This window comes from Mus musculus, chromosome 9 (assembly GCF_000001635.26).
Source record: "Mus musculus strain C57BL/6J chromosome 9, GRCm38.p6 C57BL/6J".
Classification (NCBI taxonomy): domain Eukaryota; kingdom Metazoa; phylum Chordata; class Mammalia; order Rodentia; family Muridae; genus Mus; species Mus musculus.
This window is the reverse complement of record NC_000075.6, coordinates 8,205,854-8,277,942: the sequence shown is the minus strand read 5'-3', so window position 1 is coordinate 8,277,942 and position 72,089 is coordinate 8,205,854. Positions and strand designations below refer to the sequence as shown.

Sequence of the window (72,089 nt, the reverse complement as noted above, 5' to 3'; positions counted from 1 at the left end):
CCGCTCGGCACTCCTTTGTGGCTTGCTCATAGATTAGCTGTTCTATCAGAGGCGCAGCTTGCTCTGACTCTCCAAAAATACGCTCTGCTGCCTCTGTCATTCTGGCCACAAAATCTGAGAAGGATTCCTGAGGTCCCTGGATTATCTTTGTTAACTGACCAGTGGTTTCACCTGCTCGAGAGAGCGCCTTCCAGGCCCTAATAGCCGTGGAAGAAATCTGGGCATAAGCTCCCCAATGGTAGTTTGTCTGATCAGCAGAATAAGCTCCCTGACCCGTTAACAAGTCAAAAGTCCAATCTCTCTGCTCTGGAGTCAAAGCAGCTGCGTTTGCTCGGGCCTGCGCTTGTGCAGCTTCGTGCCAAAGCGCTCTCCATTCCATATATTTGCCCATACTAGGGAGAGCGGCTTTTACAACCGTTTGCCAGTCGGCAGGAGTTAGTGCCATGCCAGCGAGCCTGTCTAACTGCACCAAGGTAAAATTAGCATTGGTTCCGTATTTACGAACCGACTCGGCAATTTCTTTAATTTGTAAGTATTCTACCGGAGCGTGGACACGCCCACCCTCGGCTCCTTCAAAGACCGGAAATGCCTGTTGTATTTTCCTTTGTTCCTCTCTGGGAATGAATGAGTCTGCGCACTGCCTCTCTGCGCACTGCCTCTCTGCGCATCTCTCTGCGCATTGCTGACGCACTACGCAGGGCGGGGACTCCGCATAGGGCGGACCTTGAAGCCGACTGCCCTGAGGCCAATCAGCAAACTGGCCTTCGCCAGCCGCTTTTGGCTTCCTTAACTGATTAGCTAGCACTTTACCTGGCTGGTACCCTTTTTTCTCATAATGAGCTGCTTCTTCCTCCCAGTCTGTTTCCTCAGAGGAGAATTCTTCATCTGCTTCAGAGCTACTAAGAGCTGGCTCCCCGAGCTCATCCAGCGATGAGCACAGGCTCCTTTTCCTAGAGACCTCCGCTAATTGATCTTTCTTCTTTTCCCTTTTTCCTCTTTTTCTTCTAATCTCTCTCCAGGTATTCCTACCTGACCTTAACTTTTCCTCAGGTTCAAGACCCTTGGAAAGGCCTGTATACTTATTTTGTGCACCATGTTTTCTCTTTGCTCCTACTCTCTCTCCCCGCTTTACTTCTGATAGCTTGTCCTGAATTTCCTCTAGAATCCGCCCTGCCTTAACCACTTGATAACATGTGAAAAGGAACAAAAGGGCTTCTAACACTAGAAAAAATTCAAGGCCAAACATATTCCACTTTACTTCTGATAGACTGTCTTGAATTTCCTTAGAAAGTTCAAGGCCAGGCTTACCTCGTAAAGCTGTACTCACTGGTACTCTCGTTCCCCAGCTGAAAAGTTCTGAATTCATACAGTTGAATCCTTCTTAACAGTCTGCTTTACGGGAACCTTTATTACCGCGACCCGCAGTTCTGGTTCTGGAATGAGGGATCTTCCTTGCGCCAGTCCCGAGTTTTTTCTCGTCCCGGAATTCGGCACCAATTGTTATTAGACGCGTTCTCACGACCGGCCAGGAAAGACGCAACAGACCAGAATCTTCTGCGGCAAAGCTTTATTGCTTACATCTTCAGGAGCCAGAGTGCAAGAAGCAAGAGAGCAAGAAGCAAGAGAGAGAGAAAACGAAAACCCGTCCCTCTTAAGGAGAATTCTCCTTCGCCTCGGACGTGTCACTCCTTGATTGGCTGCAGCCCATCGGCCGAGTTGACGTCACGGGGAAAGCAGAGTACAAGTAGTCATAAGATACCCTTGGCACATGCGCAGATTATTTGTTTACCACTTAGAACACAGGATGTCAGCGCCATCTTGTAACGGCGAATGTGGGCGCGGCTCCCAACAACCAATAATAAGAAAATCTGCTCAGTTTGCTGACAGGAGCCTGATATAGCTGTCTCCTGAGAGCCTCTGCCAGTGCCTGGCAAATATAGAAGTGAATGCTCACAGCCATCCATTGGACAGAGCACAGGGTCCCCAATGAAGGAGCTTGAGAAAGTACCCAAGGAGCTGAAGGGGTCTGCAGCCCCATAGGAGGAACAACAATATGAACTAACCAGTATCTCCAGAGCTTCCTGGGAATAAAGAACCAACAAGAAAATACATGGTGGGTCTCATGGCTCTAGCTCTATATATAAGAGAAGATGGCCTAGTCGGTCATCAATGAGAGGAGAGGCCCTTGATCCTGTGATGGTTCTATGCCCCAGTTATAGGGGACTGCCAAGGCCAGGAAGAGAGAGTGGGTGGATTGGTGAGCAGGGAGAAGGGAGAAGGGATAGGGGATTTTCAGAGAGGAAACTAGGAAAGGGGATAACATTTGAAATGTAAATAAAGAAAATATCTAATAAAAAAAAAGAAAAATTAAAAAAAAATCTGCTCAGTCTCAAGACTGGTCAGTACTTAAGCACCCTTTCCCATACAGCATGACAAAATGCTGTGCACATACATAAACCATACCAAATTAATATATTCTCAAGACTCCTAGACCCTGTGCTAAAATTTCCCCTATGATAACTAAAGCAGTTTCCCTTTCATGTCTGACATCCACATGAGCTTTGTCACAGATAAAGTGCAGTTGCTCTCTCATCCTTACTTCTTAATTGTGAATTTTTTCCTTTGGAACTTGGTAGATTAATGTGACTGATACTCAGATAAATCATTAGAAATCACACTTATTGTTACAAGTTTCTATAAAAAATTTTGAAATAAATTTACATTTCAGTTGGCAAATTTATTTTTTGCTTATATTCAGAGAACAGTCCTGTAGTTTGTGGCATAGAATATCTTGAGAATGAACACAGCTTTACATCAGCACCCACAGTGCCTGATGAAGACAGTGGTGATTTACCCTTTAACACTTGCACAGGCTAAATCTGGTTTCTGAGAAAGGACTATATTACAGACAGTAGGTTCGTCACAGGCCGGATGGTGATATCCATGTTTAAACCAGTTGTAATTCACCCCATCAGACTTCAGGCAGTCACAATAGCAACCACAGACCATGATGAAAGAAAAAGATCTTTTTCGGAGGGAATAGAAGCCATTTATGGAAATGTTTGAGTTACTGCTCCATAAACAGACACTTGAGGCAGCTGTAAAGTGCAAAGCTGAGCAAAAAGGAGGAAGTGGGTGGAAGGACAACTCACAGAATGGCTCTTTGAGCTGAGGGTAGACACTTCATGAGCATTGAGTCTGTACTTATGAGCATTTCTTGCATCCACTGAGGCAGCCGTCTCCTTCCTGGAAAGGATACTCCATGCTCAGTGCCTCCGATTGGATAGCTGTATTTGTACTTGTTTATAGTGTATTCCCCAAGCACTTTTTAAGTGTTTGCTAAATTTGAAAATAAATTCACCAATTACAGAAAATAGTGCTATTGCTTTCTATGGCAGCCTATCCGCAGAGCTCCCCAGGTCTCTACATGGTTAGCTGAGGTTAATCACCTGCATCCACTTAAAGGTAGAAGAAGAGAGCAGATGCCAAAGTTTGACCTTCACATGTACAGCATCACACACACATGCACACACACAAATAAAACAGACACACAAGCTCACATATTCTCACTCATAGACACCCATTTACAGACACAAATATACTCACATGCACACAAACACATGTAAATACATTCACAAAAACACATGCAAACACACACCAGCAAACACATGCACACACACACAAACGTACACAAACTAAATATTTTTAAAAGCACAGTTTACTGAAAATGCGCTCCAGTTTAAACTCACTCTCAAATTAAACTGGCCCTTCTCTGTTACACTACCCTACCTAAGATGACTAAGTTGTCAGACCATGGACTGGCACTCACATTAGTGGTATTGGCCAAGTGTCCTTGGGTTCGCTTCTGAATTTCTGAAGTGATAATCTTCACTAGCCTCCTTCTGACTATTTCAAGAAGTTTCTCTCCCTCCTCCTGTCCCTCCCATGCTATTGTCTTCATCCCAGATAAGTTAAAACAAAAAGGCAAACATCTCAAACATGGCAGAAGGGAAGCAGGAAGAATCTATTCAAAACATTTTGATAATGATTATCTTTTATATTAATAATTTTGTTTGTTTATAATTCTTTTTTATTAATCATTTCATTTGTTTCCATCTCAAATGATATCCCACTTCCAGGTTACCCCTCCACACCCCCATCTCACATCTGCCCTCCCCCCTTCCTCACCCATTCACACTCTCCCACCCCTCCACTCCAGCATCCCCCTACACTGGGACTTCAAACCTCCACAGGTCAAAGGGCCTCCACTCCCATTGATGTCAGACAAGGCCATCCTCTGCTTCATATGTATCTGAAGCCATGGATCCCTCCCTGTACACTCATTGGTTGGTGGCCTACTCCCCTGGAGCATTGGGTTGTCCGGCCAGCCAACATTGTTCTTTCAATGGGGTTGCAATCTCCCTCTGTCCTCTAGTCCTTCAGCCAGCTCCCCCACAGGGGTCCCTGAGCTCAGTCTGATGGTTGGTTCCAAGCATCCAGATCTGCATTGGTCAGTTGCTGGCAGAACCTCACAGGGAACAGTCACACCAGGTTCCTGTCAGCAGGCACCTCTTGGCAGTAGCAACAGTGTTTGGTTTGGTGTCTGCAGAGAGAATGATCGCCAAGTGGAGCAGTCTCCAAATGGCCCTTCCTTCAGTCTCTGCTCCATTTTTTGTCCCTGTCTTTCCTTTGCACAGGAACAATTCTGGGTTAAAAACTTTGACATGGGTGGGTGACCCTGTCCCTCACCTAGGGGCTGTGCCTAACTACTGGAGGTGGTCTCTACAGGTTCTATCTCCCCTCTTCTGTGCATTTCTGCTAAAGTCATCCCAGCTGGGTGGTGGGAGCTTCTTGCTTTCCTGGCATCTGGGACCCTCCAGTGGCTACCCCCAGTTTCTCTTCCTCCACTGTGAAATATTTTTATTCAATTTCCAGTCACAGAGAGGAAATAAGAGGCAGGCAGTGTCAGGTACTGGATGGGGACTATCATTTTTTAGTAGCCAACATACAAGCCTTTTTCCTACCTTTATATTCCAAATTGTTTTCTCTGAAAATAAAATGACTACAATGAAAAGCAATCAGTTTACGAAAGAAAAGTGGCTGGTCAGTGCTACCCCTGCACCATCATTGGTGCGATCTCGGCGGAGGGCCCCAAAGTCCCCAGAGGACTCTCCATACTGCAGGTACAGAAGATTCCATAAAGAACATGGACACAACAATCAAAGAAAATGCAAAATGCAAAAAGATCCTAACACAAAACATCCAGGAAATCCAGAACACAATGAGAAGACCAAACCTAAGGATATCTAATAGGTATAGATGAGAATGAAGATTTTCAACTTAAAGGACCAGCAAATATGTTCAAAAAAATTATAGAAGAAAAATTCTCTAACCTGAAGAAAGAGATGCTCATGAACATACAAGAAGCATACAGATCCAAATAGACTGGACCAGAAAAGAAATTCCTCCTGACACATAGTAATCAGAACAAACACACTAAATAAAGATAGAATATTAAAAGCATTAAGGGAAAAAAGGTCAAGTAACATAAAGAGGCAGACGTATTAGAATTACACCAGATTTCTCACCAGAAACTATGAAAGCAAGAAGATCCTGGAAAGATGTTATACAGATCCTAAAAGAACACAAATGACAGCCCAGGCTACTATATCCAGCAAAACTCTCAATTACCATAGATGGAGAAAACAAAGTATTTCATGACAAAACCAAATGCACACAATATTGTTCCATGAATCCAGCCCTACAAAGGACAATAATGGGAAAACACCAACACAAGGACAAAAACTATACCCTAGAAAAAGCAAGAAAGCAATCCTTCAACAAACCTAAAAATAGACAGCTACAAGAAAAGAATTCCAACTCTAACAACTAAAATAACAGGAAGCAACAATTACTTTTCTTTAATATCTCTTAATATCAATGGATTGGGTTCCCCAATAAGAAGACATAGACTAACAGCCTGGTTACCTAAACAGGACAGAACATTTTGCTGCATACAGGAAGCCCACCTCACAGAAAAAGACAGACACTACCTCAGAGTAAAAGGCTGGAAAACAATTTTCCAAGCAAATAGTCCAAAGAAACAAGCTGGAGTAGCCATTCTGATATCGAATAAAAATCTACTTCCAAACCAAAGTTATCAAAAAAGACAAGGAGGGGCACTTCATACTCATCAAAGGTAAACTCTTCCAAGAGGAACTCTCAATTCTGAATAGCTATGCTTCAAATGGAAGGGCAGCCACATTCATTAAAGAAACTTTAGTAAAGGTCAAAGCACATATTGCACCTCACACAATAATAGTGGGAGACTTCAACGCCACGCTCTCATCAATGGACAAACCCTGGAAACAGAAACTAAACAGAGACACAGTCAAACTAACAGAAGTTATGAAAGAAATAGATTAAACAGATATCTACAGATTATTTTATCCTAAAACAAAAGGATATGCCTTCTTCTCAGCACCTCCTGGCACCTTCTCCAAAATCTACCATATAATTGGTCACAAAACATTCCTCAACAGGTACAAAAATATCGAAATTATCCCATGCATCCTATAAGATCACCACAGTCGAAGGCTGATCTTAAATAACAACATAAATAATAGAAGGCCAACACTCACATGGAAGCTGAAGAAAACTCTACTCAATGATAATTTGGTCGAAGAAGACATAAAGAAGTTAAAGTCTTTTTAGTGTTTAATGAAAATGAAGCCACAACATACCCAAACATATGGGATACAATGAAAGCATTCCTAAGAGGAAAACACATTGCTCTGAGTGCCTCCCAAAAGAAACTAGAGAGAGCATACACTAGCAGCTTGACAACACACCTAAAAGCTCTAGAACAAAAGGAAGCAAATTCACCCAAAAGGAGTAGATGGCAGGAAATAATCAAACTCAGGGATGAAATCAACCAAGTGGAAACAAAAAGAACTATTCAAAGAATCTACCAAACCAGGAGATGGTTCTTTGAGAAAATCAACAAGATAGATAAACCCTTAGCCAGACTCACTAGAGGGCACAGGGACAGCATCTAATTAACAAAATCAGAAATGAAAAGGGAGACATAACAGAACCTGAGGAAATCCAAAACATAATCAGATCCTACTACAAAAGGTTATACTCAACAAACGTGGAAAACCTGGATGAAATGAACAAATTTCTAGACAGATACCAGGTACCAAAGTTGAATCAGGATCAGATGAATGACCTAAACAGTCCCATATCCCCTAAAGAAATAGAAGCAGTCATTAATAGTCTCCCAACCAAAAAAAAAAAAAAAACCCAGAACCAGATGAGTTTAGCACAATTCTATCAGACCTTCAAAGAAGACCTAATTCCAGTTCTCCTCAAACAATTCACAAAATAGAAGCAGAAGGTATTCTACCCAATTAATTCTATGAAGCCACAATTACTCTGATACCTAAACCACAGAAAGACCCAACAAAGATAGAGAACTTCAGACCAATTTCCCTTATAAATATCAATACTCAATAAAATTCTTGCTAACTGAATCCAAGAACACATCAAAACAATCATCCATTATGATCAAGTAGACTTCATCCCAGGGATGCAGGGATGGTTTAATATATGGAAATCCATCAACGTAATTCACTATATAAACAAACTCAAAGACAAAAACCACATGACAATCTTCTTAGATGCAGAGAAAGCATTTGACAAATCCAACACCCATTCATGATAAAAGTCATGGAAAGATCAAGATTTCAAGGCCCATCCCTGAACATAATAAAAGCAATCTACAACAAACCAGTAGCCAATATCAAAGTAAAAGGAGAGAAGCTGGAAGTAATTCCACGAGCTCTTGTCTCTAGCTGCATATGTATCAAAAGATGGCCTAGTCGGCCATCCCTGCAAAGAGAGGCCCATTGGACTTGCAAACTTTATATGCCCCAGTACAGGGGAATGCCAGGGCCAAAAAGGGGGAGTGGGTGGGTACGGGATTGGGGGGGTGGGCATGGGGGGCCTTTGGGATAGCATTGAAAATGTAAACGAGGAAAATACCTAATTTAAACAAAATTATTGAAAAAAAAAACTGCATGGTACTGGTACAGCGACAGACAGGTAGATCAATGGAATAGAACTGAAGACCCAGAAATGAGCCCACACACCTATGGTCACTTGATCTTTACAAGGGAGCTAAAACCATCCAGTGGAAAAAAGACAGCATTTTTACCAAATGGTGCTGGCACCACAGGGGGTTATCATGTAGAAGAATGCAAATGGATCCATTCTTATCTCCTTATACTAAGGTCAAGTCTAATGGATCAAGGAATGCCACATAAAACCAGACACACTGAAACTTATAGAGGAGAAAGTGGGGGAAAGCCTCAAAGATATGGACACAGGAAGATAAAAATTCCTGAACATAGCAGCAATGGCTTGTGCTGTAAGATCAATAATTGACAAATGGGACCTCATAAAATTGCAAAGCTTCTGTAAGGCAAAAGACACTGTCAATAAGACAAAAAGGCCAACAACAGATTGGGGAAGGATTTTTACCAATACTGAATCAGATAGGGGACTAATATCCAATATATATATAGAACTCAAGAAGTTGGACTCCAGAAAAGAAAATAACCCTATTAAAAATGGGGTACAGAGCTAAACAAAGAATTCTCAACTGAGGAACACCAAATGGCTGAGAAGCACCTGAAAAAAATGTTCAACATCCTTAATCATCAGGGAAATGAAAATCAAAACAACCCTGAGATTCCACCTCATACCAGTCAGAGTGGCTAAGTTCAAAAATTCATGTAACAGCAGATGCTGGTGAGGATGTGGATAAAGAGGAACACTCCTCCATTGCTGGTGGGATTGCAAGCTGGTACAACCACTCTGGAAATCAGTCTGGTTGTTCCTCAGAAAATTGGATATAGTACTACCAGAGGATCCCGCAATACCTCTCCTAGGCATATACCCAGAACATGTTCCAACTTGTAATAAGGACACATGCTCCACTATATTCATAACAGCCTTATTTATAATAGTCAGGAGCTGGAAAGAACCCAGATGTCCCTCAACAGAAGAGTGGATACAGAAAATGTGGTACATTTACACAATGGAGTACTACTCAGCTATTAAAAACAATAAATTTATGAAATTCTTAGGCAAATGTATTTATGTGGAGGATATTATCCTGAGTGAGGTAACCCAGTCACAAAAGAACACACATGATATGCACTCACTTATAAGTGCATATTAGCCCAGAAATTTAGAATACCCAAGATACAATTTGCAAAATACATGAAACTCAAGAAGAAGGAAGACCCAAGTGTGTATTCTTCATTCCTTCTTAGAATGGGAAACAAAATACCCGTGGAAGAAGTTACAGAGACAAAGTTCAGAGCAGAACTTGAAGGTATGACCATCCAGAGACTGCCCCACTTGGGGATCCACCCTATAAACAACCACCAAACCCAGACACTAGACAGATGCCAACAAGTGCCTGCTCACAGGACCCTGATATAGCTGTCTCTTGTGAGACTCTGCCAGTACCTGGCAAATACAGAAGTGGATGCTCACAGGCATCCATTGGATGGAGCACAAGGTCCCCAATGAAGGAGCCAGAGAAATACCTAAGCAGCTGAAGGGGATTGAAGCCCCATAGAAGGAACATCAATATGAACTAACCAGTACCCTCAGAGCTCCTTAGAACTATACCACCAATCAAAGAAAACACATGGTGGAACTTGTGGCTCTAGCTATATTTGTAGCAGAGGATGGCTTAGTCGGTCATCAATGGGAGGTGAGGTCCTTGGTCCTGTGAAGGCTCTATGCCACAATATAGGAGAATGCCAGGACCAGGAATGGGAGTGGGTTCGTTGGGGAGCAGGGATAGGGGGAGGGAATAGGGGATTATTGGAGGGGAAACTATGAAAAGGGATAACATTTGAAATGTAAATAAAGAAAATATCTAATAAAAAATGAAAATATCTAATAAAATTTTTTTAAAAATCATATCTTAGTAATTTTTTCCAAAATAGAAATATAATAAATATACAAAAATACTTTAAAGTATTAAAATGATCAAAAATAGATTAAACATTCTAACTTAACACTTAACATACACCTGAAAGACAAAATTTTCCTTCTACAACATTGTGTGTATAATATCTTTCTTAGTTTTTAAAATGGCTGTTGCATTAAACATTTTACATTGAAAACTATTTTAGCTAAACCTTCTGTTAAATTGCTAGTTGAATGACAGCACATGTCACAATATGTTGTATTCATCACTTTTACTTCCCTGGGACATTACAGAAACACTTAAAAGTCCAGGTTAGGCATCTGGCTCATGGTGTCAGAGAAACTGTAGTCTGTCATGGTAGAAAAAGCTCAGCAGCAGCAGCAGCAGCAGCAGCAGCACAGTCTTCAGCAGTGAGATTTTCTACCAGTGGCTATTCACCTGCTAATAAAGAAGAAGCAGACACAGCAGGCCAGAACCATGGGCAAGTACCACCTCCAAATTCTTATTGTTAGTGGCCACCAGTCAGCACATATATCCTAAAATCTCCAAAGCCTTATAAAAGCACCACTATCTAGGGACAAAATGTTTAAAAGACATGAGCTAGCAAGGGTAAACTAAGAGATAGACAATAGATAGATAGATTAGATAGATAGATAGATAGATAGATAGATAGATAGATAGATAGATAGATAGATTTCATGATCATATATTTAACCAATAGTCTGATGAAGAAGAACACAACAGCAGATGGTTGAATTAGAACCAAGGAATGATGACACTATGCTACAAGATATGGATGAACATTTTACGAGGATGCAAGGAATGTATTGGAGAAAGTGAATGCCCATATGCCTGATGGTAGTGGAGACAGCTGACATAGAGGAAACCACTCAGCTTAGAGCAATACCATCATCACAGAGAACTGCCACTCTAAGGATGACAAAGAACAAATGAGTATATAAACAAATAGGCTAAGAGATGAATGCCTCAAGATAAATTTTTCTACTATTAAACTGACAGTTTCATTTTAACAACCACCATCAACTGTTTCAACTCCATATGCTTAATTTGACATTTACAATTCATGTACTTTTAATATTTAATTTACAAATTTATTTTTCTTTGGTAGTGTGAGGAGTGGGTGTGGCGGCAGTCCCAAAGGTGCCAGGGACTGCAACTAAGTCGTATGATTTGCACCTGACTTCCTCATATAAGCCACAAACATCTTGAGAGGTGCGCAGGTGTACCAGGATACCGGTGAATCCATTTTGATGGAGATATGCCCCTGCTGCCCTGATTAGCTGAAGCTGCGTGCCTGGTGAAGTGGCGTGGCCTGCTGTGCGTGGATGAGAACTGAGATTATAAAAGAGTGAGAGGCCCAGGGTTCGGGGGAGATAAAAACAAGGGAGATATAGAGAAAGAAGAAACAGGACTGAATAAACGTGTGCAGAAGGATCCTGTTGCAGCGTCGTTCTTCCTGGCCAGTTGGGCGCGCGCAAGATGGTAGTAATAATAGAACTGGAGCATGAGGAATTGTAAGCAGTTTTGTATCTGTACTTACTTAAAAGATAGTACAATATTTAAATCAGCAAGGGAAACCATTGAAAAAATCTTCTCTGCAGAAGTCACTGGAAGATTACTCTCGAATGGATGCTTGAGAGACAGCTCAGGATTAACAATGTGTACTGCTTTTAAGATGACCTGAGTGTGGTTCCTAGTACCCATGTCAGACAGATAGCAACCTCCTGTAACTCTAGCTTCAGCAGAACTGATATGTCTGGCTTCTAAGGATACCTGCACCCATGTTTACAAACACATACATGTAATTAAAGTAAACCTTTAAGTAAAATCTTTATGCTAGAGGAACACTAGAGAAGAAGGGGAAATTCACTGATTTACAAGTGGGAACAAAAAAAAAGCAGTGGTGCGGCACACTTGGTTAGCAGATTTATCACTCACTACCTGTCTCCACAATTTCCTTCTATCTCTCTGGGACATCACCACTTGGAGTGCCTAGAAATGCTGCAAACCCTTTTCTGTTTCCAAATCTATCAGTTGCCCATATATTCTCTGCTCTCTCACACATCTAATATGGAGCTCTCAGTCCTTTTTTAAAGCTGAAAAGCCACTTGATTACAGCATCTGCCTTGCAAAGTCATGGACTGTCCTAAGAGGGGAATTCTTAGTCAAGTGAAAAGGAAGCAGATATCAGAAGGGTTTTGACTGAGTAAAAACTAGGAGATGGCCGGGTGGTAGTGGCACATACCTTTAATCCCCCAGCACTTGGGAGACAGAGGCGGGTGGATTTCTGATTTCAAGGCCAGCCTGGCCTACAAAGTGAGTTCTAGGACAGCCAGAGCTACACAAAGAAACCCTGTCTCAAAAAACAAAAAAACAAAAACAAAAACAAAAAAACAACAACAAACAAAGAAACAAACAAAAAACTAGAAGGACCAAAAGAGCAGAATGAAAGGTATCAGACGAATGAGGACACTGCTTGGAGATAGGTGGACGAGCTTTAGTGGCAGATTTGATACACACAATGAAAGAGTCAAGGGAATTTGCAATATTGAGTAAAGGCACAGGTTTCAATTCAGGAGGAAAATTCCAGACTCACAAACATGAGTGCAGTATTGTACCAGTTCTTTAACCTACTGAGTTTGATTTCTTCATTTTATATCTTATTGCCTATGTATAGCACCTTTTACTTATGTTTTCAGAACATTTAACATGGTTTTGTAACTTATTTACATAGCACTTCTTCCAAACACTATAGGGCTGGCCCAAGCAGAAGCACAAGTAAGAAAGAAGAAAGGGTGTGGGCAGGTGGAGAGAAGGGCAAGATATAGACCAGAGTTAACCTTGACCATGGTCCCATCTTCTGGTAGAGACTTAGTGACCAAGTCCACTGGGATCATTTATACCAACATTTATAGTGGGTTATTTATTTGAACATCACTTCTCACTGATATTTGACTAACTGTGAAGATGTGCCTGGAATTTTGAAAGCTAAAATCCTAGACTTCAAAATTGTGCTTTTCATGTGTGTGGTTCCTCCTGTGGGTTTTTGTCTTTCACACATGAAAGCTTTTGCTTTTCCAAATATCTAAGGATAGCAAACAATGAGTTCTGAAAGCCAGGAGGTTTAAAAAGGATCCAAGGGATTCGTGACAGGCAATAACACAGTGAGAAAAAAACACTTCAGCAATAAAAGGTGTGTGCATGCTCCCGTAAAAAAAAAAAAAAAAAAAAAAGATTATGCTCATAAAATTCTGCACACAGTTGCTATTATTTTTACTGTAGAGTAAGGAAAGCAATTGCCAAACCAGACTATCATGGAAAGGTCATTTCAAATCCAGGTCCGTGGTGTTACCTCTGCATTGAAAGAATCATAGTATAAGGAAAGAGAAAATCATACTGAAAGGACAGTCTCACTGAAGAGCCTGTGGCCTGGAAGATGGCTGCCCCACCTGTGGAGTATCTGACTCAGCTCTCAGAGTAAAGCTTGCTTCCCAAGCCAAGCTGCTGCCAGAAGTTGGAAGCCAGTGTGCGGATACTTCTAAACTCTTCATGTGTGCTTCTCAGATTGTAGGGCGTGCAAATACACAGAAGGAAGGAAAATGAATTGACGTCCTAAGGCAAATGTCAGAGGAAGAACCTCTGTGAAGCTAATTGTTCTTGTCTCAAACTAGTTGCTTGTTCTATGTTTCTGTCCCCAGAGCCCAGACTGCCAATCTGCACATGCAGCACTGCAACACACAGATCCTGAGCATGAAGGAGGGCTGCCAATCTACAAGTATCCTGAATTAAGCCTGCTAGCACTTGGTCCAATACAGGCTCTTAATGGAGCCCTCATTACGAGAGACTATAGTGCTAAGAGTCCACACAGACTATTACAAAACAGCACAGACAAAATGGGTGAGCCTCTGTGGATAGTTGAGCCATGGTAATTGAAAAACAAGGAAAGATTTCCACCATAAGCCTCAACTACTGCTGGTAGTAGAGGACCTAGGGACTTGAAGATAAGGGCTTCACTGGCCAGTGAGGTAGATGATTTGGCAAGAAAAAAAAAAAAAACATTTGCTGCGAAGTCTGAGAACCTGGGTTCAATCCCAAGGACCTACAAGGTAGGAAGAGAAAATAGGCACTAAGAAATTGCCCTATGATCTCCACAGGTGCACTGTAGGAAACGTGTGTACACACGCCTAATTTAAAAGAAAAAATCCTAAAGGATTAAAAGTATATGGTAAGGATAATAGCAACCTTGAGACAAAGTCTAGTGTCTAAATATCTTAGTAATGCTTGCTTCTGGTCTACTGTGGATTCCTATAAGCTGAACTTAAAATATTCAAATTCTTAGTTAATTCTTTGATTCCTAACTAGATTTCTGTTGCTTAAATCCATCCCACTCTAGTTATAAGTCAGTCTCCTTTGAAGTCCCTGGCAAATTCCTAAAATAGCTTCCTTCGGTGGCCCTATTGTTTGTTTATCACACCTGATACCAGGTAACTGGAAACACAGTTTATATGACTCAAGTCAGGCAATCAGCAATGCATTATTTTTAAGGTCTTATTTGTCTGTTTTACAGAAAAATTATCATCATTATCTATTCAGGAGGTTTGGATGCATCTAGGTACTTGGGGCTGTGTACTAAAATTACTTTTTATTAAGCATAAAAATAAAACAAGCTGCCACTCATCTCTTAATACAGCTTATGGTTCTATTCAACACATTTTTATGAGACTCACACAGGTGCTCAGTGACACTGGCTCTACATCCTTTGCTGGATTATCCATTTATCCTATTTCTTTGTTGTCTCCTCTATACATACAGGATCCTGAAGAACATCAATGAAGCATAAACACAAGCAGATGCTTACACACACACACACACACTTTGATGGTATCCTCAAATCTGTCAGTCATAGCTTTGTTGGTTTCATAGCAAGGTCCAGTGTCTTGTCTGAATGCAAAAGCTTGTGCAACCCTCTTTGCCTATATTCTTCTCTCCACACTAGTTGGGACTTCTATCCAAAGATTGTGAGTTCTACTCTTCTTTCTAAATCCTAGAAACAGTTTTGATATTGTCTTAGTTATTCTTCTGTTGTTGTGATAAAATACCATTACCAAGGCAATTTAAATATAAAGGTTTTTTGACTTATGATTCTTGAAGCATAAGAGTATAATCATAGTAGGAAGGCACAGCAGTAGGAAGAGGAAGCTGACAGCTTACATCTCCAAATGAAAAACAGAAAGAGAGACCTGGAAATTCGGTAAGGCAATCTACTCAAACACCCTGCCTTCAGTGATAGACTTTCTCCAGCAAGACCACACCTACTAAACCTCCCCAAACTGCACCCCAGGTGGGGGCCAAGTACTCAAACATTCAAGCCTATGGGAGACATTTCTCATTCAAAACACTACAGATAGTTACCTTACTCTAGTCTGGGCAAGTTGACTACATTACCTGAAACTGAATTTCTACTTTCTAAGAAACCAAAGACTGGTGAGACCTATAGCATTGTAAGAAGGAACCAAACTGAATCCATTTTATATAAAACTTCTATTTTGAGTAGGGGTCAAACAAATTTTAAGTTCCCAAGCCCTTCCTGGATGAGTGACATCCTAGTTGGCAAGTTGAGATATGAATGCTGGGCAGGTTGTCCTGCCAAAGTTGAGCAAGCCCACCAATGAGAACAGGATGAGTGTGGGAAATTCGCCTATCCCTGAATTCTTATTGGGGAAAAATATAACTGTAACTTAGTAAAGATGCTTGTGGCTTTTGTGATTTATTTTGTGTGTGTGCTTAAAAGCTCTATAGCATTCTGACTTGGGGTCACAGTTCAGCTCGAGTCTATTCTGTATCCCTGATGGGTCAGTAGTGGCTTGAGTACAATGAAATTTTCTTTTCCAGATTGACTTGGTGTTTGAGTTGCTTTGGATCCAAGCAGACCCCATAACAACAGCATGGGTTATGTAGGAAAGCCCAGAGAGAGAGTTTGGTCAAGGATATATATTCAAGTGAATACTAGCCTCCATCTGATTTTACAGAAAGAATTGGAACTTGACTGTACTGTGGAGTCTGTTTGACCCAGAGGCAAAAAATAACAGTTTTCTTCCTCAACAGTTTAATATTGAAGTAACTATCAGGTACAGCAGATAAAAAAACAGTGTGAAGTCCCTTGGGGTAAGCCTGCACAGTGAAGAGAACCCAAGAAATCTAATCTTTATTGGCAACTGGTGGATACCCAGTATGATAGTTACTCATCGTCAAGTTGACTGGATTTTAGAATCACCTAACATACATTCTGCAAGGGTATTACAGAACAGATTTACTAAGGTAGGAAGACCCAACATAAATGGGGACTGGATGAACAGTCTGAATCATGAGGGGTGAGAAGGAGCAAGAAAGCCAGATGAACACAAGTGTTCACCTCTCTCTCTGCTTCCTGATGCAGACACATGACCAGATGCCCCACCAGGAGATGCACAATTTAAGGTAAACCAAATCTCTGCTTCCTTGAACTGCTTTTACCAGGTATTTAGTCAAGGCAATGAGAAACATCACTAATATGCCTAGTTTCTCCTGAAGTCAAGGGCACGGCAAGAGCTCTTTGTGGATATATACTAACCAAGGGCATGCCAAGAACTCTTTGTGGGTATAAACTCATTGAAAGCTGCACAGTGGTCTCCAGGGCTTCATGAGTCTATGCTGCCCCTCCTCATTGACTTCTCCAGGAGCTCCAAGCAGCAGCATTACTCTTTGTCTAGTACTATGGCTTATACTCAAACTAGACCTATTTATCTCCTCTTGATTTTGTCCTGAGCCCCTTTCAAAGTCAGATGCCTTTATCTTACTAAATAGGTGGCCATCAAGTGATCCTAAGCCTAGAATGTGCTGATCACAAACCCAAACATCTTTGAGCTTCTTTTTTTATGAGTAGAATGTGCTAGATCCAATAACCATCCTGTATCCTGAAAAGTGTGTACAAAGGCACACAACTGTCTGTGTGATACCTAAACACCTCATGGCTAGGGAATTTTCCCAAATTGTTATAGGGTTTTCCTCCCACCAATAAAAGCACAAATGTTCTATCAAGGCATTCAGAGTTCTTCCTCAAAGATGATACAAAGATAGAGGAGAAGTGGCCTATGTGAGTAGATGGTCTAGGACCCCTGAATTAGATTGTTATAAAATTAATAGTCTTCCATTAAGATTTTGAGTTGTTTATCCTACTTTATAAGTAGCAGCTGTTTCTCATCCTCTCTCTTTATAAGTAAGTGAAGAATGTGCTTACTAAAGCCCAAGAGCATGCTACGCAAGCAAAGTGATTTTCATCTGCTGTGGCAGGAACTGTGTCAGGTGTCCCACTTGATTAGGGTTGAAAAGTGCACTGTCAATGAAGTCATAAACAAGGTTTCTTTAGCTTATCCTACAGACCATTTGAAAGCTATAAACAGACTCATCCCCAATTCAGACAAGATCTACAGACATACACACATGTACATGCACATGCACCTATACACATACATTTACATCTGTGTGTGTGCACACATACAAACACACAGAGAGAGAGAGAGAGAGCACATTGGCACAATTCTGGTCCCTAAGAAGGAACTGTATGGGGCAGTTTCTTGAGGCTGGTAGCAGCCAGATTTACAGGAAATGGGTAGTTACCCAGCCCTGAGAAGAAGGCTCCATGTGTCCACAGTGCTGTCTCATCTTGCCTTTGCTGATCAATATTGCTAACTGGACCCATCTATTCCATGAACCTGTCATTCAAAGAGCTACATGATCCCAATTTTTAAAAAGCTCTTAGTGACACTGGTGCCTCCTCAGTGGTGCCTTTATTAACAAGATCCTGAAAAGTGTGACATGCTGCTAGTGTCTGGGGCTGGGGGAAGAGACCAAGCTAACATTTGCATTTTCCTTAATCTGTAAATTCTCCCCACCTCTCCATATCAGTCCTGGAACTGTATAATTTTTTTTTATCTGTCTGGAATTTCCTGTTAATTTTTTTAGTAACATACAAAGAAATGGTTTTTCTCTGTGACATTTATTTATTTATTTATTTATTTTTCTTTCTTTTTTAAATGATCGTTGTTTTAGTCTTATTTTTAATATATATAAGAAATAAATGTAATAAACCAAATACATGGACAATATATATATAAGAATCATATGATCATCTCAATAGAAGCCAAAGAAAATCTTTGATAAGATTCAACATGCCTTCATAATAAAAGTTCTAAAACAGAAAGGACTGTAGGAAACATATCCCAACATAATAAAAGTTATGTATGACAAGCCCATGGCCAGTATCATCCTAAATGAATAAAACCAGTAATAAGCCCCATTAAAATCAGGAATGAGAGAAGATCCATAACATGATTGAAGCATTAGCTGGAGAAATAAAGCAAGAGAAGGGATGCAAATTGGGAAATATTAAGTCAAATTATTTTCCATTGAAGATTATATTGTCTTATAACCAATGTTCCCAAAATTTGACTAGAAAAAAATGTAGAAATTATCAATGATTTCAGCAAAGTGTTATGACACATAATTAACTTACAAATTTTACCAGTCTTAATCCATATGAGTAACAAGTATGCTGAGAAAGAGATCATGGACACCCTCCTCTTCCCAGTTTCTCAAAAAATAAAATAAAATATTTGAAATGTAGATAACAAAAGAGGTAAGGGGAAAAGCTATACAATGAAAACTTTAACTATGTGAAGAAAGAGATTGAGAAACATACTAGAATTTGAAGTCCTCCCAAGTGTATAGCTTGGTAGAATAAACATTGTGAAAAAAGACTTCCTACCAAAACAACTTACTGATTCAATGAAATCACAATCCTCATCTCATTCTTCACACAAATGGAAAAAAAAAATCTCAAATTGATACAGAACAACAAAAGACCCAGAATAGCCAATTAGTCCTACATAAGTGTCGGTTTCTATGTATTCTGCTCACTTTAAATGCTAAGTGAATCTGTCTAAGACCCCTACTTTTATACATCTATTTCTATTGTATCACTGATTTTTTTTTTTAGTCAGTTATACTTTCAATCCTCCATTCCTCTTCTTCCACAGTTAGGAATCTCAGAACTCACTCTTAAATTCTTTGAGTCTTAATGTATTCATCCTTAGAATGTGTTGTATATGATTGTCAGAAATGGTAAAGGAGTTGGAGGAGAAACAAGTGCATTCTTTATAAGAGTGCTTTGAAAATCTGGTGTAATTTAATAACTATAAATTGTAATATAATGTTGCTATTTAGTTTTCTTCTCTAGATTTTTAGCATCTGACAAAAAAGCTCCAATGTGCTTACTTCAGTCAATTCCAGGGTAGATACCATAGATATTCCAAATTAGTTTGGGAAGCATGGGTAAATTGAAGACTGCCCTCATTCCATTCCAAGACTGCAAGAGTCTTGGAGGACATTATATACTCAGGTTTCCAAAATTACTTGAGACCTGGAATGTTTTGACTAGAATCTGCTGCACCAAAATGCATGTTGATATCATGTCGTTCCCACTTGAACACCATTTGGTGGAAGGATAATTTGACATATTGAGGTGAATACTGTGGAGTATTTGGTTCTGTTTTCATTAGTTCACGTTGCCTATGTTACTGGTAATGTGTTCATGTGGATCCCATCCTTCTTGACTTCTTCAACATATTTATTTGTTATAACCATGCATCTCTGGCTAAATCAAAGATTCTTCTCATGTAAATCTTAGTTGTGTAGGTTATTTTAGTTCAAAGCCAATTTTGTTCAATATTAGAATGGCTATTCCAGCTTGTTTCTTGGGACCATTTGCTTGGAAAAATTGTTTTCCAGCCATTTACTCTGAGGTAGTGTTTGTCTTTGACACTGAGTTGTGTTTCCTGTATGTAGCAAAATGCTGGGTCCTGTTTGTGTATCCAGTCTGTTAGTCTACATTTTTTTATTGGGGAATTGAGTCCACTGATGTTAAGAGATATCAAGGGAAAGTGATTGTTACTTCCTGTTATTTTTGTTGTTAGAGGTGGAATTATGTTTGTGTGGCTATCTTCTTTTGGGTTTGTTGAAAGAACATTATTTTCTTGATTTTTCTAGGCTGTAGTTTTTCTCCTTGTGTTGGAGTTTTCCATCTATTATCCTTTGTAGGGCTGGATTTGTGGAAATACATTGTGTAAATTTGGTTTTGTCATGTAATATCTTGGTTTCTCCATCTCTGTTAATTGAGAGTTTTTTCTGGGTATAGTAGCCTGGGCTGGTGTTTGTGTTTTCTTAGGGTCTTTATGACATCTGCTCAGGATCTTCTAGCTTTCATAGTCTCTGTTGAGAAGTCTGGTGTAATTCTGATAGGTCTGCCTTTATATGTTACTTGACCTTTTTTCCTTACTGCTTTTAATATTCTTTCTTTGTTTTGTGCATTTGGTGTTTTGACTATTATATGACAAGAGTAATTTCTTTTCTGGTCCAATCTATTTGAAGTTTTATAGGCCTCTTGTATGTTTATAGACATCTCTTTCTTTAGGTTAGAGAAGTTTTCTTCTATAATTTTGTTGAAGATATTTACTGGCCCTTTATGTTGGTAATCTTCACTTTCTTCTATACCTATTATCCTTAGGTTTGGTCTTCTCATTGTATCCTGGACTTCCTGGATGCTTTGGGTTAGGATCATTTTGCATTTTGCATTGTCTTTGACTGTTGTGTCAATGTTTTCTATGGTATCTTCTGCACCTGAGATTCTCTCTTCTATCTCTTATATTCTCTTGGTGATGCTTGCATCTATGACTCCTGATCTCTTTCTTAGGTTTTCTATCTCTAGGGTTGTCTCCCTTTGTGATTTCTTTATTGTTTCTATTTCCATTTTTTGATCCTGGATGGTTCAATTCCTTCACCGGTTTGTTTGTGTTTTCCTGCAATTGTTTAAGGGATTTTTGTGTTTCCTCTTTAAGGGCTTCATGCTGTTTACCTGTGTTCTCTTGTATTTCTTTAAGGGAGTTATTTATGTCCTTATTAAAGTCTACTATCATCATCATGAGATGTGATTTGAAATCAGAGTCTTGCTTTTCTGGTGTTTTGGGGTATCCAGTGCTCACTGTGGTGGGAGAACTGTGTTCTGATGATGCCAAGTAGCCTTGGTTTCTGTTGCTTTTTTTTTTTTTTTTTTTTTTTTTTTTTTTTTGCCCTTGCCTCTTGCCATCTGGTTATTTCTGGCGTTAGATGGTCTTTCTGTCTCTGACTCTGGCTTGTCCCTCCTGAAAACCTTTGTGTCCGCACTCCTGGGAGACCAGTTCTCTGGGAAGAATTTGCATGTTGAGAGCTGTGGCACAGGTTTACTTCTGGGGCACAAATGGAAACCGGAAGGATTTTGTTCCTTGTTTCCTGTGTCCTGTTGACACAGAGCAGGTCTCTCTTTGGCCAGAAATTTCAGCAGAAGTGGTGGTCTTACCTGTGCTCACAGGTGAATCAGCACTCCTGGGAGACTAGCTCTCTCTGGTCAGTATTTGAGTATGGAGTGCTGTGGCACAGGATCAGCTCTGGTCACAGGTGAAAACTGGAAGGCCCAGAAATGATCATTTTAAATGTCCTGCTTTAAACTTGCTTTCCAAAATACAGTATTATATTCTAGAGATCTTTTATGCTAATTAAAATATTCTATATTTGTGATCAGTTTTAATGTGTCACAGATTGAAAAACATTATTTTATTACACATGATTTATAATGCTTTAAAATAAATCTTACTTTGATGAATATTAATGTTGCCATTGTGCTTGAAGACATAGTCATGCTTGTTTCTCTGAGGATAAATTCCAAGAAATGGACTGTTGGAGTCAGAGAGATTGTAGTTTTTAGATGCTTTAGATTTACACAGCCAAATTGTTCTCCAGAAATATTATCACCTACATTCTTCCTAAGTAATACCATATGAGATGTATTTCTTTTATGTAGTGTTTATGGGGTCTTGTTTAGTGGCAAACATCACGAAGATTTTACAGGAAAGAAGGAAAAAGACAAACAGCACAGTAAAGATTGGCAATGTTATTTTTAGGATAAAGCCCATCTACTCTTGACATTTGGAACAAAACCTTAGCAGGTTTTATAAAACCTCTCTTTCTCTCTCTGTAGATGAATGTGCAGGTGTGTGCATATACATGTGTTGGTCAGAGGATAACCCCTGCTGTCACTCCTCAGGTTCTGTGTACTATTTTCTGAGAAAACCTCTCAGTGGCCTGGAATTCCCCAGGTAGGTTAGGCCAGCTGCCAGCAGACCTCAGAGATCTGCCTGTCTCTGCCTTCCCACTTCTGGGTTACAAGTGCTTACCACCGTGATTTCTGGGGGTTAAGCTTGAGTTCTTATGCATACACGTCAAGTATTATAGGCAGAGCTATCTCTCAGCTCAGGATTGTAAGTACTTCTAAAATCACTGAGATTGTCAAGTTGTCTGTCAGAAGTCTGTTGTAGCAGTCATCTGGCTGTGTTCAGTTGAAGGTGGATTTCCTGTGATTTACCTAACCCGGGGGTTAGGCTTACTCTTCCCTTTATGTTTGTGATAAGGAGTCAAAGTTTCAGTGACTTTATTTATTCCACTTTCTCTTGCAAAAACAGAGGCTCACAAGAACAAGTATCCAAATTAGTGTTTTTTTCACAAGTATTATCTAGCTGAGACAGTGAGATTACGCTTTGATTTGTGAGAGACTCTTGCTTGAGTTAGCTAACACTAGCAAAACTGAAGTGAAATTCACTATTTATGAATTTGATGTAGATTTGATTTTATAAAAATGATGTGAGTCATAAAATGGGTGTGGTCACCAAACATTACTCCTGAACTAGATAGAAGGTCCCAGCAAACCAACTGCCCGATGAGAACAATGGTCACTCAACTTTCCAAGACTATGCTGAGGTCCAGGCCCCAAGCAGATACACTACAGACAGACAGCAGGTTCAGTGAGGCAGGCTGACAGACAGACAGTCATTAAGTGATGCAGGGTGACAGGCCATTGAGTGAGGCAGACTGACAGATGGACGGCCATTGAGTGAGGCAGGCGAGGGGTCTCTTTGGTGCTTTAACTTCTGCAGGGCTGGGATTGTTTGGAAATTGCTTTTGTGCTTTTCAGTTCTCCCATGTGTGTTCAGAGCCACTTCCCTTGAAGTTGTGAACAGAGGCATAGGGAATGTGATTTTACAAGAGGACTTAGTGGGAATTTGGGAGGAAAAGCTGAGAGATGCAGAAAGTGTGATTTATTGCTTAAAGGTCCCCATGTCTTGTTTTGTTTATGAGTATGCTTGCCAACTAAAGGTTCATGGAATTTAGAAATCCATAAAACAATTCTACCCAGTTCATCATCTTATCATTTGACTTTTTCTCATGAGTATTTTTGCTCTTTAGAATCATGCATCATATGAGACAAAATCACTTACACTCTATGCACAAATACAAGAAAGCAAATTTTTGTCTAAAATGGGTTAAGAATAAAACTATATAAAAAATGTGTATCCATAACCAGGCATAGTGACACAATATGATCACTCAGCAGACTGATGTAATATGGTTGCAAGCTTGAGGCTAGCCTGGACTACATTAATACACACAAAAATGAAAGCTTTGCTATCAAGTCATCTCTTAATTATTAGAACAGCCCTGTGGAATGAGAAAAAAACAGCCTCAAGTTAAGGATAAAGGTATGGTGCTTAAGAGATATCTTGTTAAGTTGACTAAATCAGTCAGGAAATAAGTAATAATAGATTTACTCATCTTACTTGGAGCAAGTCAAGATAATACTGATTGCAGGGTTGTTGTAAAAATCAAACTATCTACCTATGTATCATCTATCTATCTATCTATCTATCTATCTATCTATCTATCTATCATCTGTAACAAGTAAATTTCTAAATGATATAATTGCAGATTTGAAACAGTGCACTTCTTATTGCAGAGGAATTGGAATATTGGGACTAGTAAATTTTTGTTTTCTGAGATCTGTATGATAAAAACTTCAAATCTCTGAAGAAAGAAATTAAAGATCTCAGAAGATGGAAAGATCTCCCATGCTCATGGATTGGCAGGATCAACATTGTAAAAATGGCTATCTTGCCAAAAGCAATCTACAGATTCAATGCAATCCCCATCAAAATTCCAACTCAATTCTTCAACGAATTGGAAGGAGCAATTTGCAAATTTGTCTGGAATAACAAAAAACCTAGGATAGCAAAAAGTCTTCTCAAGGATAAAAGAACTTCTGGCGGAATCACCATGCCAGACCTAAAGCTTTACTACAGAGCAATTGCGATAAAAACTGCATGGTACTGGTATAGAGACAGACAAGTAGACCAATGGAATAGAATTGAAGATCCAGAAATGAACCCACACACCTATGGTCACTTGATCTTCGACAAGGGAGCTAAAACCATCCAGTGGAAGAAAGACAGCATTTTCAACAATTGGTGCTGGCACAACTGGTTGTTATCGTGTAGAAGAATGCGAATCGATCCATACTTATCTCCTTGTACTAAGGTCAAATCTAAGTGGATCAAGGAACTTCACATAAAACCAGAGACACTGAAACTTATAGAGGAGAAAGTGGGGAAAAGCCTTGAAGATATGGGCACAGGGGAAAAATTCCTGAACAGAACAGCAATGGCTTGTGCTGTAAGATCGAGAATCGACAAATGGGACCTAATGAAACTCCAAAGTTTCTGCAAGGCAAAAGACACCGTCAATAAGACAAAAAGACCACCAACAGATTGGGAAAGGATCTTTACCTATCCTAAATCAGATAGGGGACTAATATCCAACATATATAAAGAACTCAAGAAGGTGGACTTCAGAAAATCAAATAACCCCATTAAAAAATGGGGCTCAGAACTGAACAAAGAATTCTCACCTGAGGAATACCGAATGGCAGAGAAGCACTTGAAAAAATGTTCAACATCCTTAATCATCAGGGAAATGCAAATCAAAACAACCCTGAGATTCCACCTCACACCAGTCAGAATGGCTAAGATCAAAAGTTCAGGTGACAGCAGATGCTGGCGAGGATGTGGAGAAAGAGGAACACTCCTCCATTGTTGGTGGGAGTGCAGGCTTGTACAACCACTCTGGAAATCAGTCTGGCGGTTCCTCAGAAAACTGGACATAGTACTACCGGAGGATCCAGCAATACCTCTCCTGGGCATATATCCAGAAGATGCCCCAACAGGTAAGAAGGACACATGCTCCACTATGTTCATAGCAGCCTTATTTATAATAGCCAGAAGCTGGAAAGAACCTAGATGCCCCTCAACAGAGGAATGGATACAGAAAATGTGGTACATCTACACAATGGAGTACTACTCAGCTATTAAAAAGAATGAATTTATGAAATTCCTAGCCAAATGGATGGACCTGGAGGGCATCATCCTGAGTGAGGTAACACATTCACAAAGAAACTCACACAATATGTATTCACTGATAAGTGGATATTAGCCCCAAACCTAGGATACCCAAGATATAAGATATAATTTGCTAAACACATGAAACTCAAGGAGAATGAAGACTGAAGTGTGGACACTATGCCCCTCCTTAGATTTGGGAACAAAACACCCATGGAAGGAGTTACAGAGACGGAGTTTGGAGCTGAGATGAAAGGATGGACCATGTAGAGACTGCCATAGTCAGGGATCCACCCCATAATCAGCATCCAAACGCTGACACCATTGCATACACTAGCAAGATTTTATTGAAAGGAAGCAGATGTAGCTGTCTCTTGTGAGACTATGCCGGGGCCCAGCAAACACAGAAGTGGATGCTCACAGTCAGCTAATGGATGTATCATAGGGCTCCCAATGGAGGAGCTAGAGAAAGTAGCCAAGGAGCTAAAGGGATCTGCAACCCTATAGGTGGAACAACATTATGAGCTAACCAGTACCCCGGAGCTCTTGACTCTAGCTGCATATATATCAAAAGATGGCCTAGTCGGCCATCACTGGAAAGAGAGGCCCATTGGACTTGCAAACTTTATATGCCCCAGTACAGGGGAATACCAGGGCCAAAAAGGGGGAGTGGGTGGGCAGGGGAGTGGGGGTGGGTGGATATGGGGGACTTTTGGTATAGCATTGGAAATGTAAATGAGTTAAATACCTAATAAAAAATGGAAAAAAAAATTTTTGTTTTCTGGAAAAAAAGAACTGATTCAGAAATACAGCTAAGGTCCTTAAGGAAGCACTGATAAATTGTGGTCTAAACACCCACCTCATAGGTCATCCTGTCACCATATTCATTCTCTTTGGATTATGACAGAAATAGGCCTCAACTTTTACTTCTTGATGCATATGCTAAACACACATAGTGGAAGTATCAAAGGACATATGGAGCATGTCAGTGTTTCCAGAGAGTTTGTACCAACTTTGCCTTTATCTGAGCAGATGATAAGTTGGGAATTTAAGTATGTTAGCATTCTCCAGAGAAATGAAATGATCACATATCTCTTTCCTACCTCTCCCATCTAGGTGAGGAGAGAGAAATGTATTATATGGGATAGACCAACAGAAGCTGAGAAGCCCCAAGACATGCAGTGGGTAGACTGGAGAAACTGGGATATTTAGCTTCCATTGGAATAAAGTCTTGGGAGCGAAGTGATTCTGCTTGGCAGTGTCCTTAAGATACAAGTGAGAAACTATGTAAAGGTCCAGGATGATGCTTGGTCTGCAAAGCAGAGTTCAGAAATGATTTTCTTTTGTTTCTCCTAGTTCAGGGGACGGTTGTATGCCTCTAAAATTGTATATTTTATATACTCTACCTCTTGTTTGGCCCTGATAAAGGACAAAAACTAGAGTTTGCTTTATAAGTAGTTCAGATAGGAGCTGGAGGAGCTTAAAGCCACCACAGAAAAGTAAGACAATTGTAAATATAGTTCTGGCAACCTAGAGGATTGGGCATTTGGGTAACTATTTAGAATGTAGCTTTGGCCAAAAACAAATCCCTTAAGCCCCTGGGGATTCATGTGGTTATATTAGTCACTTCAGTAACTGTGGAAATAAAACATTCTCTCAAAATCTCAGTTTTAATATTCTCTCATGTTTTGCTCTTCATATTTTTTTCCTGGGAAACCTGGGCTAATCCTCACATGCAAAAGATACATATACACAAGCACATAGAAGCCAAATATATTTTTGAAATTGTACACATATATAAAGAAATATAAAATATTCACTAAATACATAAACCAAATTATTGTAGTTTGGGTTTCTATTGCTGTGATAAAACATCATGATCTTAAACAACTCGGGGAGGAAAGGGTTTATATCTTTTTACTGTTTGTACTCTATTATCCAAGGATGTCTGGGCAGGAAGCTAGAGGCAGGAATGGATGCAGAAAACATGGAGGAGTGTTGCTTACTGGATTGTTCCTGATGCTTGATCAATCTGGTTTCTTATAGCACCCAGGACCACCATCCCTGGGGTGGCACCAGAGTGAGCTGGATCCTCTTCCAAGCAATCCTCAATCACTACACCACAGGCTTGTCTACAGGCCAACCTAGTGAGACCATTTTCTTCAGTTGAGGGTCCCTCATTTAAAATGACTCTAGTTTGTGTCAAGTTGATGCATGACTATGGGTGGGTGAGACAGATAGGTTGGGTTGAGAGAGCTGTAACAGAAGAGGACACTACAAGCAAACTGAACTTTCTATGCTGAAATCAGAAACCAACCCAGAGGCAAATGTCTAATGGGGAAATTTGAATGATAAATGATCCCTCTCCTTTTGGTTCTTAACTAAACATAGGACTGGTTGTGGTGAACACTATAATGGGTACAGAACTGGCCATAGCATCCCGACAGGAGGGCAGGTGCATTGTTTGTGCACATGATTCCTAGTGTGCTCCCAGGTTGCCTTCATTGCTTGCCTGAAGACCATCATTAAAGTTAAGAGAGGCAAAGGAGATCATGAATCCAACTGAGAATCATGGGGACCTGCCCTCTGAGTGCTGGGCTTCTGGGTGGTAAACTGGCAGGAAGTATGGGGACAGAGGCAGGAGAGACACATCTGAGGAAAACCTAATTTGGGAAAAATTATTGAACTACCATGTGGGAACAGACTCACATAGTCAGTGACTCACAATGATTGTGCTTGTCCTAAAATAGCATGATGAAGATTAGAACAATTATCTCCCCAGAGCATGAGTGGTACTTCCTCAGTGACAAGCTGTTACTAATCCCATGTGTCTGCTGGAAGGGCCAGGAAGTTAAGCCTTTGATCCGTACTTTGTTAATGGAGACCTTCTCATCCTTTGAACTCCCAAGTTTTCCCATGACCCCGCATGCTCCGATGGCTCTCCCCATTCATCTCTCCTCTTCACATATTAAAAAAAAATCCCCATATCTTTGCATTTTACATGTTTTCTCCTTTACAACAGATGTTTGGGAATGGCTGGCCCACCCTCGTACTAGGGCAGATGTACCAGTGCTATGAATTCTTTCAGAGATGTAGCTTCACTGGTTACTTAATCTCCTCCTGTTTCTAAAATCTATCTCTAGAGAAAGGCTCTTTTCCCTCCTCATTGCTAGCTGTGCCTCTTACTCTACTGTTGGACATAATCTCTTGACCCTGTTGGTGACTGTCCTTTCTCTACACTTCACCACCGTGCTTTGCCTCCTGTTCATTAACCAACACTCTGCACCTTGGTTTTTTATCCTCTTCTCAAAGTGACTTTTCTGAATTGAAACTTGTCAAGTAGTGAAGGAGCAAGTCAATCAGGGGGGGGCATTTGTGTTTATGTGCTCTGAGGTTCAATTTTCATACTATTATTTCTACTTAATAAGAGGTTCCTTCTCAGGACTTTTGATTTTCCACATTTTATTTAATATATGTCTTTTTCTACACAGAATAGTACAAAGTGAGGATCATGCCAGTTCTCAGATATAATGTTCTCAATGGCATGGCACTGTAGATTTTCAATAGGTTGTAATGTGGAGAGCCAGAGTGGTGGGTCATATTTATTCTCTGAATTCTGAATGTTCTGAATTCAGATTTTCTATGAGTGATCTTTGGCAGTTCCTCAACCTCATTTCTGCATCTGAAATGAGTCCATAACAGCATCTGTTTCATACCAATTTTAGTATCTAACATATAATGTATGTAAAGTACTTAACTTAGAGCCTGGTAAATTATAAGTACTCAATTAGTGCTACCCATTAATAAAATATTTTTTTTTGCTAGTCAGTGTGGTTCTACTAAAATATTTTCCAGACTAACTCTTATTTTCTCTTTGTTATTCTAGGATTCCAGGGTTTCCCAGCCTTAAAACAGTTCTTTGTTGTTTGTACTAAGTAGCTTTAATTCTTCTTTTAAAGGGGAATAAAAAATATTATATCCAGATGTGGTGGTACATGCCTTTCTTCTGAACACTTGGGAAGTGGATGCATGTGGAATTCTAAGATTTTGAGAGAAGCCTGGTCTATACATTGTGTTTCAGATTAGTCAATGCTATGTATTAAGACCCTGTCTCAACAACAGCAACAACAATAACAACAGCAGCAGCAACAACACCACCCTGAACACCTTTTTTTTCCCCCACACAGCTTCTAATGCAACCACTCAACAGCCTACTGGACCATTTCTGTTGTCCAGAGTCAAAGTGATGTTGTGGTTAGTCAGAGCAACTTGGTGCAGGTTCTATGCCAGCTCCTGGCTGCTACACACATCCCTGCCCTCAATGTCTGCCTTCCTGAGGCTTGTAGACCTTTTTGCTTGAAACTGCAGGTACAAGCTGCATTGGATTCTCCATCTCCCAACAGAGCAAGCAGCACGAGCTGCAGGTTTGGCTGATTCTATTCAGTAATGATCCATTTCTGCAGTAGTTCTAGGCAGCCACACATCTTCCTGTCATTGGTGCTGGCTGACCCACAGTTCATATGACACAACCTTTGCCCTTACAGCCTAATGGCAGTGAAGTGTATAGATTCATCATTCTGCTCTGTGTGTTGCTGTGTTTTGCTGTTTCTTCCAATTTTATAATTCCACTTTAAAAAAAAAGCATCTTAGCATAAGACAGCCCTTCTTCTTGGTTGTTCTGGAGTGACTGTGAACTCCATAGAAGCTTTTTTCTGCCATCACATCACTCTTCAGAGCCTCCGTGGGTCTCCAGACACCTCAGAGCTCACTGATGTGCTCTGGCAGCAGCTACCATCTCTTGTTTTCTCCTTTTGTGCTCATTCTCCCTGTCCTGTGTACTCTTGTAGAAGATCTAGGTACATCTCACCATCAAGTTTTTGAAACCATTTGCAGGAATCATAGGTGGTTAGAAAGGACAGGTCTGGGGACCCAAGGCCCCTGGTTCATATCCGGATTCCTTTACCACCTTGTCATAGGACCTTGTTGAGATAACTGAAAAAGGACAATATTCACCACTAATATAAAAACATATATAAACAACAATTTGAGTTATAGTGGGAAAATATGTAGAAAGAAGAATTATGAAGCAGTTCATGAACACAGCCACCTATATTGGCATGGATCCCTTCAGCTTTTCAGATGTTGGTTCTTGAAATGAAATGAGTTTGGGTATGGTGGCATTCATGTAAACATGGTTGCAACTAACTTCCTGTACTCATTTAATATGATCTGTTTTTTTCATACTGTTACTGTCCCCACTTCTCTACTATAAAGCTTTCATTACTTTGTGTCTCAAAAAAATCTAAAAAACAATAATCTTTTCTTTTAAATTCTACACTTAAAGAAAAAAATCCAAATACTGTTTTTACAGACATGTTATGAAAAAAAATAATAAAATATAGCTATTAGCTCCAAATCCTGTTCTTTAAAACAAAACCACTTCCCCTAATTTTCTTCTTGGAGTAATTCTTTAAAATTAGAGGAAAAATTGATATGAAATATATGGCTGTTCAGTTGTTGATGCAAGGACATTTTTGGTGAACACATCAGCTACAAGAGGAAAAGACTGGCTGATGAGTTTCCACCTAGATGTTTAAGCCAATTGCAATTACACTGGCACCAAGGCCAGGCTTGTAGTCAATTCAGAGTGGGATGGTGCATAAACACCATTCTTTGAATTATGTGTAATCAACGGAATGAGCAGAATCTGAAATCCACTTAGCACATTCATTCTAACCAGGAGGAAGCAGATTCGGCCATCGCTGACTAAGATTTATCCCTGACAAGTTTCCAGTCTGCTAAGTGGGAAGCTGATAATTAGACATCAACTTAGACTCTAAGCTTTCTCCACTGGAAAGTGAATTGGGTGCCAGGTGGGTGTACATTGTGTATCTACAGCTTGATGGCATTAGGATTTATGCCTGTGTGTTTCATCTTTTGATGAAAGACTAATGTCATGAACTTTACATGGGTCATGGTTTTCTTTTAAGCTTAAAATTTACCAAAATAGAGGCTGTTCTGCAAAGATCACTAAATGGAATTTTTTCCCTGGTTTAGTCACATATTCCCAATGTCTTGTTTTCAGGAAACCTTGGCCTTTCCCGGGCTAGGCAGGACCTCTCAGACATTTTTAGTTGTGGATATCTGGTGCTTTAAATAAGAAAGGTCCTCTAACAATCATCTCAGGTTTTAAACACTTGGTCTCCACTGCAGTTGTGTTTGTGGGTGTTATGTGAGGTCCAGCCTTGCTGGGAGAAGTCTGTCACTGTGGGTGGGCTTTGACATTTTAGAGCCTTGCCTTACTTCACTGTTTCTGCTTCATGTTCATGATAGGAGATGTGACCTCTCAGCTTCCTGCTCCCTGTCACCATGCCAGTCATCCATTGCTATAATTCCCATCTATGATGAGCCCTCACTCATATGGAACTATAAGCCAAAATGTTTTCTTCCATACATTGCTTTGGTCATGATGTTTGGTAGCGAGAATTTTGGTTTCTTAAAAAACCTGGTGGCGCACGCCTTTAATCCCAGCACTTGGGAGGCAGAGGCAGAGAGATTTCTGAGTTCACGGCCAGCCTGGTCTACAAAGTGAGTTCGAGGACAACCAGGGCTATACAGAGAAACCCTGTCTCAGGAAAAAAAAAACTGGTTATGGATCTGCACCCAGGAGCTAAGGCAGTTCCACAGCCCTCTGTTTACAGGTCCTGCCTGGAGGGAGCTAGACTCCTAGGAGTGCTCTCATTCCTGGGCTCAGAGGTGAGATTTCAATTTTCTCTCCAATAACTGTCCAAAGTGGGACCAGCCAGAAGTGCACAGGGCACAGGAACAGTAGAGCAGGTGGGACAGGATCCTTCTGCTTGCCATATGCCTGGCTTTTCCATATCCCTCTGTACACAAGTCCCACCAAAAGAGAGCTAGTCTCCCAGGAGTACTGACACAAAGGCTTTCAGGAGGGACAAGCCAGAGTCAGAGACAGAAAGACCATCTAACACCAGAAATAACCAGATGGCAAGAGGCAAGGGCAAAAAAAAAAAAAAAAAAAAAAAAAAAGCAACAGAAACCAAGGCTACTTGGCATCATCAGAACACAGTTCTCCCACCACAGTGAGCACTGGATACCCCAAAACACCAGAAAAGCAAGACTCTGATTTCAAATCACATCTCATGATGATGATAGTAGACTTTAATAAGGACATAAATAACTCCCTTAAAGAAATACAAAAGAACACAGGTAAACAGCATGAAACCCTTAAAGAGGAAACACAAAAATCCCTTAAACAATTGCAGGAAAACACAAACAAACCGGTGAAGGAATTGAACCATCCAGGATCAAAAAATGGAAATAGAAACAATAAAGAAATCACAAAGGGAGACAACCCTAGAGATAGAAAACCTAAGAAAGAGATCAGGAGTCATAGATGCAAGCATCACCAAGAGAATATAAGAGATAGAAGAGAGAATCTCAGGTGCAGAAGATACCATAGAAAACATTGACACAACAGTCAAAGACAATGCAAAATGCAAAATGATCCTAACCCAAAGCATCCAGGAAGTCCAGGATACAATGAGAAGACCAAACCTAAGGATAATAGGTATAGAAGAAAGTGAAGATTACCAACATAAAGGGCCAGTAAATATCTTCAACAAAATTATAGAAGAAAACTTCTCTAACCTAAAGAAAGAGATGTCTATAAACATACAAGAGACCTATAAAACTTCAAATAAATTGGACCAGAAAAGAAATTACTCTTGTCATATAATAGTCAAAACACCAAATGCACAAAACAAAGAAAGAATATTAAAAGCAGTAAGGAAAAAAGGTCAAGTAACATATAAAGGCAGACCTATCAGAATTACACCAGACTTCTCAACAGAGACTATGAAAGCTAGAAGATCCTGAGCAGATGTCATAAAGACCCTAAGAAAACACAAACACCAGCCCAGGCTACTATACCCAGAAAAAACTCTCAATTAACAGAGATGGAGAAACCAAGATATTACATGACAAAACCAAATTTACACAATGTATTTCCACAAATCCAGCCCTACAAAGGATAATAGATGGAAAATTCCAACACAAGGAGAAAAACTACAGCCTAGAAAAATCAAGAAAGTAATGTTCTTTCAACAAACCCAAAAGAAGATAGCCACACAAACATAATTCCACCTCTAACAACAAAAATAACAGGAAGTAACAATCACTTTCCCTTGATATCTCTTAACATCAGTGGACTCAAGTCCCCAATAAAAAAAATGTAGACTAACAGACTGGATACACAAACAGGACCCAGCATTTTGCTACATACGGGAAACACAACTCAGTGTCAAAGACAAACACTACCTCAGAGTAAATGGCTGGAAAACAATTTTCCAAGCAAATGGTCCCAAAAAACAAGCTGTATTGGCCATTATAATATTGGATAAAATCAACTTCCAACCAAAAGTCATCAAAAAAGATAAGAAAGGACACTTCATAGTCATCAAAGGAAAAATCTACCAAGAAGAACTCTCAATTCTGAACATCTATGCTCCAAATGCAAGGGCACCCACATTCATAAAATTAACATTACTGAAGCTAAAAGCACACATTGCACCTCATGCAGTAATTGTGGGAACTTCAACAACCCACTCTCATCAATGGACAGATCAGGGAAACAGAAACTAAACAGAGACACAGTGAAACTAACAGAAGTAATGGACCAAATGGATTTAACAGCTATTTATAGAACATTTCATCTTAAATCAAAAGAATATGCATTCTTCTCAGCACTTCTTGGTACCTTCTCCAAAACTGACCATATAATCAGTCACAAAACATCCCTCAACAGATATAAGAAGATTGAAATAGTCCCACCCATTCTATCAGATCATTATGGAATAAGGCTGACCTTCAATAGCAACAAAAACAACAGAAAGTCCACATACATGTGGAAGCTGAACAACAAAGAAAGAGAGAAATTAAAGACTTTTGAAGATTTAATGAAAATGAAGGTACAACATACCCAAAATTATGAGACACAATGAAAGCATTCCTAAGAGGAAAACTTATAGCTCTGAGTGCCTCAAAAAAGAAACTGGAGAGAGCATACACTAGCAGCTTAACAACACACCTGAAAGCTCTAAAACAAAAGAAGCAAATACATCCAAGAGGAGTAGAAGCCAGGAAATAATCAAACTCAGGGCTGAAATCAACCAAGTAGAAACAAAAAGAACTATACAAAGAATCAACCAAACCAGGAGCTGGTTCTTTGAGAAAGTCAACAAGATAGATAAACCCTTATCCAGACTAACCAGAGGGCACAGAGACAGTATCCAAATTAATAAAATCAGAAATGAAAAGGGAGACATAACAATAGAAATTAAATAAATTCAAAAATCACCAGGCCCTACTACAAAAGCCTATATTCAATAAAACTGGGAAATCTGGATGATATGAACAATTTTCTAGACAGATACCAAATACCAAAGTTAAATCAGGATAAGATAAACCATCTAAACAGTCCCATAACCCCTAAAGAAATAGAAGCAGTCAGTCATTAAATGTCTCCCAACCAAAAAAAAGCCCAGGACCAGATGGTTTTAGTGCAGTGGTTCTATATGACCTTTTCTGAAGAATACCAATACTTTTCAAACTATTCCACAAAATAGAAACAGAAGGAACACTACCCAGTTCATTCTATAAAGCCACAGTTATGCTGAGTATTCTCCTTGGACATGGAATGGTTTCTGTCTAATCAGGAACTTTTCACAGTTTCTTTTCATAGAGGACTTCATAAGAAATTTTTTTCCTACTTCTATCATGTTTAATGTTTCAAATAGATTTTTAAAAAGTGGAAAAAAAACAAAAAATAGATTATCATTTTGGAAAATATGTATGTGAACAAATATGAGACCACAGTTATAAACTAAATACTAAACTATAATCTCATTATCAGAGCTTCATAGTTGTTAAATATATTAGTCATCTAGATATGCTACAATAAGCTGATGTATGTTTTGCAATAAAATCTTTGAGCAGCTATAAAATCAAGACTTTTTTAGTCTATAAAATATAAATGAGAGAGCTCAGTCCTTAAAACACCACTGGAGTCCCGTTGCCTTGAACATACCTCCTCAAAACTACCACACTACCTGGATCTAGTTGCAAACCATCCATACTGTCAGACTTAATTACTAAGCAATCATAGATCCTCAGGTCGGCTAGACAGAGTCAATGTTTGACAAGGATCTCTAAATTGTAAAAATGTTATTTCTGCCACTGTTGCTTTATTCCAGGACTTTCTTGCTCATTAAATATTTTTCACTTAGCATAATCACGAAAATCATCTTTAAAAATTACAAAAATGATTCTCATTATTCTAGAGTACCTTTTAAAGAATGTAAACTGGAAACAATTACAGAGCTATTTGAAGAGACTCTAATGGAGACATGATCTTCTGTTCTTAAAACAAAGCAATGAAAGACAGTTTCCTACTGAGAAATAAAAAACTAAGTAGATTGCCATAGAAGATCCTACAAACAGAAGTAACAACTTTTTATTTACTTTTAAAGTTTAATGATTCATTTGCTATGTAACTATGAGTGCCATTTAATTTTTATGTTTGAATGTGATTAAATTTCATCCTTGCTTTTGAGTGCTCAAATTAATTTATACAATTAATTTGATTTTAAAAGAAAAAAACTGTTGGGTCTTGGATCCCTCAGTAACTAGTCTTCGAAGGTGAGAGTGCAGACTACAGAAGCTACACAGCTTCTAGGAACAGGCAGAAGCAACACAGCTTCTGGGACAGACCTGGTTTCAGGCTCGAGACATCCCAGCACCTTCCCTGCCAGAGGAGAGATGTCTGCCCTGGAGGGCTCTACTGCGGAGCACCTGGGGGAGCCATATTGGGTCCTGGATCCCTCAGAGACTAGTCTGCACAGGTGAGAATGCTGACTAAGGAAGCTACACAGCTTCTGGGACAGGCCCACTTTCAGGCTATCATCTTCAATCAGTAGGCAGGTCTGAATGATACATATCTGTGCACCTTTCCTCCAAGAGGAGAGCTTGCCTGCAGAGAGTACTCTGATCACTGAAACTCCGGAGAGAGCTACACTCCCAGGTCTGCTGACAGAGGCTAACAGAATCACAGGAGGAACAAGCTCTAACCAGAGACAACTATAACAACTAACTCCAGATAATACCAGATGGCGAAAGGCAAACGTAAGAATCTTACTAACAGAAACCAAGACCACTCACCATGATCAGAACTCAGCACTCCCACCTCAGCCAGTCCTAGATACTCCAACACACCTGAAATGAAAGACTTCGATTTAAAATCATATCTCTTGATGCTGGTAGAGGACATCAAGACAGACTTTAATAATTCACTTAAATAAATACAAGAAAACACTACTAAAGAGGTAGAAGTCCTTAAAGAAATACCCAAAAACACAACCAAACAGGTAATGGAATTGAAAAAAACTGTACAGGACCTAAAAAGGGAAGTAGACACAATAAAGAAAACACAAAGAAAGACAACACCGGAGATAGAGACCCTAGAAAAGAAATCTAGAACCATACACGCAAGCATCAGCAACAGAATACAACAGATGGAAGAGAGAATCTCAGGTGCAGAAGATTCCATAGAGAATATGGATACAACAATCAAAGAAAATGCAAAATGAGAAAAAATCCTAACTCAAAACATCCAGGACACAATGAGAAGACCAAACCTACGGATAATAGGAGTAGGTGAGAAGGAAGATTCTCAATTTAAAGGGCCAGCAAATATCTTCAACAAAATTATAGAAGAAAACTTCCCATACCTAAAGAAAGAGATGCCCATGAACATACAAAAAGCCTACAGAACTCCAAATAGACTGGACCAGAAAAGAAATTCCTCCCAACACATAATAATCAGAACAACAAATGCATTAAATAAAGATAGAATATTAAAAGCAGTAAGGGGAAAAGTTCAACTAACATATAAAGGCAGGCCTATTAAAATTACACCAGACTTCTCACCAGAGACTATGAAAGATCGGGGACAGACGTTATGCAGAACCTAAGAGAACACAGATGCCAGCCCAGGCTACTATACCCAGCAAAACTCTGAATTACCAAAGATGGAGAAACCAAAGTATTCCATGATAAAAACAAATTCACAAAATATCTTTTTACGAATCCAACCCTTCAAAGGATAATAAAGGCAAAACACCAACACAAGGACAGAAACTACACCCTAGAAAAAGCAAGAAAGTAATCCTTCAACAAACCTAAAAGAAGACAGCCGCAAGAACAGAATCCCAACTTTAACAACAAAAATAACAGGAAGCAACAATTACTTTTCTTTAATTTCTCTTAATATCAATAGACTCAATTCCACAAAAGACAGACTGATAGACTGGCTACACAAACAGGACCCAACCTTTTTTTGCTTATAGGAAAACCACCTCAGGGAAAAGGACAGACACTACCTCAGAGTGAAAGGCTGGAAAACAATTTTCCAAGCAAATGGTCCAAAGAAACAAGCTGGAGTAGCCATTCTTATATAAAATAAAATTGATTTCTAACCCAAAGTTATCAAAAAAGACAAGGAGGGGCACTTCATACTCATCAAAGGTAAAGTCTACCAAGATGAACTCTCAATTCTGAATATCTATGCTCCAAATGCAAGGGCAGCTACATTTATTAAAGAACTTTAGTAACGCTCAAAGCACACATTGCATCTCACACAATAATAGTGGGAGACTTCAACACCCCACTCTCACCAATGGACAGATCCTGGAAAGAGAAACTAAACAGAGACACATGGACACTAACAGAAGTTATGAAACAAATGGATTTAATTGATATCTACAGAACATTTTATCCTAAAACAAAAGGATATATCTTCTTCTCAGTGCCACATGCTACCTCCTCCAAAATTGACCATATCATTGGTCGCAAAACAGGACTCAACAGATACAAAAATATTGAAATTATTCCATGAATCCTATCTGATCACCACGGACTAAGGCTGATCTTCAATAACAACATAAATAATAGAAAGCGAACATCCACGTGGAAACTGAACAACATTCTACTCAATGATTCCTTGGTCAAGGATGAAATAAAGAAAGAAATTAAAGACTTTTTAGAGTTTAATGAAAATGAAGCCACAACATACCCAAAATAATGGGACACTATGAAGGCATTTCTAAGAGGGAAACTCATACCTCTGAGTGCCTGCAAAAAGAAACTAGAGAGTTAACACACTGTAGCAGACTGACAGCACACCAAGAAGCTCTAGAACTAAAGGAAGCAAATTCACCCAAGAGGAGTAGATGGCAGGAAATAATCAAACTCAGGGCTAAAATCAACTAACTGGAAACAAAAAGTACTATTCAAATAATCAACCAAACGAGGAGCTGGTTCTTTGAGAAAATCAACGAGATAGACAAACCCTGAGCCAGACTAACTAGAGGGCACAGGACAAGATTAACGATCTAAACAGTCCCATATTCCCTAAAGAAATAGAAACAGTCATTAATAGTTTCCCAACCAGAAAAAGTCTAGGGCCAGATGAGTTTAGTGCAGTGTTCTTTCAGACTTTCAAAGAAGACTTAATTCCAGTTCTTCTCAAATTATTATATAAAATAGAAACAGAACATACTCTACCCAATTCATTTAATGAAGCCACAATTACTCTGATAACTAAACCACACAAAGACCCAACAAAGAAAGGAACTTCAGACCAATTTCCCTTATGAATATCAATGCCAAAATACTCAGTAACATTCATGCAAACAAAATCCAAGAACACATCAAAACGATCATCCATCATGACCAAGTAGTCTTCATCCCAGGGTTGCAGGGATGGTTTAATATATGGAAATCCAGTAACATAATCCAGTTTATAAACAAACTCAAAGACAAAAACCACATGATCATCTCCTTAGATGCTGAGAAAGCGTTCGAAAAAAATCCAACACCCATTCATGATAAAAGTCTTGGAAAGATCAGGAAATCAAGGCCCATCCCTAAATATAATAAAAGCAATATAGAGCAAACCAGTAGCCAACATCAAACTAAATGAAGAGAAACTCGAAGCAATCCCACTAAAATCAGGGACTAGACATGGCTGCCCACTGTTTCTCTACCTATTCAATATAGTACTTGATGTCCTAGCCAGAGCAATTGACAACAAAAGATCAATGGGATACAAATTGGAAAGAAAGAAGTCAAAATATCACTATTTGCAGATGATATGATAGTATATATATGTGTGTGACCCTAAAAATTCCACCAGAGAACTCCTAAACCTGATAAACAGCTTCAGTGCAGTAGCTGGATATAAAATTAACTGAAACAAATCAAGTGGCCTTTCTCTATACAAAGGATAAAGAGGCTGAGAAAGAAATTAGGGAAACAACACCCTTCACAATAGTCACAAATACTATATAATACCTTGGTGTGACTCTAACTAAGGAAGTGAAAAATCTGTATGATAAGAACTTCAAGTCTCTGAAGAAAGAAGTCAAAAAAGATCTCAGAAGATGGAAAGATCTCCCATGCTCATAGATTTCCAGGATTACTATAGTAAAAATGGCTATCTTGCGGAAAGCAACCTACAGGTTCATTGCAATCCCCATCAAAATTCCAACTCAATTCTTCAACCAGTTAGAAAGGGCAATTTGCAAATTCATTTCGAATAACAAAAACCCTAGGATAGCAAAACCTATTCTTAAAAATAAAGAAACCTCTGGTGGAATCACCATGCCTGACCTCAAGCTGTACTACAGAGCAATTGTGATAAAAACTGCATGGTACTTGTACCTCGACAGACAGGTAGATCAACGGAATAGAATTGAATACCCAGAAATGATCCCACACACCTATGGTCATTTGATATTTGACAAGGGAGCTAAAACCATCCAGAGGAAAAAGGACAGCATTTTCAACAAATAGTGCTGGCACAACTGGTGGTTATCATGTAGAAGAATGCGAATTGATCCATTCTTATCTCCTTGTACAAAGCTCAAGTCTAAGTGGATCAAAAACCTCCACATAAGACAAGACACTAGAGGACTCGAGCCCCGGGATACCTTGCCAGCAGAGTCTTGCCCAACACCCGCAAGGGCCCACACGGGACTCCCCACGGGATCCTAAGACCTCTGGTGAGTGGAACACAGCGCCTGCCCCAATCCAATCGAGCGGAACCTGAGACTGCGGTACATAGGGAAGCAGGCTACCTGGGCTTGATCTGGGGCACAAACCCCTTCCGCTCCACTCGAGCCCCGGGCTACCTTGCCAGCTGAGTCGCCTGACACCCGCAAGGGCCCACACAGGATTCCACACGGGATCCTAAGACCTCTAGTGAGTGGAACACAACTTCTGCCAGGAGTCTGGTTCGAACACCAGATATCTGGGTACCTTCCCTGCAAGAAGAGAGCTTGCCTGCAGAGAATACTCTGCCCACTGAAACTAAGGAGAATGCTACCCTCCAGGTCTGCTTTTAGAGGCTAACAGAGTCACCTGAAGAACAAGCTCTTAACAGTGACAACTAAAACAGCTAGCTTCAGAGATTACCAGATGGCGAAAGGCAAACGTAAGAATCCTACTAACAGAAATCAAGACCACTCACCATCATCAGAACGCAGCACTCCCACCCCACCTAGTCCTGGGCACCCCAACACAACCGAAAATCTAGACCCAGATTTAAAAACCTTTCTCATGATGATGATAGAGGACATCAAGAAGGACTTTCATAAGTCACTTAAAGAATTACAGGAGAGCACTGCTAAAGAGTTACAGGCCCTTAAAGAAAAGCAGGAAAACACAGCCAAACAGGTAGAAATCATTAAAGAAAAACAGGAAAACACATCCAAACAGGTGATGGAAATGAACAAAACCATACTAGAACTAAAAGGGGAAGTAGACACAATAAAGAAAACCCAAAGCGAGGCAACGCTGGAGATAGAAACCCTAGGAAAGAGATCTGGAACCATAGATGCGAGCATCAGCAACAGAATACAAGAAATGGAAGAGAGAATCTCAGGTGCAGAAGATTCCATAGAGAACATCGACACAACAGTCAAAGAAAATACAAAATGCAAAAGGATCCTAACTCAAAACATCCAGGTAATCCAGGACACATTGAGAAGACCAAACCTACGGATAATAGGAATTGATGAGAATGAAGATTTTCAACTTAAAGGGCCAGCTAATATCTTCAACAAAATAATAGAAGAAAACTTCCCAAACATAAAAAAAGAGATGCCCATGATCATACAAGAAGCCTACAGAACTCCAAATAGACTGGACCAGAAAAGAAATTCCTCCCAACACACAATAATCAGAACAACAAATGCACTAAATAAAGATAGGATATTAAAAGCAGTAAGGGAGAAAGGTCAAGTAACATATAAAGGAAGGCCTATCAGAATTACACCAGACTTTTCACCAGAGACTATGAAAGCCAGAAGAGCCTGGACAGATGTTATACAGACACTAAGAGAACACAAATGCCAGCCCAGGCTACTATACCCGGCCAAACTCTCAATTACCATAGATGGAGAAACCAAAGTATTCCACGACAAAACAAATTCACACAATATCTTTCCACGAATCCAGCCCTTCAAAGGATAATAACAGAAAAGAAGCAATACAAGGACGGAAATCACGCCCTAGAACAACCAAGAAAGTAATCATTCAACAAACCAAAAAGAAGACAGCCACAAGAACAGAATGCCAACTCTAACAACAAAAATAAAAGGAAGCAACAATTACTTTTCCTTAATATCTCTTAATATCAATGGACTCAATTCCCCAATAAAAAGACATAGACTAACAGACTGGCTACACAAACAGGACCCAACATTCTGCTGCTTACAGGAAACCCATCTCAGGGAAAAAGACAGACACTACCTCAGAGTGAAAGGCTGGAAAACAATTTTCCAAGCAAATGGACTGAAGAAACAAGCTGGAGTAGCCATTTTAATATCGGATAAAATCGACTTCCAACCCAAAGTTATCAAAAAAGACAAGGAGGGACACTTCATACTCATCAAAGGTAAAATCCTCCAAGAGGAACTCTCAATTCTGAATATCTACGCACCAAATGCAAGGGCAGCCACATTCATTAGAGACACTTTAGTAAAGCTCAAAGCATACATTGCACCTCACACAATAATAGTGGGAGACTTCAACACACCACTTTCTTCAAAGGACAGATCGTGGAAACAGAAACTAAACAGGGACACAGTGAAACTAACAGAAGTTATGAAACAAATGGACCTGACAGATATCTACAGAACATTTTATCCTAAAACAAAAGGATATACCTTCTTCTCAGCACCTCACGGGACCTTCTCCAAAATTGACCATATAATTGGTCACAAAACAGGCCTCAATAGATACAAAAATATTGAAATTGTCCCATGTATCCTATCAGACCACCATGGCCTAAGACTGATCTTCAATAACAACATAAATAATGGAAAGCCAACATTCACGTGGAAACTGAATAACACTCTTCTCAATGATACCTTGGTCAAGGAAGGAATAAAGAAAGAAATTAAAGACTTTTTAGAGTTTAATGAAAATGAAGCCACAACGTACCCAAACCTATGGGACACAATGAAAGCATTTCTAAGAGGGAAACTCATAGCTCTGAGTGCCTCCAAGAAGAAACGGGAGACAGCACATACTAGCAGCTTGACAACACATCTAAAAGCCGTAGAAAAAAAGGAAGCAAATTCACCCAAGAGGAGTAGACGGCAGGAAATAATCAAACTCAGAGGTGAAATCAACCAAGTGGAAACAAGAAGAACTATTCAAAGAATTAACCGAACGAGGAGTTGGTTCTTTGAGAAAATCAACAAGATAGATAAACCGTTAGCTAGACTCACTAAAGGACACAGGGACAAAATCCTAATTAACAATATCAGAAATGAAAAGGGAGACATAACAACAGATCCTGAAGAAATAGAAAACACCATCAGATCCTTCTACAAAAGGCTATACTCAACAAAACTGGAAAACCTGGACGAAATGGACAAATTTCTGGACAGATACCAGGTACCAAAGTTGAATCAGGATCAAGTTGACCATCTAAACAGTCCCATATCACCTAAAGAAATAGAAGCAGTTATTAATAGTCTCCCAACCAAAAAAAGCCCAGGACCAGATGGGTTTAGTGCAGAGTTCTATCAGACCTTCAAAGAAGATCTAATCCCAGTTCTGCACAAACTATTTCACAAAATAGAAGTAGAAGGTACTCTACCCAACTCATTTTATGAAGCCACTATTACTCTGATACCTAAACCACAGAAAGACCCAACAAAGATAGAGAACTTCAGACCAATTTCTCTTATGAATATCGATGCAAAAATCCTCAATATAATTCTCGCTAACCGAATCCAAGAACACATTAAAGCAATCATCCATCCTGACCAAGTAGGTTTTATTCCAGGGATGCAGGGATGGTTTAATATACGAAAATCCATCAATGTAATCCATTATATAAACAAACTCAAAGACAAAAACCACATGATCATCTCGTTAGATGCAGAAAAAGCATTTGACAAGATCCAACACCCATTCATGATAAAAGTGTTGGAAAGATCAGGAATTCAAGGCCCATACCTAAACATGATAAAAGCAATCTACAGCAAACCAGTAGCCAACATCAGAGTAAATGGAGAGAAGCTGGAAGCAATCCCACTAAAATCAGGGACTAGACAAGGCTGCCCACTTTCTCCCTACCTTTTCAACATAGTACTTGAAGTATTAGCCAGAGCAATTCGACCACAAAAGGAGATCAAGGGGATACAAATTGGAAAAGAGGAAGTCAAAATATCACTTTTTGCAGATGATATGATAGTATATATAAGTGACCCTAAAAATTCTACCAGAGAACTCCTAAACCTGACAAACACCTTCGTTGAAGTAGCTGGATATAAAATAAACTCAAACAAGTCAATGGCCTTTCTCTATACAAAGAATAAACAGGCTGAGAAAGAAATTAGGGAAACAACACCCTTCTCAATAGTCACAAATAATATAAAATATCTTGGCGTGACTCTAACTAAGGAAGTGAAAGATCTGTATGATAAAAACTTCAAATCTCTGAAGAAAGAAATTAAGGAAGATCTCAGAAGATGGAAAGATCTCCCATGCTCATGGATTGGCAGGATCAACATTGTAAAAATGGCTATCTTGCCAAAAGCAATCTACAGATTCAATGCAATCCCCATCAAAATTCCAACTCAATTCTTCAACGAATTGGAAGGAGCAATTTGCAAATTTGTCTGGAATAACAAAAAACCTAGGATAGCAAAAAGTCTTCTCAAGGATAAAAGAACTTCTGACGGAATCACCATGCCAGACCTAAAGCTTTACTACAGAGCAATTGTGATAAAAACTGCATGGTACTGGTATAGAGACAGACAAGTAGACCAATGGAATAGAATTGAAGACCCAGAAATGAACCCACACACCTATGGTCACTTGATCTTCAACAAGGGAGCTAAAACCATCCAGTGGAAGAAAGACAGCATTTTCAACAATTGGTGCTGGCACAACTGGTTGTTATCGTGTAGAAGAATGCGAATCGATCCATACTTATCTCCTTGTACTAAGGTCAAATCTAAGTGGATCAAGGAACTTCACATAAAACCAGAGACACTGAAACTTATAGAGGAGAAAGTGGGGAAAAGCCTTGAAGATATGGGCACAGGGGAAAAATTCCTGAACAGAACAGCAATGGCTTGTGCTGTAAGATTGAGAATTGACAAATGGGACCTAATGAAACTCCAAAGTTTCTGCAAGGCAAAAGACACCGTCAATAAGACAAAAAGACCACCAACAGATTGGGAAAGGATCTTTACCTTTCCTAAATCATAGGGGACTAACTTCCAACATATATAAAGAACTCAAGAAGGTGGACTTCAGAAAATCAAATAAACCCATTAAAAAATGGGGCTCAGAACTGAACAAAGAATTCTCACCTGAGGAATACCGAATGGCAGAGAAGCACCTGAAAAAATGTTCAACATCCTTAATCATCAGGGAAATGCAAATCAAAACAACCCTGAGATTCCACCTCACACCAGTCAGAATGGCTAAGATCAAAAATTCAGGTGACAGCAGATGCTGGCGTGGATGTGGAGAAAGAGGAACACTCCTCCATTGTTGGTGGGAGTGCAGGCTTGTACAACCACTCTGGAAATCAGTCTGGCGGTTCCTCAGAAAATTGGACATAGTACTACCGGAGGATCCAGCAATACCTCTCCTGGGCATATATCCAGAAGATGCCCCAACTGGTAAGAAGGACACATGCTCCACTATGTTCATAGCAGCCTTATTTATAATAGCCAGAAGCTGGAAAGAACCTAGATGCCCCTCAACAGAGGAATGGATACAGAAAATGTGGTACATCTACACAATGGAGTACTACTCAGCTATTAAAAAGAATGAATTTATGAAATTCCTAGCCAAATGGATGGACCTGGAGGGCATCATCCTGAGTGAGGTAACACATTCACAAAGAAACTCACACAATATGTACTCACTGATAAGTGGATATTAGCCCCAAACCTAGGATACCCAAGATATAATTTGCTAAACACATGAAACTCAAGAAGAATGAAGACTGAAGTGTGGACACTATGCCCCTCCTTAGATTTGGGAACAAAACACCCATGGAAGGAGTTACAGAGACAAAGTTTGGAGCTGAGATGAAAGGATGGACCATGTAGAGACTGCCATATCCAGGGATCCACCCCATAATCAGCATCCAAACGCTGACACCATTGCATACACTAGCAAGATTTTATCGAAAGGACCCAGATGTAGCTGTCTCTTGTGAGACTATGCCGGGGCCTAGCAAACACAGAAGTGGATGCTCACAGTCAGCTAATGGATGGATCATAGGGCTCCCAATGGAGGAGCTAGAGAAAGTAGCCAAGGAGCTAAAGGGATCTGCAACCCTATAGGTGGAACAACATTATGAACTAACCAGTACCCCGGAGCTCTTGACTCTAGCTGCATATATATCAAAAGATGGCCTAGTCGGCCATCACTGGAAAGAGAGGCCCATTGGACTTGCAAACTTTATATGCCCCAGTACAGGGGAACACCAGGGCCAAAAAGGGGGAGTGGGTGGGCAGGGGAGTGGGGGTGGGTGGATATGGGGGACTTTTGGTATAGCATTGGAAATGTAAATGAGCTAAATACCTAATAAAAAATGGAAAAAAAAAAGAAAAAAAAAGACCAGACACTAGAATTTATAGAGGAGAAAGTGGGAGAAAGTCTCAAAGATATGGGCACAAGGGAAAATTGAGGGAAAAAATTTGAGGAAAAAATTCCTGAACAGTACAGGGTTGGCTTGTGCTGTAAGTTCGGGAATCGACAAATGGGACCTCATAAAATTGCAAAGCTTCTGTAAAACAAAAGACATTCTTAATTAGACAAAAAGGCAACCAAAGACTTGAAAGGACTTTATAAATCTGATAGGGGACTAAAATCCAATACATAAAAAGAACTCAAGAAGATGGACTTCAGAAAACCAAATAACCCCATTAATGAATGGTGTATAGAGCTAAACAAAAATTCTCAACCGGGGAATACCTAATGGCTGAGAAGCACCTAAAGAAATCTTCAAAATCCTTAATAATCAGGAAAATACAAATCATAACAACCCTGAGATTCCACCTCACACCAGTCAAAATGGCTAAGATCAAAAATTCAGGTGACAGCAGATGCTGACTAGGATGTATAGAAACACTCCTCCATTGCTGTAGGATTGCAAGCTGGTACTACCACTCTGGAAATCAGTTTGGCGGTTCCTCAGAAAATTGGACATAGTTCTCCCAGAAGATCCAGCAATACCTCTCCTGGGCACATACCCAGAAGATGTTCCAACTGGTAATAAGAACACATGCTCCACTATGTTCATAGCAGCCTTATTTAGAATAGCCAGAAGCTGGAAAGAACCCAGATGTCCCTCAACAGAAGAATGGATACAGAAAATATGGTATATTTACACAATGGAGTACTACTTAGGAATTAAAAATAGTGAATATATGAAATTCTTAGGCAAATGGATGGATCTGGATGATATCCTGAATGAGGTACCCCAATCACAAAAGAATACACATGATATTCACTCACTGATAAGTAGATATTAGCCCAGAAACTTAGAATAGCCAAGATAGAATTTGCAAAACACAGGAAACTCAGGAAGAAGAAAGAGCAAAGTACGGTAACTTTGTTTCTTCTTAGAATGGGGAACAAAATACCCGTGGAAGGAGTTACAGAGACAAAGTTTAGATCTGAGACAGAATTAAGGACCATCCAGAGACTGCCCCACCTGGGGATCCATCCCATAAACTACCACCAAACTCAGACTCTATGGCAGATTCCAGCAAAATTTTGCTGACAGGACCCTGATATAGCTGTCTCTTGTAAGGCTTTGCCAATTCCTGGCAAATACAGAAGTGGATGCTCACAGTCATTTATTGGATGGGACACAGAGCCTCCAGTGAAGGACCTAGAGAAAGTACCCAAGGAGCTAAAGGTGTCTACAACCCTATAGGAAGAACAACAATATGAACTAATCAGTACCCCCTAGAGCTAGTGTCTCTAGTTGCACATATAGCAGAGGATGGCCTAGTTGACCTCAATGGGAGGAGAGGCCCTTGGTCTTGTGAACATTATGCCCCAGTACAGGGGAATGCCAGGGCTAGGAAGTGGTAGTGTGTGGGCTGGGGAGCAGGGCAGGGAGAAGGTATAGGGGACTTTCGGGATAGCATTTGAAATGTAAATGAAAAAAAATGTCTAATAAATTAGTAATTTTTTTAAAAGGCCACTAACAGATTGGGAAAGGATCTTTACCAATCCTAAATCCAACTGGGGACTAATATCCAATATATATAAAAAACTCAAAAAGTTAGACTCCAGAAAACCAAATAACGCTACTAAAAATTGGGTTACAGAGCTAAACAAAGAATTCTCAACTGAGGAATAATACCGAATGGCTGAGAAGCACCTAAAAAAATGTTCAATATCCTTAATCATCAGGGAAATGAAAATCAAAACAACCCTGAGATTCACCTCAAACCAGTCAGAATGGCAACCTACTCTTAAGAGTAGTTTGTTACCCAATGGTGGTGGGTCACACCTTTAATCCCAGCACTAGAAAGGCAGGGGCTGTTGGATCTCTATGAGTTCTAGGACAGCCAGGGCTACACAGGTAAACCCTGTATTAAAAAAAAAAAAAAAAAAACGAAAGAGTATTTTGTTTCCCAGGGGAGAGTCTTTTAAAGAAAACTAAATTTTCATTTGCATGTGGTTATTACTTGAAGATAGCTTCAGAGTTGTAGATGGAGGCATGTGTCCACTTCTCCTTTCAACTCTAGGACCCCATCTGCTGTAGACTTGTGCAGGACCTATACATGCTAGCTACTTCAGATTCTGTGATTTCATTTGAGCTTTGACCCTGTTGTATTTAGATGGCTTTGTTTTCTTGGTGCCCTCCATCCCCTCTGGCTTTTATACCCTTTCCTCCTCCTCTTCCACGGGGTTGCCTAAGCTCTAAGGGGTGAGATTTGATGGATACATTTCATTTAGAGCTGAGCGTTCCAAGGTCTTTCACTCTGTATATTGTCTGGTTGTGGGTTTCTCTGAATCTCTTCCCATCTACTACAGAAGGAAACTTCCCTGATGATGGCTGAGCAAGACACTGATCTATGAGTATAGCAGAAAATCATTTTATTGCTAGTTTTGGTTTTGGTTTATTTTATTTAACAGTAATATTTGAGTTTACCTTGGGTCTCTGAGCTATCTAGTCTCAGGTTCTTAGTCACCCAATCAGTGTCAAGCATGGGTTCCATCTCATGGAGTGGTCCTTAAATCAAATCAGATTTTTGGTTCGTTACTCCCACAAGCTATGTGCCACCATTGCATTAGCATATCTTGCAGTCAGGACACCTTTGTCAAAGGTTTGTTCTCCTTTGGTAGCCTGCAGAACACCCTCTGGTACCAAAAACACTTGCCTAGAGATGCAGGAATTGTTAAACATATGTAAATTAATAAGTAGTATTGCAGGTATAACTGCTGTGCTACATATCAGTAGGTAGCAGAAAGGGAAAAGCAATGTCTACACTCAGTACTCTGACCTGTCAACATCTGAGCAGTCTGAGATGACCACCAGTCCTGCACCAGGCAGGTCCAAACAGGCTTCCAGGATGGGGAGTAAGCTGGAGACTAGAAGAACCCTGCTTGGGACTGTAGGACCCACTCAAGTTGGCCAGGTAAGGAGGGAGCCCAAGACAACCACCAGACTGGTACCATGGGGTCCAGACAGGGAGCTACTCTGAGATGACCAGCACTTCAGTTCTGTGCAAACATGGGTGGGCAGATAAGGCATGAGTGGGACATAACACTCCTGAGACCACTCCTGAGATGACCCCAGACACCTGGGCACCACTAAGAGGAGCAAGTAGTGGTAGAGAAAAACATAATAAAGAGAGGCAGAACTGGAAACCTGAGGGTAGTAAGGAACAGTCTAATGTGAGTAGCCAGTAATGCCACCTGGGACCACATATGGGCTCATGGCCCTGAAGCACCTGCCTGTTCCCACCAAAGGCCAGCCAGATGTCCCTGGCCTAAGCTGATACCCAGAGACATATTGACATTTGAGGAATGTGCAGAACTGGTCCCACCTCTCACCAGGGTGTCTTAGTCAGGGTTTCTATTCCTGCACAAACATCATGAGCAAGAAGCAAATTGGGGAGGAAAGGGTTTATTCAGCTTACACTTTCCATGTTGCTGTTAAGCACCAAAGGAAGTCAGTACTAGAACTCAAGCAGGACCTGATGCAGAGGCCATGGAGGGATGTTTCTTACTGGTTTGCTTCCCCTGGCTTGCTCAGCTTGCTTTCTTATAGAACCCAAAACTATCAGCCCAGAGATGGTACCACCCATAAGGAACGCTCCCCCCATTGATCACTAATTGAAAAAAAAATGTCTAACAGCCAGATCTCATGGAGGCATTTCCTCACCTGAAGCTCCATTCTCTGGGATAACTCCAGCTTGTATCAAATTAACACACAAAACCAGCCAGTACACCAGAGCATCTTGGGGCAGTTGTTCCTGAAGGCATGATAGCAGGAGAGCTGACCCTATCCCGAGCTAGCCACAGTACACAGGAGAGCAGTTTCCACACATTCATTATGAGAGTTGCAGATAAGCCAACCTAAGGATGTGAGCATTGCCACTCATCTCCCATATGTGGCATAGACAAGAGATGCCCTGTCCCGCTCCTGCCAATCTATACCTGCAGTGGGAGAGAGACCTGGTACTGGGGTCCTGAGAGCAGAAAAAGTGGCCCTAACCCTCTCTTGGGCAGCACAGTAGAGCTGGCCCTGGACATGGGAATTTCAGGAGAGCTAGCCCAGAGAAAATAAGCATGGGAGAGTGGACCCTGCCTCCTGTCTACTATGCAGCGGCATCAGCAAAGGAGGGATAACCTCCCCTCTCTTTTGCTCTCACCAGTGATGGTAAGCAAGAGAGTTGGCCCCATTTGGGTCATGAGAGCAGGAGAACTGACCCTGTCCCTGACCACAAGTGTCCAGTTCTAAAAGCTAGCAGCTGCTTACCAAAGTCCCTGAGAATGCTTTAACTGCCTTGACAAAGCATAGAAATACCATCCTGACAATTAAAAGAGTATTTTGAAGCTTATAAATAAATTAGTAATACTTATAGACTATATCTAAATTGTCACAAATGTAGAATGTGCATATGCAGTTTAGTTCAATTTTAATCAGTTGTATGTTAGAAATATGAGTGTTTTTAAGTTACAATTTTCATTATACTACTGGAAAGTCATGTGAACAAAACTGAATTTAACCTATGGTGTTAAGGATTTCCAGCTGGTGTGAATTATGTCCCATTCCCAGCAACATTAAGACTATGGTGCCATCTGCTGGTAAAGCTTTTAGGAACCTCATATAGTGTCATGTTTATTTTCTTTTAAATTAAACTTTTTGCTACTAATTTCAATGATGCACATTTCACTTTTTTTTATTGTTTAGTTTATTTTAAAACAGAGCCTCACATGGCCTAGGCAGCCATAGATGAAGATGACGTTGAATTCCTGATTCTCCTGCCTGAACCACCCCAGTGTTGATGTTAGAGGATTACTCCATCAGAGAAACCAGAAACAGACTGATCAATCAATTGACTGGTTGACTGAATTTTACTGTACTGGGGATTGAGACAAAGGCCTCCCTACTTACTAGACAAGCACTCTACTGCTGAACTGTATTCCCAGTTAATCATATTTCAATTTAAAATTTTTAAACTCATAAAACAAAAATACCTAACCATTACATAATTCTAGAACAGTGTTAAAGCCTGTGACAAATAGGCTTTATGGAAATGCCTGTCCTAGGACTCTGTAAGGAAGATTATTCTTTCATGAAGTCCTTGAAGACAAAGACAAGCAAACTCAGCTTTTTTGAGAACCTTAAACTTACAGCAGTGACATAAAAACAACTGTTTTACCTAGAAAAAAGAGGTAGACACAAAAATCATTTTAATATATGTATGTATATTAATGTACAATTATATACATATGTACATAGAAGAAATGTTTGGAAGTTGCTTACATTAGTAAAAACAGAGCACTCTACCCTTTTTGGTGTGGTTCAGATCTCATTCCTCAGAAACAAATAAACAGAATCTACAGAACTCAACACATGTCCTGACTTCCAAACCACGTGGAAGTTCTTGCAGATGTTTCTAGCATGGGTATCAGTGCAGCCACACTTACACTAGACTGCATCACCTGCTGTAGCTCCAGTGCAAGGCTGGAAAGGGTTTACTAACCTCAGACCTGAAGCATGGAAATGGGTTTGTGACTATTGCCAGTGTTTAGATATATGTTCAAAAGACAAATTTATAAATGCTGGTTAATAGAAATGTTACAGCTAATTAGCATAAATTTAATAAAGACAAAACATCAATAGGCAATGTGCTAAGAAGTGTTACTTCATGGGCTGTATTTTTCTTTTTTGATGTTTTTATTATTTTAATGTGTGTGTGTGTGTGTGTGTGTGTGTGTGTGTGTGTGTGTGTGTGTGTGTGTGTGTGATGTGTGTGTGCATATGCGCACATGTGCACTTGTCACAGGGTGCATGTAGAGGTTGCAGGGCAACTTTCAGGAATCAATTCTTTTCTCCTACCTTGTTTTGAGGCAAGGATTCTCTTCTTATACCTGCTGGGCTGTAGCTGTACCGTACGCTTCGCGGAAATTCTGTCTTCACCTCTCATATCACCATAAGTTTTGGGACTACAGAGTCACACAGAAAATTAATTAATTAATAACTAAAATAAGTAAATCTGACAAAATTACAGATCTACCACATGATGGCAGAAGAGGAATGTCTGAACTTAGGTTTAAAAAGTGAACATTCGCCGGGCATGGTGGCGCACGCCTTTAATCCTAGCACTCGGGAGGCAGAAGCAGGCGAATTTCTGAGTTCGAGGCCAGCCTGGTCTATAAAGTGAGTTCCAGGACAGCCAGGGCTATACAGAGAAACCTTGTCTCAAAAAAAAAAAAGTGAATATTCATCCAACAAAGGAAGGGTAGGTTGTACGAGCTTGCAATCCCACCAGCAATGGAAGAGTGTTCCTCTTTCTCCACATCCTCGCCAGCATCTGCTGTCAACTAAGTTTTTTATTTTAGCCATTCTGACTGGTGTGAGGTAGAATCTCAGGATTGTTTTGATTTGCATTTCCCTGATGATTAAGGATGTTGAACATTTCTTTAGGTTCTTCTCAACCATTCGATATTCCTAAGTTGAAAATTATTTATTTAGCTCTGTACCCCATTTTTAATGGGGTTTTTAATGAATTAATTAATATCAAGCAATAGTAATATATATTTTGAGCAGGTAAACCAAACAGCAGACCAGGCTAAGGTGGTTCCATGTGAGAGAGGTTTGTTGTGCAGAAGTAAGGGGGTGGCGAAGCGGGTAGAAGGACAGAGAAGAGAAAAAGAGAAAGAGGGAAGAGAGAAGAAAGAGAAGAAAAACAGAAAGAGGAGGGGGTGATCTCCTAATTTATACAGAAAATGACGTCACACCAGTGAGGGTGGGAAGTGAGCCAAGTGGATTGTGGGATTGAGGGTCTTTGGCCTGGCAAGGCAGGTCACATAGTTAGGCTGGGGCTAGGAGTGTCCTGGGACTAACATTCCTCCCTTCTTGTTATTATAAAAAGAAGGGGAGAAAAGAGAGGGAAAACCAATGGTGAAGAGGGAATAAGGGTGTCATGTCTCTCAAACTACTTCCTGCAGTTTAGGGGCATCATCAATTTCAGGGTATGTCTGGCTTTTGCCATTGGAATCCGTTTGGTAATCATCTGAATCAGGCTCTTCTATGGACAGTGGTTCCTTTGTGGGCAGTGGCTGGTAATCCTGTAACAGGAGCTGATTAATAGTTTGGTTAGAAATTTTTTGTACTTGTTGCTGAAGGAATGTAGAGACAAGATTACTAAGACAAGGAGCGAATAATAATGCCAGGAAAATGACCAAGAAAGGTGTTATGAGTGGGAGGATTCACTTCCATATGGGATTTTCAAAAATACCAGAACCAGAAGTCTTACGGTTACTGAAATTTTTTATGTCTGTCTGTAGTTCCTGGATTTTATTTTTTACTATCCCAGATTGGTTGACGTAGAATTCTTCTTGTAGGAATGGGCAAAGATCACCTTCTTTAGCTGCCAGGAGGTCTAGTGCCCGCTGGTTTGGATTTAGGGCAGTTAGCGAAGGATGAAGTATGGTTACTTGGTAGCATCACTGGAGAAGCCTTAACCGACATTTGCGAGCTAGTTCCAGGACAGGAGGTTCGCATAGCCAACAATCTTTAAAGCGCCCAGGTCTGGTAATATTAAGGAGCTGGTAGGCCAAGGTCATGGTCTGAAGCAAAAGGTGGAATGACAAGTTAGTATTATTCATGAGGGGACTGTCAAAAAGGTAAGAACCTTGGAGGAGTGTTTTATTATCTCCTACCTTCCCTATATTTAGAGGTGGGGCGATTGAGACAGCCAGGTGGATATTTTCTCTGGATGTGGATAGTACTTACTGGAGAACTGGGCTGAGTTTTGCGGTAGAGCTTACCAACAATTCCTATTTTCTACCTGGGATCCCATGGGTCTCATATGTAGAAAAAGAGTGTCTTGAGGAATTGATAGAAGAAATGATTAATCCATGTCCCTAGCATGTGTATCTCACAAGACGAGTATGGTCAGCCACCATATTCGTCTGGCCATCTTCTGCAATAATTTTTTTGTCTGGTCAAAGAGAAAACAGGTATAGAGGTCATAATACAAAAGATGGGGTAACAGATACAGGAATGATGGCAATCTGGATCGGTTCCTGGCACCTGGCTATGGAACAGTTTCCTGATCCTATTTGGAAACCCTGCTTGTTATCTGTGGGCGTTTCTCGAACTTCGAATCTCCAGACATAAGGACTACCCTTGATGGAAATGAACAGCAGGGGAAAGATGAAAAGGCCACAACTAATCCAGTGTCTCGTCCAGCGAAGTCTAGTTTGGCTGCCAGAGTGAAGCCTCATTTTCTGGGATGGAAGGCAAGACAGGTGGTCTTGATGTCTTTCGGAGCTTAACATTCTCCTGCCTCCAACTCCCAAGTGCTGGGTTGACAGCATGTGAAAATTTTTCTGTTTCCACATGAGCCATGACTTCTTAGACACTTGTTTCTCCCTCTCATCCTATGTGGCTGTGGTCGGAGCGCTCGCCTGACATGCCGCACTCTCTAGTTCAATCCCCAGTACCGCAAAAGGAACTGCCCCAGCCTGACGGAGGCTGCCTGCTGCTGCCTCTACTTACTTCTGTCCCTCATGTCCCTGGTTTTGGCCCTCTCCTCCCTGAACTTCCTCTCTCTTTCCCAATCATTCTCAGGCCACACCCTGGCCCTCTTTTGCCAGTGCTTCTCTTGACCCCTATCATGGTCCCATTCCCTGGGCCTGGGGTCCCAGTATCTGTCCCTAGATCAAGATTGCTCCCTCCCTTTCCCTTTTCCCTTCTCTATGTGGCTCATTCTTGACAACTGGCAAGTTAATGGGTTTTCGGAAAAGCCAATCTCGCCCACCGAACCTCAGTTGCCCAGATTCCTTTTTCCCATCCAATCCACCAACCAACCGCCGAGGGATCCAGCCACGGAGAGTCCTATCTAGCTCATAGTCCATGAATATCTCATGCTGGTCGATGACCAGGACATCAGCATCTCTGTAGGCCTTCATCAGGGCCCTCTCCTCCTTGTACTCAATGAAGGCGTAGCCCTTGGAGAAGCCTGTCCCCAGGTCTCAAACCAGCTGCAGCCCCTGAATGTCACCATACCGGGAGAACTTCTCTTTGGTCTGCAAGTCCAGTTGTGCCACAAACAGGGTATGGAGGAGGTCTCCAGTGACTCCTTTGTTGGGGACATAGCAGGCCAGCATGGCCCTCCACACAGCTCGGTCATGTGGGTCTTCGTCTGTACCATCGATGCTGCCAGCTTTAAGCGGATCATATTCCTTGGCAATGGGCATCCAGTCACTCATACTCCTAGGTGTAGAGGTCTCAGGAATTTGAGAAACTAGCAAGTGCTCCTTCGGAAAGGAAGAAGGAAGACAAAGCAGCCACTGCCAAACCGTCCCAGGCATGCGCAGTGACGCCGAGGAAGCCCAGGAGGAACTGCCGGCGTGAAGCCGGCTCCTCCGTACCCAGGTTCCAGCTATGCCTGAACAGGGCTGTCCCTAATACTGTCCCACACCCCGCCCCTCACCCCAGCTGCCTGGCCACCCAACCCTCAGTCTCACTCCCACTGCTCGGCCTCCACTGCCTCTGCCAGACTTCAACATGGCATCAGCCACATGCCAAAGTGGCACCCCACCAAGCCTGTTGATCATACAGTTTTTAATCACTATTGCTCTGTAGTATACAGCTTGAAGTCAGGGATGGTGATTCCCCTAGAAGTTCTTTTATTGTTGAAAATGGTTTTCACTATTCTGGGTTTTTTGTTATTCCAAATGAATTGGCAAATTGCTCTAACTCTATGAATTGAGTTGTAATTTTGATGAGGATTGCATTGAATCTGTAGGTTGCTTTCCACAAGATAGCCATTTTTACTATATTAATCCTGCCAATCCATGAGTATGGGAGATCTTTCCATCTTCTGAGATCTTCTTCAGAGACTTGAGTTTCTTGTTATCCTGATCTTTCACTTGCTTGATTAGAGTCACACCAAGGTATGTAGTAAAATTTGTGACTGTTGTGAAGGGTGTCATTTCCCTAATTTCTTTCTCAGCATGTTTATTCTTTGAGTAGAGGAAGGCTACTGATTTGTTTGGCGGTCCCTCAGAAAATTGAACATGGTACTACCTGAGGACCCAGCTATACCACTCCTGGGCATATACCCAGAATATGCTCCAACATGCAATAAGGACACATGCTCCACTATGTTCATAGCAGCCTTATTTATAATACCCAGAAGCTGGAAAGAACCCAAATGTCCCTCAACAGAGAATTAGGTGCAGAAAATGTGGTACATTTACACAATGGAGTACTACTTAGCTATTAAAAATGATGAATTCATGAAATTCTTAGACAAATGGATAGAACTAGAAAATATCATCCTGAGTGAGGTAACCAAATCACAAAAGAACACAAATGGTATGCACTCACAGATAAGTGGATATTAGCCCAAATGCTCCAAATAACCAAGGTATAATTCACAGACCACATGAAGCTCAAGAAGAACAAGACCAAAGTGTGGGTACTTCAGTGTTTCTTAGAAGGAGAACAGAATATTTACAGGAGTAAATATGGAGATAAAGTATAGAGCAGAGACTGAAGGAAAGGCCATCCAGAGACTGCTCCACCTGGGGATTCATCCCATATACTGTTACCAAACCCAGAGAATATTGTAGATACCAAGAAGTACATGCTGAAAAGAGCCTGATATGGCTGTCTCCTGAGAGGCCCTGCCAGAGCCTTACAAATACAGAAGTGGATGCTTGCAGCCAACCATTGGAATGAATGTGGGGTCCCCAATAGAGGAGTTAAAGAAAGGACTGAAGGAGTTGAAGGGGTTTGTAACCCCATAGGAAGAACAACAATATCAACCAACCAGAACCCCCAGAGCTCCCAGGGACTAAGCCATCAACCAAGGAGTACACATGGCTCCAGCTGCATATGTAGCAGAGGATGGGCTTTGTCAGGCATCAATGGGAGGAGAGATTCTTGGTCCTATGAAGGCTCGATAGATGCCCCAGTGTAGGGTAATAGAGGGTGGGGAGGTGAGAGTGGGTGGGTGGGTGGATGAACACCCTCATAGAAGCAGTGGGAGGGAGGATGGGATAGGAGGTTTCAGGGGGGCAGGAAAGGGGTTAACATTTGAAATGTAAATGAAAAAAATATCCAACAAAAAAATAAATAAATAAAAGACAGAACCTCAAAAAAAAAGATCAAATAAACCATCTAAACAGTCATTAAGAGTCTCAACCAAAAAAAAAACAAACAAACAAAAAACAAAACAAAACAAAACAAAATAAACAGGGCCAGATAATTTTAGTTAAGAATTCTACCAGACTGTCAAAGAAGAGATAATACCAATACTCCTCAAACTATTCCACAAAACAGAAAGAGAAGGAACACTATCTAATTCATTCTATGAGGCCACAGTTACCCTGATACTTAAATCACACAAGGATACAACAAAGAAAGAAAATTTCAGACCAAATTCACTTATAAAGATCAACATAAAAATACTCAGTAAAATTCTTGAACATCAAAACCATCATTCACCATGATCAAGTAGGCTTCATCCTAGGGATGCAAGGATAGTTCAATATAAAGAAATCCATCAATATGACCCACTATATAAGCAAACTCAAATTAGAAAACACATGATTATCTCTTAAGTGCTGGGAAAAAAAAACTTTGATAAAATCCACTTCCCCTTCATGTTAAAAGTATTTGAGAGATCAGAGACTCAAAGCACATACCTAAACATAATAAAAACACTATACAGCAAGCCAGTAGCCAACATTAAATTAAATGGAGAGAAGCTTGAAGTAATCCCACGAAACTCAGGGACAAGGCTGCCTACTCTTTCCCTATCTATTCAATATAGTACTTGGAGTTCTAGCTAGAGCAGTAAGACATCAAAAGGAGAGCAAAGGGAAAGGAATAAGATCAAATAGGAAAGGAAGAAGTCAAGGTATCTCTATTCACAGATAAGATAGTGTATATATAAGTGAATCCCAAAGTCTACCAGAGAACGCCTACTGCTGATAAACAACTTTAGCAAAGTGGCTGGATATAAAGTTAACTCAAATAAATCAATAGCCCTCATTTTTACAGGTTGAGAAAGAAATTAGGGAAGTAACACCTTTCAAAATAGCCACAACTAATATAACGTGTCTTGGTGTAACTCTAATCAAGCAAGTGAAAGATCTGGATGAGAAAAACTTCAGGTCCCTGAAGAAAGAAATTGAAGAACACCTCAGAAGATATAAATACCTCCCGTGCTCATGGATCAGTAAGATTACCATAGTGAAAATGCCCATCCTACCAAAAGCAATCTACAGATTCAATGCAAGTCCCATCAAAATTCCACACAATTGTTTTATAAACCTTGAAAGATCAATTCTCAAGTTCACATGGAAAAACAAAAACCCAGAAGAGCCAAAACAACCCTGAACAATAGAAGAACCTCTGGAGGAATTGCCACCCCTGACTTCGAGCTGTACTGGTGGTTAAAGCAATAGTGATTTTAAAAGAAATGCATGATATTAGTGCAGAAACAGACAAGTTGATCAATGAAATATAATCAAGGACTCAGAAATAAACCTGCACACCTATGAACACTTGACTTTTAACAAAGACGGTAACATCATTCATTGGGGAAAAAAAGTATCTTCAACAAATGGTGCTAGTCTGACTGTCTGCATGTAAAAGAAGGCAAATAGATCCAAATTTATCACCCTGTACAAAACTCAAGTCCAAGTGGATCAAGGATCTCAACATAAAACCAAATACACTATTATCTAATGGAAGAGAAAAGTGGGAAATAGTCTTGAATGCATTGGTACAGGGGAAAATTTCCTGAACAGAACACCAACATCTCAGGCTCTAAGATAAACAGTTAAAAAATGGAACATCATGGAACTGAAAAGCTTCTGTAAGGCAAAGGATACTGTCAAAAGACAAAACAGCAGCCTACAGATTGGGAAAAGATTTTCATAAACCCTACATCTGACAAAGGGCTAATATCCAAAATATATAAAGAACTCAAGAAGTTAGACTCCAAAAAACCAAACAATCCCATTTAAAAAATGGCATATAGAGCTAAATAGAATTCTCAATAGAAGAATATCCAATGGTCTAAAAGAAATGCTCAATATCCTTAGTCATCAGGGAAATGCAAATCAAAATGACCCTGACATACCACCCTAACACCAATAAGAATGGCAAAGATCAAAAAACTCAAGTGATGCCCTTCCGGTGGGTGCCAGCACTGGGTCACCTTGGGCGCAGAGTTGGTGGACAGCCCCACGGTCCCTAGAAGACTCTCCACGTGATCTTAGGACCTCTGGTGAGGGGAACACAACTTCTGTTCCAATCCAATTGCACAGGACCTGAGACCGCATTAGGGAAGCAGAAAACCCGGCCTGACCATGGTCACAAGTCCCTTCTAGTCAGCGCCAGCACTGGGTCACTTTGGACACAGAGTCGGAGGACACCCCCAAGGTCCCTGGAGGACAGCTTTTGAGGCAGACCCCGTTTCGGGCTCCAGACAACCGGGCACCTTCCCTGCCAGAGGAGAGGTGTCCGCCCTGCCCGGGAGACTTTGCCGGAGCACCTGGGGAGCCATCTTGGTTCCCAGATCCCTTCGAGACTAGTCTGCACAGGTGAGAGTGTGGACTACAGAAGCTAATAGCTTCTGGGACAGGCTGAACCAACACAGCTTCTGGGACAGGCCCTATTTCAGGCCTTCATCTTCTGTCAGGAGGCAGGTCCAAACGCCAGATATCTGTGCACCTTCCCTGTAAAAGGAGAGCTTGCCTGTAGAGAGTGCTCTGACCACTGAAACTCAGGAGAGAGCTAGTCTCCCAGGTCTGCTGATAGAGGCTAACAGAATCATGAGAGGAACAAGCTCTAACCAGAGACAACTATAACAACTAACTCCAGAGATTACCAGATGGCGAAAGGCAAACGTAGGTGTTGTGGCCGGCCAGTGGCTCACATGTCTGGGTTCTAGTCTGAGAGGCATCTTGGAACCTGGAAGAGAAGAGGGAGCTAGGCGATGCGAGAGAGAGAGAGAGAGAGAGAGAGAGAGAGAGACGGAGCTATGACAAGATTCTGATCAAAGCTCAATTTTACTATTTCGTGCACCAAGTTATGAAGGAGAGGGAAGGGGCCCATTCCCGCCAAATCATTCTGGAGTAAAGTTGCAGGTGACCACGTGTTTGACCACGGAACAGCAAGACGGCAGGCAGAGGTAGTGGGAGTGGCAGAATGATAGGGCAGCAAGCTCCGCCCAGATGCTCTCTTCTGAAACCTGAGCAAGATCCTACTAACAGAAACCAGGACCACTCACCATCATCAGAACGCAGCACTCCCTTCTCACCTAGTCCTGGGTACCCCAACACACCTGAAAAGCTAGACCCAGATTTAAAAGCATATCTCATGATGTTGGTAGAGGACATCAAGAAAGGCTTTAATAACTCACTTAAAGAAATACAAGAGAACACTGCTAAAGAGTTACAAGTCCTTAAAGAAAGACAGGAAAACACAACCAAAGAGGTAGAAGTCCTTAAAGAAAAACAGGAAAACACATCCAAACAGGTGATGGAAATGAACAAAACCATACTAACCCTAAAAAAAGACATAAACACAATAAAGAAAACCCAAAGTGAGGCAACGCTGGAGATAGAAACCCTAGGAAAGAAATCTGGAACCATAGATGCGAGCATCAGCAACAGAATACAAGAGATGGAAGAAAGAATCTCAGATGCACAAGATTCCATAGAAAAAAAAGACACATCAAGGAAAATGAAAAATACAAAAAGATTCTAACTCAAAAGATCCAGGAAATACAGGACACATTGAGAAGACCAAACCTAAGGATAATAGGAGTAGATGAAAATGAAGATTTTCAACTTAAAGGGTCAGCAAATATCTTCAGCAAAATTATAGAAGAAAAGTTCCCAAACCTAAAGAAAGAGATTTCCATTAACATACAAGAAGCCTACAGAACTCCAAATAGACTGGACCAGAAAAAAAATTCCTCCCGACACATAATAATCAGAACAACAAATGCACTAAATAAAGATATATATTAAAAGCAGTAAGGGAAAAGGGTCAAGTAACATATAAAGGCAGGCCTATCAGAATTACACCAGACTTTTCACCCGAGACTATGAAAGCCAGAAGATCCTGGACAGATGTTATACAGACACTAAGAGAACACAAATGCCAGCCCAAGCTACTATATCCAGCCAAACTTCCAATTACCATAGATGGAGGAACCAAAGTATTCCACGACAAAACCAATTCACATATTATCTTTCCACGAATCCAGCCCTTCAAAGGATAATAACAGAAAGAAAAAAGAAAGAAAGAAAAGAAAATACAAGGACGGAAACCACCTCCTAGAAAAAGCAAGAAAGTAATCCTTCAACAAACCAAACAGAAGAGAGCCACAAGAACAAAATGCCAACTCTAACAACAAAAATAATAGGAAGCAACATTTACTTTTCCTTAATATCTCTTAATATCAATGGACTCAATTCCCCAGTAAAAAGACATAGACTAACAGACTGGCTAAAAAATCAGGACCCAACATTTTGCTGCTTACAGGAAACCCATCTCAGGGAAAAAGACAGACACTACCTCACAGTGAAAGGCTGGAAAACAATTTTCCAAGCAAATGGTCTGAAGAAACAAGCTGGAGTAGCCATTCTAATATCAAATAAAATCAACTTCCAACACAAAGTTATCAATACAAGGAGGGGCACTGCATACACATCAAAGGTAAAATCTTCCAAGAGGAACTCTCAATTCTGAATATGTATGCTCCAAATGCAAGGGCAGTCACATTCATTAAAGAAACTTTAATAAAGCTCAAAGCAAACATTGCACCTCACACAATAATAGTGGGAGACTTCAACACACCACTTTCATCAATGGACAGATCGTGGAAACAGAAACTAAACAGGGACACAGTGAAACTAACAGAAGTTATGAAACAAATGGATTTAACAGATATCTACAGAATATTTTATCCTAAAAAAAAAAGGATATACCTTCTTCTCAGCACCTCATGGTACCTAATCCAAAATTGACCATATAATTAGTCACAAAACAGGTCTCAACAGATACAAAAATATTGAAATTGTCCCATCCATCCTATCAGATCACCATGGACTAAGGCTGATTTCAATAACAACATAAATAATAGAAAGCCAACATTCATGTGAAAACTGAACACTCTTCTCAATGATACCTTGGTCAAGGAAGGAATAAAGAAAGAAATTAAAGCTGGGCATGGTGGTGCACACCTTTAATCCCAGCACTTGGGAGGCAGAGGCAGGTGGATTACTGAGTTCAAGGCCAGCCTGGTCTACAGAGTGAGTTCCAGGATCAGCCAGGACTATACAGAAAAACCCTGTCTCAAAAAATCAAAAAAAAAAAAAAAAGAAAGAAATTGAAGACTTTGTAGAGTTTAATGAAAATGAAGCCACAACATACCCAAACTTATGAGACACAATGAAAGCATTTCTTTTTTTGTTGTTGTTCTTGTTAAGTTTTTTTTTATTATGTATTTTCTTCATTTACATTTCCAATGATATCCCAAAAGTTCTCCCATACCCTCCCCCCACCCTTTCCCTTCTCTCCCCCGACTCCTGCTTCTTGGCCGTGGTATTCCCCTGAACTGCAAGATTTTGCTGAAAAGGACCCAGAAGAAAGCATTTCTAAGAGGAAAACTCATTGCTCTGAGTGCCTCCAAAAAGAAACTAGAAAGACACACACTAGCAGCTTGATGACACACCTAAAAGCTCTAGAACAAAAGGAAGCAAATTCACCCAAGAGGAGTAGATAGCAGGAAATAATCAAACTCAGGGGCAAAATCAACCAAGTGGAAACAAGAAGAACTACTCAAAGAATCAAACAAACGAGGAGCTGGTTCTTTGAGAAAATCAACAACATAGATAAATCCTTAGCCAGACTCACTAGAGGGCACAGGAACAGCATCCTAGTTAACAAAATCAGAAATGAAGACGGAGACATAACAACAGAACCTGAGGAAATCCAAAACACTATCAGATCCTTCTACAAAAGGCTATACTCAACAAAACTGGAAAACCTGGATGAAATGGACAAATTTCTAGACAGATACCAGGTACCAGAGTTGAATCAGGATCAGGTTAATGATATAAACAGTCCTATATCCCCTGAAGAAATAGAAGCAGTCATTAATAGTCTCCCAACCAAAAAAAGCCCAGGACCAGATTGGTTTAGTGCAGAGTTCTATCAGACCTTCAAAGTAGATCTAATCCCAGTTCTGCACAAACTATTCCACAAAATAGAAGCAGAAGGTACTCTACCCAATTCATTCAATAAAGCCACAATTACTCTGTTACCTAAACCACAGAAAGACCCAAAAAAGATAGATAACTTCAGACCAATTTCCCTTATGAATATCGATGCAAAAATACTCAATAAAATTCTCACTAACCGAATCCAAGAACACATCAAAACAATCGTCCATCCTGAGCAAGTAGGTTTCATTCCAGGGATGCAGGGAAGGTTTAATATATGGAAATCCATCAACATAATCCACTACATAAACAAACTCAAAGACAAAAACCACATAATCATCTCATTAGATGCTGAGAAAGCATTTGACAAAATCCAACACCCATTCATGATAAAAATCTTGGAAACATCAGGAATTCGAGGCCCATACCTAAACATAATAAAAGCAATCTACAGCAAACCAGTAGCCAACATCAAAGTAAATGGTGAGAAGTTGGAAGCAATCCAACTAAAATCAGGGACTAGACAAGGCTGCCCACTTTCTCCATACCTATTCAACATAGTATTTGAAGTCCTAGCCAGAGCAATTCGACAACAAAAGGAGATCAAGGGGATACAAATTGGAAAGGAAAAAGTCAAAATATCACTTTTTGCAGATGATATGATAGTATATATAAGTAACCCTAAAAATTCCACCAGAGAACTCCTAAACCTAGTAAACAGCTTCAGTGAAGTAGTTGGATATAAAATTAACTCAAACAAGTCATTGGCCTTTCTCTACACAAAGGATAAACAGGTTGAGAAAGAAATTAGGGAAATAACACCCTTCACAATAGTCACAAATTGGTGTGACTCTAAGTAAGGAAGTGAAAGATCTGTATGAGAAGAACTTCAAGTCTCTGAAGAAAGAAATTAAAGAAGATCTCAGAAGATGGAAAGCTCTCCCATGCTCATGGATTGGCAGGATCAATATAGTAAAAATGGCTTTTTTGCCAAAATCAATCTACAGATTCAATGCAATTCCCATCAAAATTCCAACTCAATTCTTCAAGGAATTAGAAAGGGTAATCTACAAAATCATCTGGAATAACAAAAAACCTAGAATAGCAAAAACTCTTCTCAATGATAAAAGAACCTCTGGTGGAATCACCATGCCCAACCTAAAGCTGTATTACAGATGAATTGTGAATTCTCATTTGAGGAATACCGAATGGCTGAGAAGCACCTGAAAAAATGTTCAGCACCCTTAATCATCAGGGAAATGCAAATCAAAGCAACCCTGAGATTCTACCTCACACCAGTCAGAATGGCTAAGATCAAAAATTCAGGTAACAGCAGATGCTGGTGAGGATGTGGTGAAAGAGGAACACTCTTCCATTGTTGGTGGGATTGCAAGCTGGTACAACCACTCTGGAAATCAGTCTGGCGGTTCCTCATAAAATTGGACATAGTACTACCGGAGGATCCCGCAATACCTCTCCTGGGCATATATCCAGAAGATGTTCCAACTGGTAATAAGGACACATGCTCCACTATATTTATAGCAGCCTTATTTATAATAGCCAGAAGCTGGAAAGAACCCAGATGTCCCTCAACAGAGGAATGGATACAGAAAATGTGGTACATTTACACAATGGAGTACTACTCAGCTATTAAAAAGAATGAATTTATGAAATTCCTAGGCAAATGGATGGACCTGGAGGGCATCATCCTGAGTGAGGAAACCCAATCACAAAAGAACTCACATGATATGTACTCACTGATAAGTGGCTATTAGTCCAGAAACTTGGAATACCCAAGATACAAGATACAATTTGCAAAACACATGAAACTCAAGAAGAGTGAAGACAAAGTATGGACACTTTGCCCCTTCTTAGAATTGGGAACAAAACACCCATGGAAGGAGTTAAAGAGACAAAGTTTGGAGCTGAGACGAAAGGATGGACCATCTAGAGACTACCATACCTGGGGATCCATCCCATAATCAGCCTCCAAAAGCTGACACCATTGCATACACTAGCAAGATTTTGCTGAAAGGACCCTGATAAAGCTGTCTCTTGTGAGGCTATGCTGGGGCCTAGCAAACACAGAAGTGGATGCTCACAGTCAGTTATTGGATGGATCACAGAGCCCCCAATGGAAAAGCTAGATAAAGTACCCAAGGAGCTAAAGGGGTCTGCAACCCTATAGGTGGAACAACAGTATGAACTAACCAGTACCCCCCCCTTCCCCAGATCTCGTGTCTCCTGCTGCATATATATCAGAAGATGGCCAAGTCGGCCATCATTGGAAAGAGAGGCCCATTGGTCTTGCAAACGTTATATGCCTCAGTACAGGGGAATGCCAGGGCCAAGAAGTGGGAGTGGGTGGGTAGGAGAGTGGGGCAGGGGTATGGGGGGCTTTTGGGATAGCACTGGAAGTGTAAATGAAGAAAATACCTAATATAAATAAATAAATACATACATACATACATACATACATACATAAACAAATAAACTCAATGACAGCACATGCAGGCAAGGATGTAGTGAAAAAGGAACACCCCTCCATTGTTGTTGTGATTGCAAACTTGTACAATCACTCTAGAAAACAATCTGGCAGTTTCTCACAAAACTGGAAATAGGTCTACCTAAAGACCCAGCTATACTGCTCCTGAGCATAAACTCAAAAGATTCTCCACCATACCACAAGAACATGTGCTCTACTGTGTTCATAGCAGCTTTATGTGTAATAGCCAGAAACTGGAAGCAACCCAGACATCCCTCAGTCAAAGAATGAATACAGAAGATACAGTTCATTTACACAATGGAATATTATTCAGTTATTAAAAATAAGGACACCATGAATTTTGCAGGCAAGTAGATGAAATTATAAAATATCTTCCTGGGTAAGATAACCCAGACCCAAAAGGACATGTATAGTATGTACTCCCTGATAAATGGATATTAGCCAAAAAGTACAGAATAGTCATGATACACCCAACAGACCCAAAAAAGGTAACAAAGAAGGAAGGCCAATGTGAGGATACTCAAATCCTACTTGGAAGGGGGAACAAAATAGTCATGGGAGGCAGAGGGAAGAAGGAACCTGTGTGGGAGAGGGAAGGAGGAGAGGAACATGGAGGCAGGATCAATTATGGGGAGAGACAGTTGAGAGGGCCAGTGGGCCAGGAGAATGAATGAAAATATACAGGTGCCAGGGTTTGGGTGTGGGGAGAATCTCTAAGAAGTCCCAGAGACCTGGGATAGGTGAGGCTCTCAGGAGTCAGTGAGGGTAATCTTAACTGAAACGACCAACAGAGGAAAGATAGAACCTGAGGAGACCACCTCCAGTAACCAGACAGGACCCCCAATGGAGGGATGGGGACACCAACCCACTTACAAAACTTTCAATCCAAAATTGGTCCTGTCTAAAAGAAATGCAAGGACAATAATGAAGCTGAGATTGAAGTAATGGACAACCAAAGACCAGCCCAACTTGAGACCCATTCCATGTGCAGACACCAATCCTTGATACTATTACTGATGTCATGTTGTGCTTGCAGACAGGAGCCTAGCATAGCTGTCCTCTGAGAGGCTCTACCAGAAGCTGACTGAGATAGATGCAGATATTCTGGCCAACTATTGGACTGAGGTTGGGATTTCTATACAAGGGTTAGTGGAAAGATTGAGGGCCCTGAGGTGATGGCAACCCCACAGGAAGACCAACAGTGTCAACTAATCTGGATCCCTGAGAGCTCCCAGAGACTGAACTACCATCCAAAGAGAATGCACATGCTGGTATGAGGCCCCATGGCATATATGCAGCAAAGGACTGTCTTGTCTGGCCTCAGTGGGAGAGTATTCACCTAATCCTGCAGACTTGATACAAAGTAAGGGGTGGGGGGAAGACCTAGGGAAGGTACCCTCAGAGGCAAAGGGGAAGGGGAATGGGGGAGGAACTCTGTGAGGAGATACCAAGAGGAGGCCAGCATTTGGGATAAAAATACATAAATAAATTTTTTTGAATACTAAAAGGAAGTCTTAATAATTGTAATGATGTTTTATCATGCTGGTTATACTAAATAACCATTGCTTGTCATGTCTCCATGAGCACATTGTATGGTGAGTGGTTTACTTCTCAGTAAGGCTAGTTTTAACTCATTTTAAAGGGGTGATGATACTTTATACTGGAACATGAACATCCTTTCAAAACATTCTACTAGGTAAAAGACATCAATTGTAACACCAGCCAGGAAAGCAGGTGGGCTAACTGTAAACATTCACCTCCCCCTCCTCTTTTACAAATCCAAACCCCAAGCTTTGCCCCACTCTCCTGCTCTATAGTAGACCACAATCTGCAGCCTCCCCTCATCCTTACCCTATTTTCAGTGGACCACAGAGATATTCTCCTCCAACCTTTTTTCTCTGCTCTCCTCACTTTATCCTAGTCCCAACCATAGCATGCATTACACAGGTACCAGAATCCTGGCCAAAGAAGCAGATAAGCTAACTGTAGATCTTCAAACCCTCAGAATCCATTCTCCCATTATCATGCCCAACTGTGCAGCAGAAAACTTTTGCACCTATTCCCCACACAGGACTAGGAATATCATGGTGGAATACCCTAGTTTCCTACCTACAAAGCACTCTCTCAGACTTCAACCCTCCTAGCCTAAACCCATTCCTGAGTGTCAGCTCCTAATATCTAGAAGGACAATTTACCCAGAATTCTCAACAAGCACACCCAGTAATATCCCAGAATTCCCTACCAGGAAACACAGAGCCACCATGCTTTCCTAACAACCAGAGAGGGCAACAGAAACCAAGTAACAGAACACTCAGCAAAGATAAGACCAAGTATCAGCACCTAGAATTAAGATCTTCCCAACCCAGATATCTAGACACTGGTGTAAAAATACACCCAAGACAATATGTCTCCACTAGAGGCCAGCAGCACACCACAGTAGGCCCTGAGTATTACAACATAGATGAAGCACATGACAAAGACTTTAAATAGCCTTCATGAAATGATAGGGATCCTTTTAAAAGATATGCATGACTCCTGAAAAGAAACCTATGAAAACAGGAGCAAGCAGGTGAAGAAAATGAATAAAAACTGTTAAAAGACCTGAAACTTGAAATAAAGTAAAGAAAACACAATCTGAAGGAAATCTGAAAATTAAAAATTTAAGAATTGAAACAAGAATCTCAGAGGCATGCCTCACAAACAGAATACAAGACGTGGAAAAAAGCTCTTGGACACTAAAAACCTGATAGAAGAAATAGATACCTCCATCAAAGAAAATGTTAAATCTAAAACACTCCCAATACAAAACGTTCTAGGAATCTAGAACACTGAAAAGACCAAATCTGAGAATAATAGAAATAAAGGAAGTAGATGAAACCCAGGTCAAAGGCTCAGAAAGTATTATTAACAAAATCATAAAAGAAAGTCTCCTGGGGCTGGTGAGATGGCTCAGCGGGTAAGAGCACTGACTGCTCTTCCAAAGGTCCTGAGTTCAAATCCCAGCAACCACATGGTGGCTCACAACCATTGTAATGAGATCTGACACCCTCTTCTGATGCCTCTGAAGACAGTTACAGTGTACTTATATATAATAATAAATCTTTGGGCTGGAGCCAGTGGGGCCAACTGGAGCAGAGGGGTTGACCAAAGTGAGCAGAAGTCCTACAAATTCAATTCCCAACAACCACATGAAAGTTCACAACCATCTGTACAGCTATAGTGTACTTACATACATTAAATAAATAAATAAATCTTTTAAAAGAAAAGAAAATCTCCCTAATCTAAAGAAGGAGATGCCTATCAAGGTACAAGAACCACACAGAACATCAAATAGACTGGACCAAAACAAAAAAAGTCCTTTCACTACATAATAATCAAAACACTAAATTTATAGAACAAAGAATATTAAAAGCTGCAAGAGAAAGACAAAGTAATATATAAAGATAGGCCTATTAGAATAGACCCTTCTCAGTGGAGACTTTTAGTCAGAGGGGCCACGACAGATGTGCTGCAGACTCAAAAAGGCCACAGATGCTAGCCCAGATTACTATACCTAGCAAAACTTTCAATAAAAATTGATGGAGAAAATAGGACATTCCATGATAAAAACAAAATTTAAGCAACACCTATCTACTAATCTAGTCATTAGAAGGCACTAAAGAAAACTCAAACCTAAAGAGGAGGAAGAGAGGAAAAAGTCCCAGACCACCAAATCAAAAGAGGGAAACAGACACGTACACACGTACACACACCAATAGTAACAACAGTAGCAGCAAAAAAAAAAAAAAAAAAATAGGAATCAATAAACACTACTCAGTGCTCTCAATATCAGTGGTCTCAATTCTCCCAATTAAATGACACAGACTAACAAAATGGATGCAAAAACAGGATCCATCCTTCTGCTGCATCTGAGAAATATACCTTAAAATTAAGGACAGACATCACTTCAGGATAAAATGAGGGAAGAAGATATCCCAAGCAAATGGACTTAAGAAGCAAGCTGTGTAGCTATTTTAATACCTGACAAAATAATACTTCAAACCAAAACTAATAAAGCACTACATACACATCAAAGGAAAATCTACCAAGAGAACCTTGCAATTCTTAACACCTATGCCTCAAACACAAAGATACCCAATATCATAAAAAAAAAAAATACTACTGCTTAAATCACATATTAACCCTCACACACTGATAGTAGGAGACTTCAAAATCCTACTCTTACCCATAGATGGGCATTCAGACAAAAACTAAACAGAAATGCTGGAGATAAGTGGTATTATAAACAGGCATTTACCCAAACACAAAAGAATATACCTTCTTCTCAGCACTTCATGGAACTTTCTCCAAAGTTGACCACATACTCAAATACAAAGAAAGTCTCAAGAAATACAAGAAAATTGATTTAATACCCTGTGTCCTATTTGACTACTATGAATTTAAACTGAATATCAACAACAAAACCAACAAAAAGCTTACAAACCTATGGAAATGGAACAACTCTCTACTAAATGAAAAATGGGTCATGATACAAACTAAAAACTTTCTAGAAGTGAATAAAAATAAATATACAACATACCCAAACTGATGGAATACAACAAAGGTGCTTCTAAGAAGCAAATTCACAACACTAAGTGCCTACTTTTTTAAAATTGACAGATTTCATGCTAGTAACTTAAAAGCATACCTGAAAGTTTTAGAACAAAAAGAAGAAATCAAATACCCAAAAGGAGTAGACTATAGGTAAGAATCAGACTTGGGGTTGAAATGGGCCAGATGGCTTTAGCACAGCAGTTCAGCAAACATCAAGCAATTCATTCAAAAAGTTAATGCCAATACTCCTCAAATTATTCCACAAAATAGAAACAGAAGGAACATTCCAAAATTTGTTTTTGAGACTACAGTTACCCTGATACCCAAAACACATAAAAATGAGACAAAGAAGAAAATCACAGACCAATTATGAATATATATGCAATTTTTTAAAACTTTTATTGATTCTTTGTGAATTTCACATCATGCACCTCAGTCCCATTAATTTCTCTGTCCCCTCGTATCCTCCCTTCATATTCCCCCCAAAATAAACAAGCAAAACAAACAAACAACCATAGAAGAAAATCTCAACCTGGAAGCTGTAGTGTGTCACAGTGTGTCCTGCAGTCTACCCTACCCCTCTGTCCACACATCTTCACTTGCAAACATTCATTGCAATGGGTCATTGGTCTGGTTTGAGATCTCTGGCTTCTGTGATCCTCATTGGACCTCATCTTGATTGTCCTATTTTTGCTCTGTGTCATGGAGATTTTGCAGCTTTGGATCAGCATATCTCCACTGTTTGCAGATAACATAGATTTTTTGCGTGGGCCTAACTGGTAACTGGGTTGGTCATGGCATGGGCTCTCCCTTATTTGCACCACCAGGTCAAGTTCTCCAGGACTGACTGCTCCACCTAGACTACTCAATACAGCCATTATCAGAAGGCAATGTCAGCTCTCTTGTTCTCATGCACTTGGGGCCAGCTCACCTTCACCCATACCTCCAGAGCCAGCTCCATTGTGTTGTCCAATCAAGGCATGATGCCCATTCTCCCAAGTGCTGCAGCCTGAGAGGGGCTGGTACAGCT

The 72,089-nt window shown here is 40.3% G+C and overlaps 1 non-coding gene and 1 pseudogene across 2 annotated transcripts; both read right to left on the bottom strand.

Moving 5' to 3' along the window:
• Positions 1-31,061: 31,061 nt before the first annotated feature.
• Positions 31,062-31,157, bottom strand: Mir1899 (microRNA 1899). Its single transcript, NR_035437.1, has one exon. It is a non-coding gene; the product is annotated as a microRNA 1899 (primary transcript).
• A 4,798-nt stretch (positions 31,158-35,955) lies between these two features.
• Positions 35,956-56,054, bottom strand: 1700128F08Rik (RIKEN cDNA 1700128F08 gene; annotated as a pseudogene). Its single transcript, NR_033618.2, has 3 exons — positions 55,772-56,054; positions 52,595-52,701; positions 35,956-36,675 (listed from the first exon to the last, which is right to left on the bottom strand). The product of NR_033618.2 is annotated as an RIKEN cDNA 1700128F08 gene (transcript).
• Positions 56,055-72,089: the final 16,035 nt, after the last annotated feature.